General features: G+C 47.3%; 1 protein-coding gene across 1 annotated transcript; it reads left to right on the forward strand.

Moving 5' to 3' along the window:
- Positions 1-333: 333 nt before the first annotated feature.
- On the forward strand, positions 334-50060 carry SMOX (spermine oxidase). Its single transcript, XM_048304145.1, has 7 exons — positions 334-469; positions 26045-26279; positions 30132-30358; positions 38248-38421; positions 41259-41958; positions 48153-48313; positions 49579-50060. The coding sequence occupies exons 2-7, from the start codon at positions 26072-26074 to the stop codon at positions 49714-49716; spliced, it is 1608 nt and encodes a 535-aa protein (XP_048160102.1). The 5' UTR covers positions 334-469; positions 26045-26071; the 3' UTR covers positions 49717-50060.
- The last annotated feature ends 16108 nt before the right edge of the window (positions 50061-66168 follow it).

Below are 66168 nucleotides of genomic sequence, written 5' to 3' on the forward strand. Positions count from 1 at the left end.
ATTAAGTTATTTTCCACGCTGGGTCTGCTCTGTGGTTTGGTGAACGCCCCGGAGCAAGGCTATCAAAGCAGCCTTGAACTACAGCGGCAACCGCAAAAGGTGAAAAAGACCTGTCCCGCTTAGGAAGGAAATGAGGTTTAATGCGCTTCTTTCACCGAACAGGTGAAACACAGCCACAGAGTTTCACGTTCAAGTCGCACAAGATCACGAGCGGGGCGGAGGAAACGCCGAAGGAGGCGGAGGCGGAGAAGGGGAAAGAGGAGGAGGCGGAGGCGGGGGATGCTCGAGGCGGAGCCGGGGCGGGCCGCAGGGGAGGCGGCTGGAAAACAGGCCGGCGCTGGTTCTCGGCCCGCAGTGCCCGCAGCCGCCGCTCAGCCGCGCCGGGAGCCGCTCAGCCGCGGGAGGCAGCGAGGCGAGAGCCGGGCGGGCGCCCCGACCCCGACAGTCCCCTCCGGCACCGCACAGAGAGGTACGCGGCGGGCGGCGGCCCCGGTCCCCTCGCAGGGTCCCCTCGCAGGGTCCCCTCGGCCCCCTCAGCCGGCACCTGCGGCGGGAGGGCCGGTGCCGCCTCGGCGGGGCTGCCCGGCTCGGTCCCCGCACGCAGCGCCCGAGGGGCCCGGGCAGCGGCGGGGAGAGGGCGGGGGGCTTTGTCTGAGGGTACAGAGCCGGGACCCGTCCCACACACCCACCTCACTGAGCCGCTCTAGGGGCCGTTCCCAGTGCCCCGTCCCACACACCTGCCCGAGGGGCCGTTCCCAGTGCTCCATCGCACACACCCACCTCCCCGAACCATTCCGGGGTCCTTCCCTGTGCCCCGTCCCATACACCTGCCCGAGGGGCCGTTCCCTGTGCCCCATCCCAAACACCACCCTGAGGGTTCAGCCCGGTGCCCCATCCCACACACGATCCCGGAGGAACCAGCCCTGTGCCCCATCCCACACACACCACCCTGAGGGGCCGTGCCCCGTCCCACAATCCCACCTCTCCAAACCACCCCCTGTGCCCCATCGCACACACCCCAAACCACCCCAGGAATTTGCTGACCCTCATTCCTCGGTCCCTTGACACCCCAACCCAGGTGCAGAGCAGGTGTCATCCCTACCGCTGTTTTTGGGGACGGTGGGAGAAAGGATTGCTCTCTCGGCTAAGGGCAGGACACTCATGGTTGTGCTGGGATTTTGGGGTGGCTGGGGTGTTTTTTTTCCCCTCCGTTGATGTCAGTGTATCTCCCGCATGTGACACGGGTCCGCGCGTGCCTCCGCATTCCCCGCCTCGGCGTTCCCGGTGATGACACGACGAGGAGAGGTTAAGTGGGGAAGTCACCGTGGTGGGGATGTGAATGACGAGCGGTGAAGACTCACTCGCAGCTTGTTTGTGTATCTGGTGTTTTCTTGTTTATACAAAGCTGTTAAAATACCGGGGGCTTGGTTCACACACCGCTCTGGTGTTTTCAGTCAAATCCATTGACTCCTTTGGAATTGCTCCGTCTTTGAGATCGGTGTGATAGATGAGGGATTAGTGCTGGATGCCGGGTAGTGAAATGCATAAAGCCAATTGTCAGTTAGCAAACCTGACCTCACAACAAAGCTTTTATTTACATCCTCAGCCCCAGACACAGAGGTGCTCTGCTGCATCCTTGCTCTGCTCATCCCAAAAAATGCTTTCTGTGGATTATAGACACGTTGTCTCAAACCTAGTGCTAGGACCAGCTGTAATTGCCTGATATAGTAGATGTAAACACGAGCTTTACATAAAAGTGAAACCATATGTATCGGCTAACACACATCCACTCTGTGATCCTACACAAACAAAGTCGAGCCCAGAGCCCTGTCCTTAGCTCACCCTGTTGATCCACTTTTCCCGTAGTCTGTACGACGCAGTCCTGTTCCCAGAGTTACCAGACAGGTTTAGTGGAGAACAAGAAATCAGCCCAGGAGCATTTCTGTGTATTGTGCAAGAATGCTGTTACGTTCTCAGTCCTTTACAGATGTTGTTTTATTGACTTAGTGATAACACTTTGCTCTCCTAGGTCCTTTTCCCTTTCCAGATTGTTAGGCCAGCACTTACTAATCTTTTATGGCACTGCTGTGGAACAGATGTACCGTGTTTTTTAGGGAATAGCAAACTCTGTGGTTTCAGCTGGCTTTGCCTCTTAAAATAAAGCAGCACTGCCTTTCCCTCGTGCCACTGTTGTGGAGTGGGTAGCTGGACTAGGAAGCCTATTTGGATGACTACTGAGCTGGCAAAAATCCAACAGGCTTGGGTCTGACTCAGTGCCTGGATCCAAATAATTGTGTGGCTGGTCAAATGTTTACCTGGACATCTTTGAGTTTGGAGCAGCATCCAGCTGGTATTTTGGCTAAGCTGTGTGTGGAAAGGGGTGTAGAGGTCTGAGACTTTGAAGTCCTGAAAATGCTGGCTGCTGTTGGGGGCTGCAGTCCTTTCTTTATCCCCTTCCATCCTTTGGCTCGTGGAACAGTGGCTCTGGAGCTGTTCCACTTTGTGCCATGCTTCCCTGGAATGCTGGAGTGTGTGGCTGGAACACCACAAACACACTGCATGTGGCCTGGGATCCTGTGTCCTCGGCCCTGCTGCAAGCACTTGTGGTTGTCTCTCTGGTTTGAGCTGGAGGGGCTTGCTCCTGTTGTATCTCCCCCACCAGAAAGTGCCTGAGTGCTGTCATGAGTTAGCTGTGGCGTCTCTGAAACCCAGTGTTTTCCTGGGATGGAGGAATCTCAGTTGACTTGGTGGCACTGGAGGGGTTGAGGTAGAGTTTGGAGAGCTCTGTCAGATTGTTAACATTCCTTACAAACAGGAGACTTGGTGGTTTCTGGGCTCCCTACAGCATCTAAGAGGTGTGATGGTGCTTTTACTGACCTCCACCTTAGCCAAGTAATGTAATTTGGGTTTTTCTCATTCTTCCATCCTCAAAAGTTATCAGACCCCTGCCCATCTCTGCCTCAGAAGCCTGGGGGAGTATTCCTGCATCCTGCTGCCAGCTTCAGGAGTGTATCTGCTTGTCTCTCAACCCCCCTTCCATCATTTCATGTTTTCTGTTCCCATCATCTCACTGAAAAGTAATCCCTTCTAATCAAATCTGAGGTTCTCCAACCAAATTCCTGCTGGCCCAGGTGAGTATCTAAGGAAAACTGTGATGCTGACTTCTGAAGTATGTGGATTTACTTTGTATGATTGGGTTATACAAAAAAGAGATATTATTTTCTCTGTTCTTTTTACAAATATTAAAACGCAGCCTGCTGTGTTTCACAAATCTCACCACTGTCTCCTTCTCTCAGTAATTGTAATTAACAGACCAGAAAATGGAAAAATGTAGAAATACCCTTTCCCACAGGCCACAAACATTAGTCCTCTCCAGAAGTTAATGAAGTCGTCTATGGAAATTAAATAACTTTTTTTTTTTGGTTCTGTTGGTGAGCTAAAACATTGTGTCAGAGTGGTAAATAATAAATAAAAGAGCTGTAACGATTGCCTCTTGGAGTTGATGTGGGTGAAGAATGGATTTGAACTCTTCTTTCTCTGGAGAGCCTAAACCTCTGGCTTTAAGATGTGGCTTAGGGATCTGTCCTGCTCTGCTTGCGTGCAAAAACTAATCCAAGCACAGAATAATGTGGGTAACCCACCATGGGAATGGAAGCATAACCACAAAAAACCTCCAAATGCAACAAATTAATCAAATTACTGAATCCTAAGACACAAATAGTTTAACAAATGACACCTCAAAACCACCTTTATAGCATTTCCAGACTGTGTTATCATCTTTGTCATCTTCCTGTTGAGGGACCATGAAAATTTTCAGCCACCTTGATTTTGTGTCCCATTTTCATTGGCTCTGTTGATGTGTTGGCTTTGCCGTGTCTGAGCATTCGTGCTCGGTGTTGAGGGCACGTGGGTGTGTGCACAGTAATAAATCTTGAATTTACAGGAGTCACCGTGGAAATTGGTTGCAATTTTTTTTTCCCCCCCTTTTTAAAAATCTAATATTCCAGTGGTTTCTTTTTGTTTTAAGAAAATATTCCAGAAATACCATGAGTGGGAATATGAACCACTTGGAAAATAAATCTTCGTGGCGACTCCAGTTACCACCGTGGGTGTGGTGGCACCTGAGGAGCACAGTGCTGTGCTGCAGGTGTTTCACGTGGTGTGTGGCTCTGCTCTGGAGAGTGGCTTTGGTGGAACCTTAGTCTGAGGTGCTGTTCTTGTGTTTGCACAAGAGCCAGTGCCCTTGAGGGACCCTGGGATAGAGTTGGGCTGCAGGCTGGAGGAACACTGCAGCTGAGAGAGCTGGGGGTGTCCTCCTGGAGAAGAGAAAGCTCTGGGAATGCCTTTCACCACCTTCCAGCGCCTAAGGGGGCTCCAACAGAGCTGGAGAGGATTTTGGATAAGAGCCTGGAGTGACAGGACAAGGGGGAATGGCTTCCCACTGCCAGAGGGGACTTTCAGATAAGATACTAGAAAGAAGCTCTTTACTCAGAGGGTGATGTGGGCCTGGCACAGAAGCTGTGGCTGCCTCATCCCTGGAAGTGTCCAAGGCGAGGTTGGACAGGGCTTGGAGCAACCTGGGATAATAGAAGGTGGCCCTGCCTATGGCAGGTGAGTGGAACAAGATGATAAGCTTTCTGTCCCTTCCAACCCAAACCAGTCTGTGATTCAGCCAGCAGCCCTGAGCTGTGGATAACACAGCACACGGGGTTTTTATAACAATGTGTTTGCTGTCTGAGACCGACAGCAGCATGACAGGGACGTTTGCTTTGGAAGCTGTGCTCTATATTCCGGTGACCTTTTCCTCTGGAAATCTTTAAATGCAGTAAATATGGTGGTGTTTGGTGAATTTTAATCATGCCCTTGTTTTTAAGTGCAACTTGAAGTTTTTGTTTTGTGACATCTTGGGGCCAGGGCCGTGAGGTTGCAAGGATGGGATGGAAGGGAGGTTGTAAGGTTGCAGCAGGGAGTGGTTTGGCTCTGGGAAAGGCCTGGGTTGCTCTGAAGGTGATGAGCTCATCAGCAGGAACATAATGCAAGTGGGGTCAAAAAGCCCCTCCCTGCTTTTTCTGCTGGAGTTTGATCCTTGAGCTATTCCCGGGTAGTTCTCTGCTACCAGGCCCTGCTTTAAGTCTCAGTTAAACAAGGCACTTATTGTTGGTGCTCTCTGATTCCAAACGATGGTGGCTGGCAGCTTGCTGGGTCTGAGGGAAACAGATTTTGCAGCCCCAGAGTAGTGATTTACACAGGGTTGTTGTTGAATATTCCCTCTTTGGGGCAGTTTTCCACATCATGCTCTGAGACCACTTTCCTCTCACTTCCTGGAGTAGAAGGATGGAGGAGGGAGCACTGGGGGCTGCAGAACAGATCAGTGCCAGAAATGGAGGGGGCTGTGAGTGAGGAGATCTCAGCTGTGGCGGGCCCAAAGAGCTGAAGTGACGTAAACCCAGACAATTTCAGCTTGTGGGGGATTTTTCATTTGGTAACTTTCATTTCTTTTATCCAATAGGTCTTTTAAGGGCTGCAAGGCCTTTATAATGGCTTGAAAAGTTCATTTAATTCTACTTTTTGTTGTGTGTGTGTGTACTTACTGAGTTCAAAGGCAGGAACTACCTTTCAAGAAATAAGAAAATATTTGTTTTCCTGGCTGATGAAGTAGAAAATGAAATGGATGTAGATAACTTTTGAAGAATGGATACTTAGTTATTAATTTCTTCACCATTCATTATTCTGCATAATGCCAGATTTTCCTTAAGTGTGTCCTCTGAATTGAGCTGAGTGGTATGGAACAGTGTAGGTTACTGGCATGCTTGGAATGACTGAGATACTGGACAGGATGTGGTGATGTTTGCACACTTTGAGAAGGAGGGAAAATAAAAGCATGTTGGTTTTGGATCATTTGTGTTGTGAAGTACCTACTCAAGCTCCCTTGTACCTGATGAAGGCAGAAGATGCCTTGTGCTAAGCAAAGCAAGTGGTCCTGGCCTATCCCTAGACTGGGAATTGAATAGGAAAGGAGGAGTTTCTTTTCCTTTATAAGAGTTGGTTCAGTTAAATTAATTTTTCAGGGCAGGTGGGGAATGGATTTTCTCCCAAAGAGGTTGCACAGGTGCAACATTCAAGTGTGCTCATCTGATTTTCTGTTGGACAGGCTTTTAGTCTGAAACTGAATTAAAAATTCTCCTGTCCCATGGGATGCATGTTCCAGGATATAAATGTAACCTCCTGCTTTGATCTCTAGTCTTCTCCTAACAGGATTTTCTTTTTCGGAATCAGTCACCGTTGTGATCCCAGAGGACTCTGCCAGGAAGATGTGCCTGGTAATCCTTTAGTTGAACTCCTGAAGCTCACAGACCCTTTGGGAAAGCCTGGCAAGCTGGCATGAGGGTTGTTTTGCAAGAGCCTGGCTTCAGGAATGGAACTGCCCTGAGATGTTTTCTCTGAGCTGTCCTGTCTCCGACTGCTTGTTTCCTCTCTTGCATAACTTTTCCAGCACAGGCTGATGGGTGACTTACACAGATTTAAGATGCTTCTTCGAGGAAAAGGGGTCATCCTATTCTTGTGCGTGTTATGTTGTGACTGTGGGTGCGTCATCTTGGTCAGGGAGCTCACACACCTGGCAGAAGAGTATTATTTTTATGGGGTTATTTTTCAGCTGGATCCAATCCCTGGCCTGTCCCCTGACTGCTGCTGTCAGCACTACACAGACAGCCAGGGCTGCCCTTTAAGGAGAGTGCAGTCTGGGACCTAAGTTTTCTGGGATTGCATAACAGTGCCCTCAGATGTGCCAGGGTGTACTGACAAACACACACACGTGTGTGGGTAAGCTGGAATGTGCTCACAAACACACGTATGAGTGTTTCTCCCTGGGACCACTTCTGCTGTCATCTTCCTCCCTTGTTTTTCCACAGATGGACATGACAGAGCTTGGAGGTTGACTGGGTTTTCAAGAATGAGCCAAGAGTGTGGGGGGGCACATGAGGAAGCAAAGATTCTTAAAATCCCTTGTGATAGGTCAAGCTTTAACCCTGAGATAAAGGTTGGTACTTCGGAGTACTCTGCTGCTCGGATGCTCTGATCCCATGGGACGCTTTGTGCCATTCATTAATGCTTGCAGGAGCATAAAGTCCTTGCAGCAGACTAAATTAAATGTCCTTTTCTAGTCGTGGGGAGCTCACACCATTGCTCCAGTGTCACGATGGCATCTGGTGTCTCTGTTTGGGCTTTGAGAGAACTTGACAAAGGGCTGAGTGTGACCGCAGCCTTTGGAGTGAAGCACCGGGTCATTACCCTTTTTGTCCCCTGCTTCCTTTGGGGTGGGATCCAGGGCTGTGTGGTGGGCAGGGATCCAGTCCTGAAGATCTTACACATGGAAATATTCCAGGGAGGAACAGAAGAAATGCTTGAAGAGAAAAAAGAGAGAACTGCTTTGACTGCAGAGTGAGATGGGAAGGAGGCAAATGGGAGGGAGGGTGGGGATGGGCTCCTGTTAATAACTATCTCCAGGCTGTGGGATGTGAGAGGGGCTCTGTTGTTGGGAAGGCTGTGCTGGGGAGCTCCTGCTCCCGGGCCTGTTTTGAGTCCAGCAGTTTGTGTTCTCCCTGTAATGCTCCTCCAGGAATGGAGGGAGAAGGTACCATGTGGGAACAGGCAGCTGCTGCACATGGGACCTTACAGTGTTTCAAAGTATGATGGAAATGTTAGGGAGGCTTGCGTGCTCTGGGGCTGCTGCTGACGTGTTCTGTTGTCATATTTCTGTTACGAGCAAAAAGCAGCAGGGCCAGAAGGGACTTTAAGTTGTCTAATCTGACCTCCTGCCCCAAGGCTGGGTCAGATCTATCTAAACTTTCCCAGCAGATGTTTGTCCAACACAGTTGTTAAGAGCCTCCAGTGATGGACTTTCCTCATCCTCCCTGGGTGATCCTTGAAAGTCCTTCATTGTTCTTGCCAATACCAAGATTTTCCTAGTTTCTGACTTTGATTTCTTGTGCTGCAGTTGAGAATTGCTGCCCTCTTGCCCTTTTGTTACTGTACAGAGTGAGCTGTTCAGTCCTCTGGAGCTGCCTTTGGGAATTTCTGGGCTGTGTCTTCCTTGAGCTGCAGGGCCCAAAATTTGCCTGGAGTGCTCTGTCTGATACCTGCCTATACTGAGCCAGCAAACGCCAATTTGTGATTGTCATGTAGACTTCTGGGGTGTGATGGGTGCATTTTAGTTTTGGACAGAGCACCAATAATGTGTTTTGTCATGGAAGGTTTTGTTATGGCTTTGTCTCTCTACCCACTATAAAAACAAAGCATGTGCTCTTCTTGCTCAAGTGCTGTATTTTCCACAGGGATGTATTCTGGATCTCTGACTGTTCCAGAATAATTCCTCCCTGCTGTAAGGTGAAGTAAGTCCTTGCCAGCTGCCCTGACCGAGGCTTTCCCCATGATTAGCTCGATTACAGCTCAGCCATTGTGCTTTCCTGCTCTGACCTGCCGGCTGTAGCTCAGGAGTGACCTTCCTTTCTCCCTCCCTGCTGTGATTACACCCTGTGCATCTGGTTTTGTACCTCCTGTCCCTTTGTTCCCCTGAAGGATTCAGTTATTAATGCATTTCTAAAGTTGGTAAAAAGTGGATGTGAAGATTATTCTGAGAGGTAGCACTCAAATACAAAACATGACAGAAAACAGATCAGCACTAGAAGCATTATTTGCTAAGGTAAACTCCTTCACTTTATTTTTTAGGGAAAAAAAAACCCCTTGCCTGTGTGTATTGTGCAAGCATTTTCTCTGGATCTATTAACACCTGTTATACCTTCCTGTGAGAGAGAGTAGGAAGTGTGTGTGAAAGGTTTGTCTGTACACAGAGAGCCTTTGTCCTGAGACAACTGAAGAAGCTCTCACCAAAATGAAGGCTGGCCTGGACAGGTCTGAAACATCTTTTGGCACTGATTCGTGTTTATTGCTGTGGGAAGAGCAGGTAGGGAGGAGCAGTCTGTTTTTTGTTGTTTGAGCCATCAGTAGGTATCTTTGAATTCCTCAGTTTTCTTGCAGAGCTTTGGTGTGATAACTTGTGTAACGTGAGTCCCCAGTTTCTCTTGTTCTCTTTCCAATTGCAGTGAAAGCTCTGGTGTTTCATTCCTCACTTTTTTTCTCTGTCAATTGCAGGTACGGGGATCTTTAGTCATGTGGAAGGTATTTTATTGACAGCTTTAGAGTCTGAAGTACTTGTTAGCATGGAACAGGTGTAGAGTGATGTAGGCTCTTGGGCAAAATCACTTTCCTAGTGTTCCTTGATAAAGATTTCTTAGAACTGAAGAGTAAGTGGAGTGGCACAGGAGATTTGAAGCTCTCTTATCTGACCTCCTGCTCCAGACAGAGCCAGGATCAAAGGTAGGTTTCTTGTGAACTTTTTTGGACATTTTTTAGTCAAGAGTGGCAGGTTGATGCTGTGCTTAGTGCTCTTGTGGTGAGGAATATTTTCCTTCTGTCTGATGAGTGTTTCCCTCGCTGTCAGTCGTTCCCATTGTTTCCTGTCCTTTTGTTTCTGCCATCCAGTCTGGCTCCATCTGCTCAGTAAACCCCAGTTAAGTAGCTGAAGAGAGTAACTGAATCCCCCACTAACCACCATTTCTTCTCCAAGTTCAACAACCCCCATTCCCTCATTTCCTTCTCCCATCAGGTGTTCCAGTCTGTTGGCTGCTGCCTTTCCAGCTCAGTGCTCCAAGCAAATTTGAACCACAGAGTCATGGAATCACAGAATGGTTTGGGTTGGAAGGGACCATAAAGACCATCTCATCCCACCCCTTGCCATGGGCAGGGACACCTTCCACTATCCCAGGTTGCTCCAAGCCCCATCCAGCCTGGCCTTGGACACTTCCAGGGAGCCAGGGGCAGCCACAGCCTCTCTGGGCACCCTGTGCCAGGGCCTCCCCACCCTCACAGGGAAGCATTTCTTCCCAATATCCAATCTAACTCAGCCCTCTGGCAGTTTAAAGGTGTGTGTTTCACCCATCCAATTGGTATCTCCCCATTTTTCTGTGTTGGTAAGTCCATGACTCCTGTTCTTTCCACCCACATTGATGGCCATTATCTTGTTTTCAAACAGAGATTAAAGTGAGAGGGTTAAAGTGAGAGGAGCCAAACTCTGAATTTTCCTGCTGGATTTGGAAGGAGAGGTCTCCCCTCAGGCTGTGTCCTGCTTGCTTGCGTGGACTAGTCTGTTCTTAGGAACATTTCTGGTTTAAATGGATCCAGCTTAATCTCACACCTGGTGATTTTTATTTTTGTTGTTCTCCACAAGGTTCTCTCGGGTCTGCTGTTCCAAAAAGCATGGCAGTGAGCAGCTCAGGGCAGGACTTTGCAAGGCATAGCTGAGTGCTTTCCATGGCTCATCCCTTGGGCTTTGCCTTCATGCACCTGTTGGACATTGTTGAACCTCACCATTTTACCTCAAGCCTCGAAGAGTCTTTTCTGGAGTGTTGCTGAATAGGGAATTGTTCCCTGTTTCTGTATTTGTACCTTTGGCTTCTCTTCCTTAATTATTTCCTGTTGTTGATGTTGGACTAGTGCATGAAGATAATTTAGAAATTGAAATCTGTGCACTGTGGTGCTTGCAAATCCTCCCAGCTGAATCATCTGTTGGGTTTATGGCCATACATTCCAGTCTGTCATCCAGACTGGTAATGAAAATATGGCACAGCTCTTATGCCTGGCTGGACCCGCTTTCCAGTGCCCTTCCCAATTAGATAAGAAACCCTTGATAATTACGCTCAGAGAAGGATGTTGTCATGCAGCCATTTTATGGTGATTACATCTAATTCATGTTTCCTTAGGTGGATCTTATGGGAATATCATGTGGAACAGCATCAGATCTTATACAGATTGCATTTTTGAATCTCCTTATCAATCCTGTACATTTTTTCCTGGTGATGCACAGATCCTTTATTGTTCCAAAGATTTCTGGTGCCAGAAGGGACCTTAAAGGTGATGAGACCTGCCCCTGTCCACACTGAAAGTTCAACTGAGCAAGTCACACCAGACTGATCAGGAGTTTTGTAATGGGACAGTTGTGACATGACAGCTCCAGGAGATCAAGAGGAAACAAACGTGATGTGTTTATGGATCCCAAACGAAATTAAACAATTACCTGAATCCAGTCTTCGGAGCAGCCTTTGAACGAATCCCAGCCCTTCTTCTGCACGGGCTGGGAACACAAAGAACGTGTCTAATCTGTACTGATATCAGGCAGCAGTTATCAGTGCCTACGTGCTGTTACTCAGATCTCGTTAGCTGCCTAATTGGATAACAGGCAGGACACTTCACAACTGCATAAGTGTATTAAGCTTAATCTGCTCTGGAGCAGGGAGGGGAAGATGTGCTCGGTGACAAACGGGCACAAGAAGATGCACAGTGGGGCAGGGGTGTCACTATGGGGCTGTGTCCCCGTCACTTCAGTCCCAGTAACTGAGGCAGAGGCTCTGTGTGTCTGCAGCATTTACATCAGTACCAGAGTCCCAGAGCAAAGAGTTACAGCACTTTCAGACTTCACCCATGTTGGCCAGGCAACTTCACCTTCCAAAGCACACTTCTTCTAGTAGTTAAATCTCTTTCGAGTTTCTTTTTAATAAAACGTGGTGCAACTTAATCCCTGTTTTTAAATCCAACATGATAGGACAGAGAGAAGCATCCTGTGTGTTTGTGTGACACCTGGACTTTGCAGCATGTTCCTGGTCCTAAAGCTTGTTTCCAGTACATGCAGATGCACGGTGGACAGGATCAGAAAGCTTCCACAGTTCTGTACATGGAGAGGAGAAGCTATTTGATTATTAAATGCTCTTCCCTTTCTTCCCTGAGAAGATGCAGTTACTGCAGTTACCCAGTTTTAAACTTTAGGAGTGGGTTGCCTCTTTCCAAAGGTGCAATGAAACTTAAGTCAGATTCTTGTAGAAGATGTGGATATGAGCACATTGCATGAGTTGTCACCACCTGTTCTATTCTCAGGAGAAGTTATCTGCAAGGGACATTCCTGGGTGCAAAAGATGCATCTGCCAAGGGGATCTTTCAAGGTAATGGAGAGTGACTATGTGAACTGTGTCCTCTCCATGTATTTACTGGATTCCCTTGGGACTGAGGGAGGCTTTTTACAGAAACCTCAAGTTGAGCCCAACTTTTGGCCCTGTATCTTGTGTGAGGTGCCTCCAGCTTTTTATTTATTTCTTACTTAATCTCATATGAATCTTCACCTTGTGCTGTCCAGCATCTGCCTGTAGCTGGCGGGAAAGACAGGAGCCAACCTCTTAATCTGTAAGCGTCTTAGGCAAATGTAAACTCCATGAAGTGTGTTTATCACTGAGCAGCTCATTCCCAGCTCTGCAAAGCACCTCATGGTTTGTTTGTGTGGGATGTACAGAGGATTCTCTGCTGCTTTGTCCTGACATCTGTGTTTGTGACCAGCAAGGGTTAAGAGCGAGGCACTTGTCTGGATGAGGAAACTATTCCACTGTACTGTGAATTTAAAGCATGCTGACTTTCCCGTGGAAAATGTTATTTAAAAACAGAACCCCTAATTCACTTTCATTTTGGGTGAAGGGAAGGCGTTGTGGGGTGTTTGGTTCATTTTGGTGTAGACGAACCCCCAAATGGATGAACTAAAGAATAGTGATTGAATGCAGAAGAATTTTTAGAGTTAAGCCGCACCTGATCTAGTACCTAGACTAAAAGCATGTTTAGCAGGGGAAAGTAGCATTTTTTCCAAAGGGCAGCTCACATCTCAGCAACCACATTCCTGGGACAGGCTCTGGAGAGAGTCTGTGTCCTTGTTTTCCTTACATAGTCCCTCTGAGGCACTGATGGGGGGTAGCTGCAGGTAACTCTTCCTTTCTGTTGCTCGTGCCTGGGTCATGCTGCAGTTGGAGGCATCCATAAGAAATGAAGGAGAGTGGACTGCTACAGATGGTCTCCCCAAAGTGTTGGATGTGTTGATAGCATGTTTTCTGTAGCAATAGACACCAACACTGCCTTTATCTCCCATCAAAATCTGCTGGATATTGATGTGGACTCACTCAATCATCAGATTCAAGTCAAGCTTGACTTCAACCTGTACTTATTAAAGGGTGAAGAATGCTCTGTCATATGCAGTTGATAAGGGAATTTAGAAATAAAAGTGCATATTAAACTGTCAGTAGCATTTTTCCCCCTCTTCATCTGGAAAAAAATAATGGCATGAGTTGTTTTCTTCCGCCTGCATGGGCAATATTTAGACATGCCCAGCAGTCGCAGGATTGTTTCTCAAACCCAAGATAACCAAGATAGGGTGGTCCTGTCTGGCTTCTGCCTGCTGCAGATCAAACCCACACCCAGACAGGCAGGAATCAAAAGGAGAACACCTCCTTGGTTGGTCTCTAGTGTGTTCTTTCTGGAAAGTTTTAAAAATGTGTTTTTTTCAGGAAAATGAGGAGGTGAGATTTGTGACGCTGCGGAGTATGGATGAGCTGTCGTTGTAGAGGGAGCCACCGTAGGATTGTGTCGCTCTAGGTCTTCATTAGGGTCTTTAAGCACTACTTTAAATTTCCTGAGCTTAAGTCTTAGAAGATCTGATGTCTGGAGTCAAGGCCTGGCCTGTGACAGGCAGTCCTTTGGAAAGCTGTGCAAAGATCCTCGTGTCTCTTCAAAGCAGTGCCCTGTATTTCAGAAAGGGACATTGTGAGCGAGGAGAACAAGTTTCAGATCACATGTTCCCCAGCAAATACTGTCCTTTCGATAGGAAGACTTGTTGGAGAATGTTAATTGAGTCCCTTTTTAAATGAAGGAGGCTTTGCTTCCTTCCCAAGTTTTCAAAACAAATTTTCCAAATACAGTGCCTATGTTTCATTCAAGTGTAAATCCTTTCTCTTTAACCTGGAAGTTATCCCAGAAAAAAAGCCTATCCATTCACTGCAGGACAGACCTTTGTGGTTGTAGGGGAGAAAAAAAGAAGTGGATCAAATTGTCCAAACAGGAAGGGAATTAAGAAAAGCCTTTGCTCAGTGAGCAGAGCTCTCATTTCAGTATAAATGGAGTCCTACAAATTCCACTTTACATCTCCATTGCTTTTGAAGCATCACACAATGATTGAGGTGTCTGCTAAATTTAGAAATGACAATTTTTTTCCTGCCAACATGCCAGCCTAGCTGGAGGGATTTCACCATGTAGTTATGGGATGGAGGCAAGCGGTGATTTGAAATTTACTGGCTTGTTATCTCATCTGACTTGCACATAGCTCGGTCCTGGTGAGGATTTAGTACATTACACTGATTCCTTTTCATTCGAGGGCATTAATGGAAATGCTTTTCTGGCACAGCCAGGTGCTTGTGCTGTTTTACATTCGGTGAAGCTGAGATACTGAAAGGATCAAGTGTGGTGTGCTGAATAAAATGAGTTCCCACCTAAACACGTTGAAATTGTGCTTTATTTTGAGCAAGTTATGGGTAGGACTGTCATTCTTTTACCCCAGTCACATGGGAAGGCTGTGGAAGAAGAGATAAATCACAAGTGTCCCAGTTCACAGTTTCTACTGTTTACCACATGACAAATCTTGCTGCTCTGTGAAAAATCTCTTAGATCTAAAATACGTCTTTTTTTTCTTTCCTCAGCCTATGGTATTTAATTCTTCTCTTTCTGAGCAACATTTTATCTCAATTCTGTGAAGCTGTTTGAGGCACACTTTCATGAAGAGGATCAATACTAAAGTAAACTTCCCTTTGTTTTGGTAAAATGTCTTGACTGTCGCAGAGAAGAAATGCTTTGAGTTCAGGCGTGTCGGGAGAAATGAAAGGCACCTTGCAGCAGTGGTAATCCATCACTGGAGTGCATCCCATGGCACTTCAGGCTGCACTTTGCCTGCAAGGCACTTAGGGACCTCAAAGCACAAGAAGTTGTCTGGAGGAGGTTTTCTGTTGGAATCTTCAGGCAAAATTTTGTCCTCGGGCTTTGAAGTTTGCAACAAGATGGGAACAAAGGCGAAGGTGTCACTGTTGTGTTTTCATCTCTTTCCTCACCCACCCTTCTGTTTCTTGTCTTTGAATTCATTTGACCTTTAAAGGTCCTTGCAGCCCAAACTATTCTGTGATTCTGTGATTCATGAGCTGTTTCTGCTCTCTGCTCCGTTTCGCACTCAGGAGGAAAATCACTCAGTGGGGGGAGTTGTTCCTGTTGCTTTACAGCAGGGATGTGGTCCTGTATAAGAGATTTTCCATAGCAGTACTGATTTCCTTTGGATATCTCCGGGTGACCTGAATGCAGACAGTGTGTAGTGAGGAGAACGTCCTTGCTTTTGTACTGATATATTTCTTAATGTCGTGCACAAACCCATGGGGAAAATTCCCATCTTCGTCAAGGGAAGCTTTTGGTGGGACCAGACAGCCAGTCTGCCAGCCATAACCCAGCCTTCAGAATCTAAGGACCTGCTTCCCAACCTGAATTCCCCTGCCCTGGGCTCTGTGCTGCTCCAGGGGCGTGTTTGTGCAGTCAGCAGGATGGAGAAGGCTGTGTGAATTGCAGCATGCAGAGGCCAGCCCTGGGTACGTGTCTGCTGCCTCAAAGCTGGAACATGTGGTTTGTTTAATGCTCCAGCAAAGCACAAGCCCAGGGAAAGTCTCTTTGATACAGCTGCACCTGGAGAGACATATTTTTCCTGGAGTCACGTCTAGTCTGTTCCAGGCTGAAGTCAATCCAGTTACTGTGGGAGTGAATCCATGTGGTGTTTGGCTTTTCTAAATCTGGTTCTCTTCCCATAGTGTTGCTGTTGGATTTAATGATTTTTCCCTGTGGCTTGAATGGTAAAGATGTGGTAACTGCTTGGGTATGGCTTAAAATCAAAGATTCAGTGTGGGTGTTGCTTTCAAAAAGAGAAGAAATAATGCTATTTCGAGAGCTGTGCTGCTATTTCAGGGCCGTTTGGTAGGTCTGGGTTCTGAGAAGCGGTGAGAAAAAATAATTGCTTTTGGGCTATCGTGTCTCATATGGTATGTACTGAAATGATCCTCATGTACACACTGAGCTGGAACCAGTACTGAGCCTCTCTGCATGGGGATTTGTTCCCTGTCTCACCCTCCTGGTACAGAGGATGGGAGGAGAAGAAAAGATTCCAGTTGAAACTTTGCTCCCAAGCTTGCTGCAATGAATTTAAAACCCCAAACCACAGCAAATTCCCAAGTGTAATATGGACACCAGTGTTTATTTGACTGAGACATGATTGTGTTCTGAGTTGTGCAAACACAGGCATATTTCCTATTTAATTAAGGCTCATTTTATGAATTAAGATTCCCAAACAATTGGAGAGAGAAGGAGGGTGGAAGAGATAAGATCTCCAGGTTGTGCAGACGGGGTAGGGTACAGCTCTTTTTGGCAGCTGGAATATGACTTCTGCAACAACTTGTTTGTAGCATTGTTCTATCAATTATGCCAGTGTTTTAGCTCATAACCTTTTTTTTTTTTTCTGTAGTTTACTGTCTGTCTTTCCTTCCTTTTACAGTCCTGAAATACCAAGCTTTGCTTCTGCCAGGAGTGTAGGAGTGGCGGATACCTCTCAATGCGCACTGTGATTGAGGAGCTGGAAATAGGGGTCAGCAGAGCTGGAAATGGGGAAAAATTCCCACCATGGGTCCACCAGAGCCTGGCAAGCTTGCAAAGACACAGGAAAAGGAGCCCAGTTTGGGACTGGTTGTTGCTTGTCCTGGATAGTTCAACAGCTCTGAGTTGTTCCTGTGCTGTCAACCCTTTGTCCTGTCAGGGGCTGACTGAGCCAAACTGCATCTTGATGCACTAGTTTAGGTTCTGGCCAGCTGTTGATAGATAGATCCCTCGTGGTCAGTAGGATTTGGAAACCAAAGGCACTAGAATTTTTGGCTAGATCATGATTTCTCTCACCAGGGTTAAGATGGGAATATCCTGTTCACTGTGGCAGGTTGAATACAACTGGTGTCCCCATTCTCTCCAGCTTCTCCTGACACAGCAGGAGAGTGTTCTGGCAGTGAAAGCTGTCTCTGTGATGGGTAGATATTGTGGGATGCCTTCTGGGTAGGTGGGACCTTCTACCTATCTGCAACCTTCCAAAAGAAGCGGATGCTGATGTGCCAGCTACAGCATGTGCTTGTCCTGTATGCAGGGGATTTGCAGAGCAGTGGATTTACTGGATTTGTTCCTCTGTTGCCCAAGGAAAGTACCAAAGCTGTGCTTTTTGTCACTGCTGTGGAACTCCTTTTAGCTGTGTAATACTGTGGCCTCTGGCACATGAACCACATGTTACAGCTCTGATCTTGCTGGATGGGGGGACAAGAGAAGCTCCGTAGCCCAGGCTACATTCTCAGCCCATTTCTCTGGGGATCACTTGGGGATGATGACTGTCTCCAGTGGGAGTTCGTGATGGTGGAGAGAATCCTCTAGTCCTTTATTTTATCCCCACACTGTAAATCAAGATGCTGCTCCACTCTGCGAGGTGTGTTCCTGGTAGCAGCTCCCATCCCAGCCCCTCGGAGCTAGCAGAGCCTGCCACGTTCTCACGGTACCCTTCAGCCAGAGGAACATAATTATTTTCTTTTCTTTTCCCTCAGCTGAGGAGGATTTGAAAAACACATAATGGTGCATTTTATCAGCGAGTTTTAAATGGTGTGATTCATCCCCTGTGTTCTTGGCGTGACGTTCCTTGGTTTATTTTTTTGGATATCTGTACAGTTCTGTCAGTGCCAAGCACTGTATGGAAATGCCCCGTGGCAGACAACCTGCTCTGCCCATATGTTCCCTTTAAAAAAAAAAAACCCAGCTTATAATAGGAAGTCTTTATACTGCATGCCAAGACGCTTGGGGCTTGTTAAATATATTCTACTTGTCAACAACTACCCAATTTAAAAAGTAGCCTTGGTGTGAATCAGCTTTGAACAAGTTCATTTGACTCAAGGGATATTTGCAGGCATTAAAACAAGTTGGATCACAGTGGTAAAAAATGTGCAGTGGTTTCCTGATCAAAAGCACCATCCAGTGACCCTTTTTTTTTTTTGTTCTGTTTTGTTTTCATCTCCTTCAGCCCTCCAAAAATGCAGAGATTCTCCCAGTTGGTGATTTTGGAGGGTGGAGGAGATTTATTGGGGTGAGTGTTTCTGAGGACCACTCAGTGTGTTGCTGGAAAATCAAGTGGCAAAGGAGGTGCCTGGTGCCTCCAAAGTAGCTGGAAATCTTATCCTGGAACTTGTTCCACCATCTTTGCTGATTCAGATTGTAATTATAAAATGTCAAATGTCGTGGTTAAGGGTCTTTTCCAACCTAAGTGGTTCTCTGAGTACTGTGGTTTATTCTGTGTCTCCCCCCTGCCTTTTTCCTGGGTGATGGTGTTGTGGAAAGAGGCAAAGGGGATGGCTGTCTTGGATCATACTTGAAAAAAAATACTGTTTCTCAGAACAATTTTTTTTGTTGTTGTTGAAGAACTCAAATATTTCTGCTTCTTTTTCTATGGCCAGCAGTGTAGGACCACAGAGGGGTGATGTGGTGAGAGCCTGTGTTCTGCATAACACAGATGGCCTCAGCTTTAATACCCACCAGCTTTGGGCTTCTTCTCTTTCCTAACTTTTGGAGTAGTTTACAGAGTTCATTATTTGTTTCATCTGTACTGAAGAAGCACAGCTTCTTCCCAGCTTGGGAGGAGGAGACAATTTAGTATGGCCCCTTCTCTGTCTCTCCTGAGATGAGGGGAGGGGATATTCCTGGAAGTGAGGGAGTAAATTAAATTAAGGCTTGGTAAGATCAGCTTCTCAGAGTAGAGGAGACCTGAGTTTGGACAGGCAAAGGTTAGTGCTGTGTTTCCCTGTCTCTTTTGGGATGTGTCCAGAGGAAGAAGAGCACAGAGCCAGCCTGAAAGTCCCTTTTGCCTTCAAAAAAACCGATGCTGAGGAGGTTTTGGGAGTGAGGCTGCAGGTTTGGTGTGGGAAAAGGGAAGCGTTTTGGCACGCTGCTGTCCAGGAGCACACGTGGTGTGTCATTAATGCCTTTCCTTCCTTGATCTCTGATCCAGCCTGCACTCCCTGTGTGTCAGTCACTGGGGTGGGTCAGTAATTTGTAAATGGAGCTGGAAGATGCTGATGTAAGATCAGCATTTTCAGTGCCTCGAGCCACACTTGATGGCTTGGGTTTTTACAGGGATAAATTGTAGTGGATGGTAGCATTTCTCTTCAGTTCAAACTCGTTTTTCTCTCACAGCCACCCCTATAAATTCCAGCAGCTCTCTGAAAATCAAACTACTTCAGTTCATGTTCTGCCTGTGGAAATACAAGGCAGGACATGAGTTGCTTGTTGGCACAGGAGTGCTGGCTTGTTTTTGTGAGTCTGGGCTCCTTGTACCACCACGGTGAGAAAAATGAGCGTGGTCATCTCTCCATCACCAGGGCTGGTGGGAAGAGCTGAGGCACGCAGGATAAATGGTGCGGGATGCAGTAGAGAGGGTGCTGCAGTGATGATGGAGGTGTTCCACTCAAAACCTGCTTGAGACTGGGCAGGATTGCTCACTCAGGCTCACCTGTCCCCCTGCAGCACCTGCAAGGCTCCTCACTCTGGTCAGGCAGGAAGCGGTGATGGGGGGATGAAGTCTCACTGGTAGGAAAAGCAGAGATTTTACATCTGTCTCCTTTGTTTCAAGTATTGGAAAACATTGTTCAAGGAGACCATGCTGGTGATGGTCCTACTTGGAGTAGAGCCTTTCTGACCCACACTTCAGTTGCTGTGAGCTGTCAGAACAGGTCTCCTCTGCCCATGCCTGGCAGCTGCCTGCAAAAGAGGGGAGCAGAACTGGGCTGGGGCCGAGTGTCTTGTTCCAACTGCTGCATCCACTTGGCAAACCTGTTCAGACTAAAATCCTGGCATGGATAAAGCCTGAGCACGAGGCTGACAAGGAAGTGCCACTCTGCAGGTGGTTTCAGCCCAGCAGCTGGAGGTGAGCTGCCAGCGTGTGCAGGTGTAACACGAGCTAACCTTGATCCCAGTGGTGCTGTACTGTCGGTGACACAGGTTTATGAGCTTGGGAGGGGCTCTGGCATGCACAGAGAAGGCTGTGGACCATCACCCTGCTCCTGCAGCTCAGCAGGTAGCTGAGTAAACGAGGTGTGTCTGCTTCCAGTGCAATAAAGCTCCCGTGGAGCCGCAGACGCAGCTGGCCCAGATTGGTGTTTGCACAACGCCTGTACAAAGGCAGTTTGGAGCAGCAGGCTGGTGTCACCCCTGCGTCTGACTGACGTGGAGGACTTGGGATCAATTAATAACACTCCTGCCTTCTCTTGAGAGGGTGTAAATAGTGATTTGGAAAAGGGTTGGGAATTTGGCGTGCAGCCTGCTGGGTTAAAAAGGAGGGAGAAGGGAAAAAGAGACACATCTTCCAGTTTGACATGTTTGCAGCATGGAGAGCTTGGAAAGAGCATCTTGGAATAACAGGCACTGAGGATTAATGTGCTTGTGTCTGAGAAGACTGATGAAAGGGGGAAGGAGGGAGAAGTTGCAAAATGCTTGTTTGTTGTGCCAGGAGCTGTGGAGAACCACAGCTCCCAGCGTTGGGAGGCACTGACAGGCAATGCTGGAGCCAGCCCAGAAATCCCTTCCACTTCAGTTCTGTATCTGCTCAGAGGTACGATCTGTCCTGACCTGTGCTCAGGGAACAGCCTGAGTCTGAAACCTGGAAAGGTGTTAAAGGAGATAAAATTGCTCCAACCAGAATAATCCTTCCAAGCACTTCTCCCTCAGCTTAGGGAAAAAGGTACATTAGAGATGATGATTGAAAATTTTGTTATTGCAGTTACTTAGGTGAGGGTTACTCACTACAGTGATGCACTTGCTCAGTACAAGTAGTGCTGGGCTGTGTAATGAGTTAATGGCCTAAGAACTGAAGTGTCTTTACATCTGCTGAATAAGTCACCTTTCTGCTTCTGTTGTGGAGCTTTTGCATTTGGGCTCAGCTACCAGTGCTTTCAGATAAGCACTTTTCCTTGTGCAGCTGATGAAATAATGGAGGTTATTACATCTATTGAAAAAGGCTCTTCAAACTCTGGATCAAAAGGTTTGCTGGTATTATTAATAATATATATTTTTTTTTTTTTACTGTTTTCATCATGGTAGATTCCTGAGGTGCAAAGGCCACAAAATTTTGTTTTGCAATTCAAACCTGGCCATCTCCATTGAATGGGCAGGATAGTTCCCAGCACCACAGCCCGGTCTTGTGGTGGGACTGGAGTGCAAATGTTTATTACAGATTGGATCCTGAGTTGAAAGCTTCAACCAATCCTCTCTGTCTTTAGAGAAAAGTATTTCAACAGCTGATTAGTGTCATTGTTAAAATTAGATATTTTATTTTTGTCGTGATTTTTTTTTCTAGCTTCTGCTCTTGGTTTCTCAGTCTCACTTTGTCTCTGCTTAGACTGAATTAATTTGGTGTCAAATTTTCTGTGTAAACACTTCCAGGCTGTGATGACAAACCTGCATTATAAACACATGGCGTGTGCAGTGCCCCTTCATGTGTTGATAGTATTTTGAATAGCTGCACTTAAAATAATGAGAAAATAGTAGTGTTTATTTCTCGTGCTTCCATTTAGTCTTTCAGCTGACTCTTGTTGCTTTTATCTGAGCTCCTTTCAAACACGTGCAATATCGTTGCTTAGGTTTCTGATTAGGGATGATGCTTAATTCTCATCAAATAAAAACCTACAGGGAATAAAGCGATTCTTGTAAATTTTTCTGCTGGTCTTTGCGGTCAGCAGGGAATTTGTTTGTGTTGATGATGCATTTCTCACCCTCCAGACTGGCTCTTACACTTGTTAATGTGAAGGCTGTCGATTCAACACAATTTAAGAGCACTCAGAAAGGTCAGATGACTGTTTTAAACTGTCCGTAATCTCCCTTTCAGCTTGGCCATCCTGAGACAGGAATGGCAGAGGTCAGCAGGATGGCTTGCTCCTCCTCTCCATCCCCTGAAAGGCTGTGGGCAGCAGATGCAAGCTGAACACCCAAAGTAATGACAGGGCTGAGATGGGGTCCCACCGGGGTGACCGTGAATTTGGTCTGTGGAATGCCAGCAGTCCCAGCTCATGAGTAAATGACAAGCTACTGTGTGATACAGAGTCTGAAGGAAGGTCACGTTTTAAAGATTAACCAATCCTGGTGGAAAACCCCAAACAACCCCCCAAATCCCAACCAACCCTCAGCCAAGCCTTCAAGCGCACAAGCCTTGTTTTCAGAGCATCGCCTTGCCCAAGTCTTTGTGTCACCAGGGCTGCAACAATACTACCACAGGAGTAGTTGGGTGACCTAAGAATAGCAGATTTCCTTGAGAAATGCTTTTGTTTATTTTCGTTTTCTATTTTTAAGTAGTTGGAGCCTTAGTGACCTTTTTCTGAAGGGTCCTAGAAGAATTTCCTGGTCAGAGAGTATTGTTGTAATAAGGAGGGCAGTTGTGAACTGCCTTAATTCTCTGGCTTCTTCCTTGTGACCTGCAAGGTTTTACTGGCAAAATAAGGGGGAAAAAAAAAGCATGAAGTTGTCACCCCACTGAACTTTTCATAGCTGTGATCAGTGGAGATGAAGGGATGGGGAGCTCAGGGGATTGGAGGGTACAAATGGCAGGAATGGAAACCCGTGATTCTGGGTTGGTAGAATGATGCCCATCTTAGAAGATACATATTTGCAAAGATTTGTCTGCTGGAAAACAGCAGTTATGCCCAGGATTTTTTTTTTTTCTTTTGGGAGGGGTTGGTTTTAGGGATTTTTTTAAAGGGGTTTTTTTTTTTTATTTGAATGAAGGAAGTGAACAGGAGTGAGAGGGGATGAATGGAGGGTAATTTCTCCTAAGGAGTCAGGGGAAGAATGGTGATAGAGACTGAGAAAAGGGGGCAGGTCTGGAAGTAGAAGTGATTAAAATACCCTGAGTGAGACACTTACATGCACAAGAGCTAAGAGGATCAAAGCTGTATATTTTAGACAAAAGGAAGATGTTTATTTGGATATTTTCTTGTTGTGGGTAACCAGTGCCTGTTGGCTCTCTCACAGGGACACTGTAAGCAAGACAAAGCAGGGGAATTTTACTTTGTGAAGCTGTGATTTTGTGCTACCCTTGCTCTTAGATGGACACAAAGTAAAAATACAGTCTGAGAGAGGTTGACAGCGCAACAGCCAACACACTTCTCACCCTGTGATAAAAAGAGAAAAGAAAAAACAAAATAAAAAAGAAACAACCCTTTTTGGCAATCAAGAAGATGTAAAAAGCCAAACTATCTTTGTGTCAGAGGACCTGGTAATATCCATTGGCTCAAGCCCTGACTGGTGGCTTGGCAAGTGCTGAAGGGAGAGCACTGCACGCAGTAGGCTGTGTTTTATGTCCTTGTCTCAGTCATGAGCCTACCAGAGGGAATAATTGATATGAAATAAAGTGTATTGGGGGCTTCCTGTATTTATATCACCAGTTTATTCCACAGCGGAATGTGGATCCTGGTTGGAAAGCTCAAGCTTTTGCTAAATTTTAATTGCCTTTCCCTGCAGGAAACAACAGGTTGTTGGCTAATTAAGGGTAGTTTCCAAATCAGGGTTCTGTACACACAAAATACCCTGTTATTTTCTCATCTGTCTAGACAGGTCACCTAATCCAGTATTAAAATGCTGAAACAGGAGGGAAAACATTTTCCTGGAGCTTTCATGTGAAGAATTCACAGGAGCTCGCCAAAGCCAGGATTAGGAAAGCTGTGTTTAAAGAACTGTGCTAAACCCCTTCAATTTCTACTGGATATAGATGGCAGAAAAGATGTTCCTTTACTGTGGCAATGAAAACACATGAATCAAAGTGTTACCTGGAGAAGGGGAGAGGGTTGTAGAGTGTCTGTGGGAAGGAGTTCTCCCCATCTGTTCTGCCCTAGTGAGACCCCACCTGCAGTGCTGGGACCCCCAACAGCAGAAGGACGTGGAGCTGCTGGAACCAGTCCAGAGGAGGCCACGGAACTGCTCCAAGCGCTGGAGCCCCTCTGCTCTGGAGCCAGGCTGGGAGAGCTGGGGGTGTTCACCTGGAGAAGGGAAGGCTCCGGGGAGACCTCAGAGCCCCTTGCAGGGCCTAAAGGGGACTTACAAAAAGAGGGAGAGCGATTTTTACACAGGCAGACAGTGATAGGAGAAGGAGGGAATGGTTTTAAACTAAAGAGAGCTTTAGTTTGGACATTAGGATGAAAATCTTACCTGTGAGGGTGGGGAGGCCCTGGCACAGGGTGCCCAGAGAAGCTGTGGCTGCCCGTGGATTCCTGCAAGTGTCCAAGGCCAGGTTGAATGGGGCTTGGAGTAACCTGGGATAGTGGAAGGTGTCCCTGCCCGTGGCAGGGGGTGGGAATGGGATGAGCTTGAAGGTCGCATCCATCAGGATTCTGTGATCTGTTGGGCTGCGGCCGTTGGGAGCTGCTGCAGCGGCAGTTGGAGCTGAGGCGAGGCCGGTTGGGACAAGCTGCAGTGGCAGAATCAGAGTTGGCACACACTGTGCAAATCCCTCTTGCAGGTGAGTCCACAGAAGGGTGGATTGAGCTGAAGCTGTTTCAGCTGAAACTAAACATTTTCAAAATAGTTGTCAGAGCTCCAGTGGGACCACCTCTTCATACCACTGCCTAAATCACTGCAGTCTGATGTCAGCTCCCTTACAGAGAGTGGATATTGCTTGGTCAACATACATAAATTCTATAAAATCCTGGAGAAAAAGGGACTCTCCAAGTGAAACTGCTGTTTGCGTTGTGTTTCATTAGTTCCTGTGATCATATACTACGGTAGGCCAGCAGTGTTTTAAGACCCTTCTGGTGATGGAAGAGAGGAGTAGGAATCTTTGTCAGTGGCCAAATGTTGGGAGAATTGAGGAAGAACTCAGAATGGATATCCAGCAGCTTGGCAACAGGTAGAGGCAGCACACTAGCTCCTTGGATATCTCTGTGTTTGGGGAGGGAGGAGGGGGAGGCTAGGAATTGTGTGCATGCTTTATCCAAATCACTGGGCACCAGCTGATTCCAGGGCTGATAAATCCTGGGCTGAGTGTTTTTCCTTTGGAAATTGGGACTGATGTTAGCTGAGGTCTGGAGGGGTAAGAATCTCTGTACCCTGTTCTTTGTGCTCTTGAGGGCAGGTGTGAACCACCCAGAACCAGGGAGGTACACGCTGGCTTTTGTGAATAATTACATCCTGCAGTGGTCATCCCTGATCAGGGTTTAACCTTAACCATGGGCTCAGGCTACTGAGTCCCACCTACTAAAATGATGTGATGAGACCTAAGAACTAAGGGTAGACAGCAGTAAAAAGGTGGCTTCTAGGAGTTTGCAAAGGAAAACAGGGTCCTGCTTGGAGGAGCAGCTGCATATGTTGGGTAGGTGGAGATTTGGGCAGATTTGGACTAGTCAGGATTTGTGGGTTTGAACCTCTCCATCTAAGCCTGGGGCTGACCCAGATGTGGCAGGACAGTGTTGGCTCCAGGGGCTGCATTTTGTGAAATTTTGGACTGGCCCTTGTTGACTTTCATCACTTGAAACATTTTGCTGCCTGTCCCATTTCTGTAATGGCCGGTTTGAGATCTGATCTCTGTGCTTTGGGCTAAATCCTCTTTACCTCGTCCCCTACTTAGAGGATCTGAAATTTAGGCTTTGTGGTTGCCACAGTGGCAAAGTGGAGTTTCATTGCTGGGTTGTGGAGCTTGTCAGCACTGGGGATGTGCTTCTCTTTCTTTTAAAAGTCTTCACCACAAAATTACCACTTTTGGAGGTTATATAAAAAGATGGGAGTTTGAAAGTCCTTTGGCTTGTTTGGAAATAGTCTACATGGCATGAAAGGGTGGAGATTTCTGGAGTTCTTGGTGCTCCAGGCTAAAAAGTTGTTTTGCATCCCAGCTTGACCTCAGTTATCCTTTCTTTGCATCCCATGTTGAAGGCTGGGTCTAATTCACCAAGTTTTTCTTTTCCGCTGGACTTCTTCATTTTCCATCCTTTTAACTGCAGAGGATAAGCCGGACCTGAGCTCCCTGAACAAACCTGTCTGCTTCCTCCCACAGGTTCCTTAGAAAGAGAGCTTGGACGGCATGCAAAGTTGTGAAATATCTGCAGACAGCACGGATGATCCTCTTAGTAGTGGCCTACGGAGAAAGCGACAGCCTCGAATAGTCGTGATCGGTGCTGGGCTCGCGGGCCTGTCGGCAGCCAAGGCGCTCCTGGAAAGCGGATTCACGGATGTAACTGTCCTCGAGGCGACCGACCGCATCGGGGGCCGCGTGCAGAGCGTCCAACTCGGTGAGAGCGGCGCCTGCAGAGGGGTGGTGCTGGGCTTTGTGTGGCCGTGAGGCCAAATTAGCCTCAGAAATGGGGATATGTGCACGTGCAAAGTTGTTTGAGGTGTGGCAGTGTCAGGAGTATAAATATAGAAATCCTTAGGCTCCTTTTGGGGTGGGGGGGGGGTGTTTCTGTGCTGTCTCGTGCCTCAGTTCCGACCCAAGGCGGCTCCAAACCTGTGCTGCCACAAAATAAAAGATTTGGGTGATTGTTTTTGCTCGCACAGGAAGGGCTGTGTGCAACAGGTCTGTGATTGAGTAACTGTACACAGTCAGTTTCCACCTGGGTTTTCCAGCTTGACTCTTTCCCAGGAGCAGCCAGTAAATCTCCAGGCTGTTGAAGGACTGTTTCTCAGGTCTTAGAGCCCTTGGAAAGGGGAAACCCCGAGCTGTTCTGCTTCACAAACAGCCCCATTCATTTCCCTAGAACTAATTTACTGTGTAGGGCGCTCCCACTGGGAATCAGGCTTCTGGGAAAACCTCTTCAATGTATCCCTTCATCCTGATTTGCAGCTTTCCTACCTCTGCAGCTTCCTTTCTCTGGGTGTAATAAAGGTGCAGATTCTGGATATTTGAATCCCAGTCAATTTTAAAATCTCTACATGCAAAACTCCTGGAACAAACATCGCCCTTCACAGCACAGGAGTCAAGCTTTCCCTGGTATCCAGAAGGACGTTGCCTGTCTCTTCTCTGCAGGGGCATAAAGCTCTCTGCTTTTCCTGAATTGCTTTCCTGATTTCAATTAACTGATTGTGTTTCTGATCCCACTCTGGATGTTACCTTTGGCCTCTTGCTGCCCTGCTTTCTTTCTATTTCTTAGGTGCTTACATCACTTACTGTGTTCTACTCGATGAACTCAGCACAGTAAATAAACAGCAGCCTCCTGTGAACTTGCAGAAGGGAAACCAATGGAAAGGCAGTCGGAAAACTCCAGTCTCCAGGGGTTTGAGTTGGGCACTTTACATTCTGCTGGACTTGGCATAGAGGTTAGGATGGGAAGTGTGTCCTTTACTCACAATCCGCTGTATTAAAAAATATCCTGGATCGTGCCTGTGAGAGGAGGGAAGTGTGAAAGAGCTGAAATCTTCAGGGAGCAACAGATCATTCTGCCAGTGCACCTGTGAAATAGTTTTGGTGTTTTACTGTTGAGACTGATTTCTCTTATCTTTGCTCACCTTCACACATCTTTGCCTTTGCTGGGGTTCCACCTCGTGCTCATTAACACCTCTTAATTAACAGGAGAGGAGAGCAGGTGTTTCAGTCTGGAGGAGGTCTCTGAGTTTGTAGATTTTGTAACTGTTATTTGCAGAGCAGAGGCTGGCATCTAGAGTTTTAAGTATTTTAATAATTTTTTAAAACTACAAACTGCCTTTTCTTACCTTCTGCAAGCTCTCAAGGTTGCCCTGTGTGGGTGTGGGCTGCAGTTCTCTCCCAAGGTGGGTCTGTGTTCTGGCTCTGGCCTCTCCCCTGTCTGCACACTTGACTAAAGGTCTGATTGAGATCTTCAGCAGTTACTAATTAGGAGGAAATTCTTCCCTGTGAGGATGGTGAGGCCCTGGCACAGGTTGCCCAGAGAAGCTGTGGCTGCCCCTGGATCCCTGGAAGTGTCCAAGGCCAGGTTGGATGGGGCTTGGAGCACACTGGGCTAGTGGGAGGTGTCCCTGCCCATAGCAGGGAGTGGGAATGAGATGGTCTTTAAGGTTGCTTCCAACCCCCAAACCATTCTGTGTTCTGGTGGCACCTGCTCAGGATTATATCTGAATCCTTCCCCCTCACTGAGCCGCTCTGTCTTGTAGGGGACAGCATTTTCCCTCAAGTGCACAGACTGTTGCTTCTCAGCCCAGGGGAGTAATTTGGGTATTCAGAGGTTTGGTTCTAGCACAGGTGAGGCAGAGGGTTTGTGTGTTTGTACACTGTGTGTTTCCTGCACATGACATTTGTATCCACATTTGTATCCACTGCAGCTATTTCAGAATAGGGATACCCAAGAAACGGCCAAGAAGGACTGCAAAAGGAAATGTGAAAGTTGCCATCCCTATCCAGGAGACTTGATACACAATCTGTGTGTTTCTCTGTTTTTTTTAAATTGCATTGGATGATTGATTCCAAGTAGATTAATATTGAACTGAAAATCCTTTAAGGCCCTGAAAGTAAATTGGCTGTCTCTGTTTAAAAGGATTGTATTTAATTTTACAATTTAAAATAATTAATCATTTAACTTACACCTGGTAAGAACTGGCTTATCTGCTTGGTAGTGGTGATAGTGAGCATGAGCATTACGGGCAAGAATTAGTTTTTAATTTGTTGGTATTTGATTATGTTCCACACAGCTAAACAGGAAGACAGGAGAACTTGGAACACATCATCACCGTTACCAGCGCTAAGGCAGCAGCAGGACCTGCTGGCAAATTGTTTTCTTTCAAAGAGCAGGTGTCTCCAGCAGGATTGTTTTGCAGCAGAGAGCAAGCTCGTGACCTAGAGCAGGAGGCAGCATTCCTGCTGCTGCTTGGTGTGGGCTGAGTTGCAGGAGGATTGCATTAACCAGGGGACTGCCACTGCAATATTGATGAGCTCTCCAGGTTTGGCTGCCAGCATTCGGTCATTTCCACCTGGCTGGGTGCCCTGGGGGTGTGTTGGAGTCTGTGGCACCTGAAGTATTCCCATTTGTGTGTTGGTGCTGCTCTCTGAAGCAGGTGCTGTGGTGTAGAAACCTTGTGCTGGATTGCAGGTCTTGAAGGGCAGTCAGCATGGTTCTTACTGACAAAGGGGCTGCTTGGAAAATGAGATTCGTGGAGCTTCCCTCAGAGGCAGGGGCTCAGCCGGGGAACAGCATTCCTTGGAGCTTTCACCCTTTAAACCTGACTGCAGCACGGCTCAGTGCTGCAGTGCCTCTCTGTCTGAGCATACATTTACATGTTAAACAGTAAATGATAGCTGGGAACTGCACTGTCCTTTCTTCATCAGGCAGGATCCTGTTAACTATCCCGCTTAATCAGGCATTCCCACACCGCTGCGGGGATGCTAGGAGATGCCCAGTTCTGTCAGACTTTAAACCAGCTTGGGACTTCTGAGAATCTGTCAAAATGTGGGGGGAAGACACGACCCAAGCTTATTTTTAGCACCTTCTTTCTGCTGCTGAGCATCTCTCTGTGCTCTCAGCCCAGTCTGGCAGTGCTGGATTTGGGGGGAACAAAGCCCTGGTGCGAATCCCAATAGTTTTAAGGGATGGGGAGAGCGGGGCTAACCAGACTCTTTGTGTTTTTCAAGCAGAGAGTACAGGTGATGAAAACAAAATGCTTTTGATGTTTAGCCTGACAGTGCGTCTTTTAAAAGAACCTGATATATAAATCTCCAAAGGCATAAATAATATACAACTTCTTTACTCATCTGGGGAATGGAAGTGCATGTTTTATTGCAGTTACTCTGAGGTGTATTTGTAAATAACAACCATTTTTAGTCACAGGACCAGGTTCAGTATTCAGGCCAATGTTGCTATCCAAATTTCTTACATCTCCCTGCTGGCAACAACCCTGGTAAGACCTGGGAACTGAGAAGGGCTGAATTTCTCCTTAAGTATCAGAGGTGTGTCACTGTGATGGATCTTTATTGCAACATCCCATCCTAACCTGTATTCCAAAGGACCAGTCTGAAGAATGCTGGCATTGTGTCTAACAGAGAAAACTCCCTTAAGGGATGTTCAAACGTGTTGTCCTTGGGCAATTCTGCTTTTGCACATTTTATTCAGGGTTGAGCGTGAGAAGCTGTCAGGAGAACAGGCTTCCATAACCAGTTTGCTTGGCTTCCTCTCCTGCAGGGCATGCCACTTTTGAACTGGGAGCTACGTGGATTCATGGTTCACATGGAAACCCAGTCTATCATCTAGCAGAAGACAATGGTTTGCTTGAGGAGACCACTGACAGCGAGAGGAGCGTTGGGCGCATCAGCCTTTACTCCAAGAATGGGGTGGCTTATCACCTCACCAACAACGGGCAGAGGATCCCGAAAGATGTGGTTGAAGAATTCAGTGATTTATACAACGAGGTTGGTGTCCAGCTGCTTTGTCAAGTGGTAGATTTGCCTGGAACACTGAGACCCCTTGGCAGTTAGAACGTTCCAGGATAAAGGTTGAAAAACAGTGATGTCTTTAATTTCTTTGCAAAAGAAAAATCAACGCTAAGTTTTCTGTCATCTGCTTCACTGCCCCCCATTTGCCCCTGATGTGGGATTAACTCTCTGTGGTGAGGAAGAACAATCTTCCCATGTTTGTAATCCATTTAATCACTTCCAGCAACTATTTCTGGGGAGATCCAGTAATTTGCTGGAGAAAGTTGCTACTTAATTAAAAGAGTAGTGGAGGGATCAAATTGCTAAACAAAGTACAAGGCAAAATCTTAGCAACAACCAGCTAAATGTTGTACCCCTGTGACTTTTTATTGGTTATAAATACCATGGAGTGTTCCAAAGTCAGTGCAGTGTTGTAGGAATTGTAAGTTTTCTTGCATCAGAAGGAAAGGAACATCTTTTCTGGGAGGTTCAGACCAGCACAAACTTCAGTTAAGGTTATTTTAACTCTTTTGCTTGCCAAAGTTAATTATAATTATTCCCCACATTTTTTTAATATTGCTTATGAAGTACATTTAGAAGGGTCAGTGCAGACTGTGTGGCCCTCCAGGTAATGTGATCTCTCACTGGGTTGTATAAAATGGAACAAAACATGAGTACTTTCATCAGGCTGTAGCCATGCCTAAAACCTTCAGATTTTCATCTAACAGCGAACTTCAGTATTTGGCTCTTGGCTGAACACTCATTAGATTCAGGTTACTCTTGCATATTTTGTTTAAAAATATGTCTGGGATCATTAGAAAAGTCACTGTAGCCTGTAAAGAATTACCAAAAATTGCGTGGGGAGCAGTAAAGGGGAATTTTTTTCATTTGAAAAGATTTTTGGCACTGTCCTGTGTCTCGGAACTGGAGTCAGTGATGGGATGGCACAAAATCATTTCAGTTTTAGAGAGGAGTAGTAGGAATTTCAAAGAAACCTCATTGTGGGAAGGATTTAGCAACCTGTGGACAATGTCTTGGACAAATGCATGTGGATATAATTCATCTGAACGATTTTTCATACTGCTGGATTAAAAAAGAATGAGAATTTTTTCAGGCAGAGAAAAAGACAGGTGAGATGTGTGTGGAGGAAGATTAACAGCAACTGGGGCTAGAAAGAGTAAATGAAAATACTGCAGTGAGCAGCATTATTTATGTAAATGGAACGCTGCCAAACTGCGTGCAGGGCTCGGTGATCATCCTGTCTGGAAGATGATAGGAAAATCTCCAGCGAAGGGAGGGCAGACTCCAAAATGAGAAGGGAATACAAAGATGAGAGCCACTTAGCTTTGAGATAAACCCCGTAAGATAAAGGCCATAACAAGGTACCAGTGTTTTAGAAATGATTAATTTGGTAAATCTACCCTTTCTAAAGGGGAGAGAAAGGGGCAGCCAGTGACACGAGAGAACAGCACATTAAAAGTTAATCTTCTTTACACAACACCTAATTAGCTTATCATTACCACAGGATATCTTTATCGCTAGGAGACAGAAAAGGCTTTCACATTTATGGCCTGTAAAAATGTCTGCAGCCACTCGTGGCGATAAAAAAATATGTAAGGGACAGCTGGAGCCAAGCAGGGGTCATCAGCCAGCCCCTTAATTGCTCCTGCTGGGAGGGGCTTTCTCTGCCTTCCTCCTGAGCCTGATGGAATTTCTTGCAGGAGCAGCTCATGGTTTCCTTGAGCTGCTTGTCCCAGCCCTTTTGGGGTGCCAGGCTGGAGGATCTATACTGATTTAAGACATTTGGCTGTGGTTTATTCCCTGCTCTGCATAGGAGAAGTGGGAATTTAGGCGAGCTATGTGATCTCATGAAAGTACCCAGTTAAAGTGAGTGTAGGAAATACAAGTGCCCTGGAGGGGCGTGTGCAGCAGGCGTGTGGCTCTGGAGACAAGTTCCTCTGCATAAAGTGCAGGGATGTTTCTGATTTGTGTTTTGTCGTGTCCCCCAGTTCCCCAGAATTACTGTGAGACTGGTGAGGCCCTGGCACAGACTGCTCAGAGAAGCTGTGGCTGTCCCATCCCTGGAAGTGTCCAAGGCCAGGTTGGATGTGGCTCGGAGCAATTTGGTCTAATGGAAGGTGTCCCTGCCCATGGCAGGGGGTTGGAACAATACTGTCCTTAATGTCCCTTCCAACCCAAACCATTCTGTGACTCCCTGGGGGTTTTTTAGCATGTTCATCTTTTTTTTTTTTCCCCCCCCAAAGTTGTGTTGCTTTAACTGGTGGTGAAATGAATACTGGGGAGGAACAGCAGGAATTTTCAGTTCTGAATCTCTGGTTTTTTTTGGAGACAAGTTTTTTGAGTGGTTTTGTTGAAGCATCTTGAGGTTGTCCAGGATACAAAGCCACCTTACTGATCGTTAAATCCTGAGGTAAGGGTCCTCCCTTTTCTCATGGGAGCTCCCAGACCCTCCTCAGGTTATTATTGGGAATCCCACATCATGTCATCTCATCCCTTTAGAGGAGGCTGAGATGGCAAAGGCTGTGTCCCACCCTGTCCTGAGTTGAAAAGAAAGAACCCCCCACAAAACAGCCAGCAACCCCATGATGGATGCAAAGCGTAATCAGGGATGTAGGACTGGCATGAACAGTGGAAAATGTATTCCTGAATGAGCAGGAAATTTGTCACCATTCCAAAGGCCTGCCCTCCGTGCACAGCCGGCTCGCTCCCCACGCACTCACACCCTGCCTGCCTTTCCCTGCAGCTGCTGCTGGGCTCCAGCCTGTGCCTTCAGCTCTGCTTCTCCATCTGGGTCTCTCTAGCCCTGGTTATCTTGTCATCTGGACACCAGATTCTAGGGAATTCAAAATGTGGGGGGTGTCCCTTGAGTGTTTCACTAGGGCATGTGGAGTCTCTGAAACTGGATTGTAGGAGGGTGAGGTCTTTCTATGCTGAGTTTTCCTGGAGTGAAAGGCAAAGCAGCCCTGTACCTCCAGAGCTTTGCCTCACTAATTCATCTGGAAAGTCCTTAGGCTTTTTTCCAGGCACTTGTCCAATCTTTTCTGGCTGGCTTCTTCTACCTCAGTACAAGTTTTGCTGCTTTTTTGTTTGCAGTAGCCTGAATTTTTAATAGCTGTAGGGATGTCTCACAGAAGCCTTTATTTGGTTATGAGGAAGCCGAGCAGTCAGACTGCTTGAAGACTGCTCAGCTCTTCATTTCTCCAGCAGAAAGTTCCTTAGGAGAGGCTGTTGCCCTGCACTGAGGTCTGTCAGGATCTGTCATGAGCTTGTGACTGAGGTGACCTGAATTCTCCTTGTGGAAGCAGAGCAGTGCCTTCAAGGAAGGTCTTCAGTTCTGCAGAGCATCCACCTGGATTCCCAGCCATGCATTGCCAAGGGAAGCACCATGAGACAGGGCAGGACTTTTAGGGTTGTCCTTCTGAGACCGTGCGCTCTGTGGGGTTGGCACTGCTCAGGGTCATTGTCACTCCATTTGTTCAGTCTCGAAGGAAAAGAGGCACTGCTGGGAGGTTCCCCATGGTGTGATGCCCACCTCATGTGTTTGTAATCTTCCTGCCTTCCTGTCCGTTCCTTCTAGGATAACTGAGGGAATCCTGGGGCTGGGAGAGGATTTTGGTCTCTTTCTGCTTATACCACATGTGCATGATCCTCAGGAAAGTGACGAGAGTGGGACCTCTGAGGGAAATGTCTGCAGCTTCAGGGTCTGTGTGTGCATAGAACTCCTCAGAAAATGTGAACAGGGACAATTTATCTCAGACTTGTTCCTCTGTCCCTGCTAAGTCCTCATCTCCCTTCCCAAAGAGGTATTTAAAGCCACCTCCCAGGTATTAGTGAAGGGTGGGAGGGAGGTGGTGAGCTGGACATGTTAAATGCAGCTGAAAAAATCATACAGTCCATCACCAGCCTGATTTAGGAAAAGTGCCTGTTTTTACTTCAGCTTTTCAGCAAGGATGTGGTCCCTAAAGATCTGCTTCCCAGGGACCCTCCCTTTAACAATCAGCTAATTAACGGCCTTGTTATCTCTCAGCTTTCTCCTGTGTGCTGTGAGTTTCTGGGGGAGGGATGCAGCCAAAGAATGACAACGTTTTCCATCCTTCTCGCCCCCACCCCCCGTGCTGGGCTTCCTGCCATCCCCAATTAAGCTCCAGTGCCTTGCCTTGCAGTTATCATGGAAAGCAGGACCAAAGGGCCACCGAGAGTCACCGTTCCCTCCCTGCCTCTATTGCCCTGACAGATGTCTGGCCTGGGAACAGCGCAGCCCTATCTCCACCAGGGCTTTTTACTGGACAGGGATTAAGTCACAGCAGTTTTTAAGCCAAGTGAGAAAAAGACAATGCTGGGCATCGTCACCGGCGCTGACAGGAAGGAGTGTGGATGGGGATGTGCTTTCCTGACCTCCTTCAGTGTGGAGAAACTTCTTTATTTAGCTGTGTTCTTCCTAAGAAACTGCCTTTTCCTGTGGTGGAGGAGCACGTAGGTAGTAAATAAACACATGGAGGAGGAAGCCTGTAGGTAACAGAGGGGACATCCCTGCTGGAATCCACATTCCCTGCACAAACCCTCGTTGTGGGATGCCCCAAAGCTGGTCAGAAAGAAGACAGAAGATGGAAGCTGAAGTGAAGCTGGTTTAGGACTATAGACATTGAATTAACTTGTTTTAATTTCTTACCTTCAACCCTTTCTGTCTTTCAGACCCAGGGATTTGGGGTTGTTCAACATGGAGAAGAGAAGGCTCCAGGGAGACCTTCCAGCACCTTTCAGTGCCTAAAGGGGCTCCAAGAGAGCTGGAGAGGGACTTGGGACGAGGGCCTGGAGTGACACTGACAGTGTCAGTGCCCACTGTCAGAGGGCAGGGTTAGATGGGATATTGGTAAGAAATTCTTCCCTGTGAGGGTGGTGAGGCCCTGGCACAGGTTGTCCAGAGAAGCTGTGGCTGCCCCTGGATCCCTGGAAGTGTCCAAGGCCAGGTTGGATGGGGCTTGGAGCAACCTGGGATAGTGGAAGGTGTCCCTGCCTGTGGCAGGGGGGTGGGACTGGATGGTCCCACTTTCAGGTCCCTTGCAACTCAAACCATTCTATGATTCTGTGAATTCCCTGCAGGATTGTGTGTAAACCTTCAGAATGAGGGGAGGAAATCTGCTTAGAATGAATGGTTACTTGAGATGTTTTCTGTCTTCCGTTTTTTTAAGACAGGCTTCCAGGGTCACTTGTTCTGTCCCAACCCAGGGGAGCTTTAGAGTGAGAAATGCTAAGGTCATCCTGCTGGGATGTGAGTTTGTCACTGGTAGGAGCTGGGAGTTGATGCAGTCTGTCCTTTCGTTTTCCTCTCTGCTTGTATCAGGTGTGTGATAATAGAAAAGCAAAGGTTTTCTGGACTGTCTGTGGTGTAGCTCTGCTTGCTGCCGGACATGGAGCTCTGGGTTTGGATACAGGGAGATTTTGTAGGGTTAACTAGAAAATCAGCAGAACCTTTCAGGTCATTCTTGATGCTGCCTTTCCCCAGGATCTTTGAGGGAAAGCTCATTTCCACTCTCTCAGGAATGCTGCTGCCATCACATCATGCTGAAATGATTGAAGGAGCATGGGTTTTCAAATCCTGCAAGTACCTGTTCCCAGTGACCTCAGTGGTGGTCCCATAGGAATGACAGTGCTTTCCCCACCTGGGCAAGGAAAGCCTGGATAATTCCAACTTCAGACAGCACAATTCTACTCCTGCTTCATTGGAAATCTATCTTAAATTATGTCTCCTAGTGAACCTTTTCCATAGTTTCTTATACAGGATGTGTTTGCTGCACGTGTTCAATAAAAAGTACATTTTGGGCATCTTTTTCATTCTTTAAGTCTGACAATATATCTCTCAATGTAGGAGCTGCTGTTGTTTTTCCTTTTGCTTCTTGCCTGCAACAGCTTCGCCTTCTGTTCTTCCTCAGATGGTTCAGCACCCCCAAGAATCATAGAATATACTGAGTTGGAAGTGACTTAGGAGGATCAAGTTCAGCTCCTGGGCCTGCCCAGGAAAACCCCTAGAATCACACCCTGTGTCTGAGAGTGTTGTCCAAATGCTTCTTGAACTTGAAAAGCAAGGAGATAACAGGAAAACCAATAAATCCTGATGTGATTAAGCTTACCTGCTGTCTGATCAATGGGATGGCACTTCCAGGAAAGACTTTCCTTGATGGTTACAGCGCAGAGAACTTGTGCCTTCCTGCTCTTCTCCCTGTGGGGCAGTGAAGAACATAATGGTTAACAAAAACATAGCCAGGCTCACTTCTCCTGTGGGCCAAGTGGTAGCTGGGTTTTAGCAGGGCTTTGCTTGTCCTGTGAGTGTGTTATCTGCTTACAGAGCTCAATCAGCTTATGAAAGCCGAGCTGGTTGTGCTGACGCAAGGTCTGTGCAGCCCGGACCTGCTGCAAGTGCTTGGGGCCTCAGAAATCCACAGACCTGAGAACCAGGGGATGCTGGAACTGCTGAAGTTTCCTTTGCTGGAAGCCTTTGTTTCATACAAGGTGTTGGGCTCCACCTTTCTTGTGTGGGAATCTCCTTGGACTGGCTGTGTCCCGGGCAGTGTCTGCAATTCTCTTCTGTCTTCAGCAGTCCCACTCATTTTCCTTGTGTTTGTTTCTTCTTGGTTTTTATACTTTATTTCACCCTTTTTTTTTCATTCTTTCACCTATTTTCTTCAGTTTCTTCCTCATCCCATACTTGTCAACTCACCTTCCTCCATTTGCTCACAGACCTCCTCTCTCTCACTCCTACCACTGCCATGTGTTTTTCCTCCTCTCTTTCCTCTTCTTTCCTCTATTTTGCCTCCTCAAATTCACTTTATTCCTAAAACCCAAGACAAAATCAAGCTCTTGGGGAAAATCGGAGTGAGAAGAACCTAAACCATAGTGGATTAGCTCTATCAGCAGGGAATGGGAAGTTCCAGGAGCCTTTGAAGGCAAGGCTGCCACAGTTTTACCAGCTTCGTACCAGATATTTACTGTAGACTTCAACTTCTCGATACGTCCAAATCATCTGTCTCCAAAAAACGATCATAAGTTGTAATCAAACCATATTTGGCAGGAAAAACTCCCCAATCAGGGATATCCTCTCCGCTTGTGAGAATATCGTGCACCTTGTGGCGTGATGTGAATGAGAAGGGGACACATTCTGTGGACAAACAAGTCATTAATGGGATGTGCTGCATTTCTGAGAGGCATCTTTTGAAAGCTTTCCTGTGTTAAAAGATTCCTTCTGAGTATTCTTCCAGAGAAAGGAAGAGCCATGATGCAATTGCAGGCTCTTCTGGCAATATTGTAGATGGAAATACAAGTTACTGCAGGCAGCCACAAGCAGAGGGCTGAGGTGGATGGTGTTTCCTCACTTTTAAGTAACTTGCATGCGAAAAACTGGGGTTAAAAAATACCAGGAATATCTTGCTCAAAAGAAGAATGATTTGTTACAAGGGGTTTTTCTTCTAGCTCCTGGTGGGGAGCTCTAGAGATGTCAATGTTTTCACGTGGATCTATACCAGTCCTGTGCTCAACGAGTAAAATGTGTGTGTGTACAGAATTCCCTTGCTGTTTGTTGCTTCCTATTTTCATAGGACAACAGAAAAACAACTGTGAAACTGAATTCCCCCACTCTGGTGGATTCCTTCTAAATAATGGAGAGAGTAGAAGGGCTGGTTTCAGGTTAGAGCAACCTGGGATTTCACCTGGGACACGGAGGTGGGAGAAGAGCTGGTGCTTTTTATCAGATGTGAGGAAGGACGTGGGTTCTGCTGGGAGGAGGAGATGATCTGAATGTGCTGGGTTAGGAGGCGTGAAGGAGCATCCTGCTGGGAATCCCGTGGCCCATCCTTGTGTCCTGTCTCTGGCAGGTCTATAACCTGACTCAGGAGTTCTTCCAACGAGGTAAACCAGTCAATGCTGAGAGCCAGAACAGTGTGGGCGTCTTCACACGGGACGTCGTGCGCAAACGCGTCAAGGCCGACCCGGATGACACGGAGGCCGTCAAGAGGCTGAAACTGGCCATGATCCAGCAGTACCTGAAGGTATGTGTGCACATCTTTGGGGCGGTTTATTTTTGTTTAAACTAGGAGCAAACAAATCCTGAACCTCAGGCACCTGGCTGAGCCCTGCCCTGCCCTGGAAATTGTTTTCTGTGCTCTCTTGTAGTTTGTGTTTATATCGACGACTTTCCCTCCTGAGGCAGATCCAAAGACAATGGGCTGCAAAGAGTAATTCCTTTACTTTTTTTTTTTTCTTACCTTAAAATCCCAGTTTTCTTAATAGAAGAGGCTTTCCTAGGCCTTATTAAATTTTCTGGTGTGATTTAGTGTTTTTTTACCTGAAGCTACTCTACTGTCAGGTTCTTCTAGTAGTGTCTTATCTTGTGACTTACACCTGCACCCCCTGATCCTGCCTGAGTGATTTTTACCTCTCAGAGACCAGAAGAAATGTAACTTATGATTCTAGTAATTTGCTGAAGAAATCCCCAGAAAGCATTTTGAAGGTAAAGCAATAAAACCCAAGATAGATCGTATAAAACCATCTTTCCACACGGCTTCAATAGTTCTTTTTATCTCCTTGGTGCCTTGGCTAAATGAGTTCTCTGTGGGATGAGGACTTAATGCTGCATCAAGCACTCGACGAGCAAAGTGTATCAGCCATTTCTATTTCAGTTAGAATGACTTAAAAGCTTCTGAAATGAGGCAGGGGAGGCAAGCAGCACTTTGTCATGTGTTCCCTGTTTTCAGGTGGAAAGCTAAACCAAAGAGGAATAAAGAGTCTCACAGGAGATTTGAGATAAAGTTGAGGTTTGAACCCTGGTGTCCTGAGCCTGATACCTCGGCATCCTCACCCAAAACCTTGTATCACAGAGTGTCTCTACAGCTGCCATGTAAAGCCCAGTTATTTATTGTGTTACGCACGTAACAGCACCCATGCAGACAGGGTTAAGTCATTGGATACAGCTCTGGGTTTCCTGGTGGTTTCTCCTGTGGTTGCTCCAGGCTGCCACAGTCAGAGCTGTTTCTGCAAGTCCTGCAAATCCCTTCTCATGCAAATACCTGAGAACAACAAAGCTTCTCATACTTAAGACTATCAGATGACAGAGTGGGGATTAACCTGTCTTGGGTTAGAGTTTTGGTAGTTGCTTGTTTCTCCCCCTGGCTTTTTCCTTCATGGTTGAAAGAATCAAACAGCCACCAGTGTTTAACGTCATAATGAGGAGTGTCCTGTTGGAGGATCCAGGCAGGATGAGGATCCTGCTGCGTGCCCCGGGGTGCAGGGTTTGTGTTGTGTGACCCTGGGGGAGCACTGTGAAGTGCTTGGATGGGATGAACCACAGCACAGTCCAAGGATGGGTCTTCACTCATTCTCCACTGGCGTCATCAAGCAGTGACCAGGACAGGGAAGGCACCTGTTTGTCCCTGCAGTCACAGGAGCAGCCTGGGAACTGCTGGTACAACCCTGACTTGTTTGCTTTATCCCAGCAGAGATTCCTGCCCTGCACCAGAGTGCTCCACAGGGAGAGGATCTAGGCTTGTCAGGCTTCCAAACACAGTCATTAAAGTGTGGAAAGGCCTGGAAAATAGGTCAAAGGGTGAGGTAAGGAATTGTAATATTCCTTAAAATGCGTAGAGAATTACAGTATGCGAGTGAAGATTTTAAGATCACTGTGTCCCGTGCATCAGGATTATCATTAGAAGCTTATCACAAGACAGGCCAAACATCCTGCCTTTGTTCCAGGGATTGTTAGGAGCTACGGCTATGCCTAATGCTCCTACAAACATTAACCAACAGGTTAATGGATCTAAAGCTTTGGTAATCACATCAAACACACGTGGCTCACATCTTGGCATTTCCCTTTCCCCGTCTCTTTCAGTTCCTCCTGGGCCGGGTCCTCTCACCTCTGGCAGATTGTTAGCTGGCTGATTGCTGACTGTTTGACAGCATGCTGAAAGCTGCAGACAGCAGAAATAGCTGCCAAAAGTTTTTTGTGGCTCCTAGTGACAACATTTATTAGCATTGGAATGAGCATCTGATTAACGCAGCTCCAGGTCCTGCTGTAGGAGCACCAGGGAGCAGGTCCCTGGCCACTGAGGGGGTTTTAAAGGATAGAAAACAGAACTGTAACCCAGAATTGTGCAGAAGCAAAGGCATAATCCTGCAGGGAATTCATAGAATCACAGAATGGTTCGGGTTGGAAGGGACCTTAAAAGAACATCCAGTTCCATCCCCTGCCATGGGCAGGGACACCTTCCACTAGACCAGGTTGTTCCAAGTCCTGTCCAGCCTTGAAGACACTTCCAGGGGTGGGGCAGCCACAGCTTCTCTGGGCAACCTGTGCCAGGGCCTCACCGCCTTCACAGAAAAGAATTCCTTCCTCATATTTAATTTAATTCAACCCTCAGTTTAAAGCCATAATTCTTTCTCCTGTCACTCCAGGCCCTTGTCCAAAGTCCCTCTCTTGTTGCTGCCTGTATTTCCACACTCTCTAGCTCTTCTGTAGCACCTTTAGGTACTGAATGGTGTCAGGAGGTCTTCCCAGAGCCTTCTCTTCTCCAGACTGAACAGTCCCAGCTCTCAGCTTGTCTCCAGAGCAGAGGGGCTCCAGCCCTCTGGTCTCTGAACTCCGAATGGTGCAGCTGTTGCTGAGGAAACCCAAACTCATTACCAAGACAAAATGGTTTCTATTGCTGCAAGAAAGGCTAGGGATTGTTTTTTGTCAGATCCTAGGGCCAAGTACTTCTTTACTAGCAAAACTAACCTGGTTTCTGAGTGGGATTCAGCACTCTCCTGCAGCTCCTCTGTGCCCTTGCAGAGCTATGCTGTGACTAAAGCAGTTGCTCTGTGGCAATGTTGCTTTTGTGTTGCTTTTCCTTAGGTAGAGAGTTGTGAGAGCAGCTCCCACAGCATGGATGAAGTCTCGCTGAGTGAATTTGGGGAATGGACCGAAATCCCCGGGGCTCATCACGTCATTCCTTGTGGTTTCATTAAAATCGTGGAGATTCTGGCCCGCTCCATTCCCAAGTCTGTCATTCAGCTCCGCAAGCCGGTCAAGTGCATCCACTGGAACCAGTCGGTCAGCAAGGAGATTGAGAGGGTGGCTGACCACAACAGTGACCTCCCCGAGGAGAACAAGGGCTCCAATGTCTTCGTAGAGTGCGAGGACTGTGAGTTCATCCCAGCTGACCACGTCATTGTGACTGTGTCCCTGGGAGTCTTGAAGAAGCGCCACGAGAGCCTGTTCCATCCCCGCCTGCCTGAGGAGAAGGTGATGGCCATTGAGAAATTAGGAATCAATACCACTGACAAGATCTTCCTGGAGTTCGAAGAGCCTTTCTGGAGCTCTGAATGCAACAGCATCCAGTTTGTCTGGGAAGATGAGGCAGAGAGCGAGAGCTTGACTTACCCTGAGGAGCTGTGGTACAAGAAGATCTGCAGCTTTGATGTGCTGTACCCACCTGAGAGGTACGGCCACGTCCTCAGTGGCTGGATCTGTGGAGAAGAGGCTTTGATTATGGAGAAGTGTGATGATGAAACTGTGGCAGAAACCTGCACCGAAATGCTACGTAAATTTACAGGTCAGCTGTGCTCTGGTGGGAGAGGGAGCGTGGGGCTGGGGGTTGAATAACCACGAGGAAGGAAATGCTTTAAAGTCATTTTTAGTCCTTTGGCATTTTGTGTCCCTTTGAATGTGCGTGTGCTTCCAGCGTAGCTCCTGCTTGGGTGTGCCTGAGAGCTATTTATACAGAGGGGCTGATAAACCAGCTCAGGAAGTGGTGGGCAGAAGTGCTGGAGGATTCCACATCCTATGCTTTATTGAATCACAAATAACTCTTCAGCAGCTGAAGCTGTCGGGCTCTGAGGGCTGATCTCAGCTCTGGAAAGCAGCACGGCCCTTTCAGAAGTTGAACCTGTTCAGATCAGGTGAGATGTGTTTGAATCACACCCCTGACTTCCATTCAATATCAGCTCTATGGAAATCTCAATGGCCTAAATTTCAAAAAATCCATTGATCTTAAGAGTTCCCATTTTCTGGGTGCAGCACTGAAACCTTACTGGACTTCATATTCTCTGATTACACATCACTTTAAAGGCAGCAGGAATGAGGCAAATCTTAGATGTATTACACCAAGAAAATCCAAATGAAATCACTTAATAATACTTGAGTGCTGGGCTTTAGTTTGTCCACAGTCACTTCTCTAGAGGTCACACCTTCCCAAGAAAAGTGATTTTTGTATCTGCAGAGGTCTGTGATATCGTCTGATGGGAGACACTGTGCAAATGCAGGTGTAAGGTAATAACACTGAAAGAAATAGTGGTGGACTTTTTAGCAGTTTTGAAAAAAGGTTTTGAATTTACACAGGATTATGAGCAGTTGTAAGAGCAGCATCCTCCAAGATTGGATGTGGTTTATGCATTCTAGAGACGACTTCTGTGATTAAATGATTTATATCTTCCTGCTAGCTCGTGTTAGCCCAGTCTCAACACTCACTGGGTTTTCAGCCTTGCCTCTTGTCCATGGACCTCCAGCTAACTGGGGAAATTTGCCTTCACAAGTGCAGCTTTCTCCTGTCCTTACTGACCATTGGCTATCAACAATGTGGAGATCCAGAGAACCACAGAATCACAGAATGTCCTGAGATGGAAGGGACCCATCAGGATCATCATGTCCAGCTCCTGGCCCTGCACAGGACACCCCAACAATCCCTTTGTGCCTCTCAGAGCATTGTCCAAACACTTACTGATCTCAGACAGGCTTGGTGCTGTGCCCATTCCTTGGGGAGCCTGTTCCAGCGCCTCTGGGAGAAGAACCTTTTCCTGAAAGGGCCCTGGAATCTGAGAACTTCCTGCATAACTGCTACAGCCAAAGGAGGTTTTAGGTTTTACCACTCTCTCCAGGAACTGTAGGGTGGAGACTCTGGATTCAAAAGCTCTGATTCAGTGCCCAAACATGCATCCTTATTTCCGCTGTGCCTCCTGAGCTGTTGCGTTCAGGGGTGTTGGGTGTCCCGTGTCACATCAGTCTCTGTGTGCCATCTTTTGCCTGACCTCAGCAGGGAGCTGCTGCTCTCCACAGGCATAACAGGAGGCTCTTCTCTCTAACACCAAGTTGTTCCAGTGCTGACATCTCCCAGACAACCTCGTTCGTTGCAGCTTTTCATGCTTAAGACCTCTTTTTAAAAAAAAAACAAAACCAAAACAAAACACTTCCATTCATCAGCAGGAATTTGGCTCTTTGGGTCTGTTGTAGTTTGGCACATTGGAATTTGCTCTCCCTCTTCTTTCTTGGGCTTCTTCACAGTTACTGTTTGCGTGTGTTGGATGTTCCTCTCCTCCTCCCAGCATGGAAATGTGTTGGCTCTGGGCCGTGGGTCTGTGCTGCAGTTGCTGTTCCAGCTGATGCTGCACCTGGTCGCTGTCCATCAGGCTCTTCCACAGAGCTAATCCCAGGTTATCTCTCCCTGAAGAATTCCAGACTGGATTTACCAGGGCCTTGCCCTGCAATGAGCATTTTGTGTATCAGCTGAGAAGTGGCCTCACAGCTGCTCAAAAGCGTGAAAGGAAAACCTGTTCTTGGAGCACCCGTTACCCAACATGACCTGTTCCACTTTCTGCCCCTAAAAATCTCGTCTGTAGAAGACGTTTTCACAGATCTTGCAGGATTCCCTGGCTAAGGGAGCTGGGTTTATATCCTGTTACTGTTGCTCCCGTTTTCCCTAGAGGTTCCCAGAAGGAGCAACACCTCAGGGCTGACCTGGGCCAGGTGCCAGGCTGGCTGAAATAACAGAAGTGTGCTCAGCTCTCCATGCACCTCCTGTCTTCTCTGCTGATCTGTTCCAGGGGGAGTGTGAGAGGGGATTAGAGCAGCTGCCCATGATACACCTACAGCCGCTTCTGAGCACGGCCGCACTCCTCTGGTCCAATTAGCACCACCCAACCCAGCTTTTAAAGCCTTTCCCACCACTCAAGCTCACACAAGTCAACCACCCAAGTTAGAAGACTAGTCCTGCCAGGATCCTGACCTCTGTGGAAAGCCTGGATCTTCCATAAGGCAGCTCAGATCTTCCACACCTCACTTGGTGCTCTGTGACATCTTCTGAAGCAGCTTTTCTCTACTGAGATTAGAGGGCGCCTTATAGTCAGTAATGAAACAGATACTTGGGGCCTTCTAATGTTCACTCTGCCTTTTATGGCTTTCATGTTCTGGGTATGAAATGCCCCATGCTCTTATTCTTCTGAGAAAGAATTCATGCATTACCAGGTGGGTTCCCATCTTTCACTGTGTTTTCCCAGTCTGTTGCTCGTGGTGGCCTTTCCTTTGGCTTCAGAGTGTGCTATACCAGTTTTAAGTTAAACCCATTCTTTTAGACTCACACTGAGAATCTGTCTGAGAACTGACCTTGAATTTCCCTCGCAGGTCGGTGTTGGGGATTATCTAGCTTTGCTGTGTAAAGCTCTGAGGATTGTTCTAACCTAAGAGCCATCAGCAATTACTGCTTTTCACAACTGGATGGTGAAAAGCAGTGTCCTCCAAATCTGATTAAATTGACTACCTCAGAGCAATTAGGAGCCTTGCTCTGCCTTCTTTGTTGGATAAGCTCCCAGAGTTAGAAGCCAGAGGCTCCCAGCTGAAGGGATCACTGGAGCCTGCCAGGCTGCAGCTGGAGATGCCCTGAGTGGTCCTCTCTGACCTCCAGGTATTTCTCTGCAGGGGAACAGATCTGTTTTAGGTTCTGCGTCACATCTCCCAGCCCCATATGGGTGTCTGGGTACCCACTCTGGTGGTTGTAGTCACTAGTGTGGGGGCAGTGCCACAGATGTCCCTTGATGGAATCTTAGATCCCTGCTCTCAGGTAGGCAAATAAATTTGGGTGCTTTAATTTAGATGGGTGAGTTGATTTTATGATAATTTCATCAGCCCCATAACCAATAAGCCTCTGTAGCCACACCTCCCAGGAGCTGAATAAAAACGGGATTGTGTGAGGCACAGGGAGTTGTCTTCCATAGCTTCACAAGTGGAAATCTGTGGCATGAAGATAAATGCCCTCCTGTTTTAGTGAAGGCCAAGATCCTTTTTTTAGTCATTTAATCTCTCTTTGGATGTTGGAAACCGAGAAGTTTCCACATCTGTGTTGTTACTTTTGTCTGTAGACAAAGGCATGTTTACTCTGTTTAAGAGCAGATTGAGAAAGTCTAGTCAAAGTCCATGTTCCTTGAAGGACTGTGGCTCTCAGTCTTTGTAGTTTCTGTCTTCAAGAAGCAGCTCAGAATCAGAGCTTGTGCTACATGCTCCTGTCTGGTCTTCAACCAAAATCCCCCTCCAGGTCTCCTGATTCTCCTCTTAGGAACAGCTGCTTGCATTAAAAGGTGCAGATATGCAGAATGCAGGGGCACAATTGCTGCACAGTGGACACTTGGGTCTTGCTAATGTGGCTGATGTGCTGCAGACCCTGAAAGGAGCTCGTGGGAATGGATGTGGATATGGAGACATGCACCAGCTGCAGAAGAGGCACCACCAGGCTGCTGCAGAGACTCCTTTTTTTAAAAAACCCCTCGTGGGCTGTTTTTGTGTGGTACAGTGGGATGTGTGGCTGCCTTGGCCCTGCTTGGGGAGTGTTGTCTGACAGCTTCCACCTTGTGTTCTTCTGGGCTTTCCCACAGCCCTCAAAAATAAAACACAGTAACTTATTTCTTTGACACATCTGAGAGCTCCCTGTTCTCAGACTCCCTTGGGCTTTCCACTTCCAGCATTCCTGCTTTGAAGAGCCTTGCAGGAACATATTTTAGAGGCCTTTGTTATGCAAAGCTCTTACTCCTGAAACAACATTGCTTTATAGGATGTGTTTTGTTTGTGGGATATATTTATTTGCTAGTCTGTGCCATATTTTGATCTGGGGCCTGGTTATAAAGTGGTCACAGTGTACTCTGGGCGGGCCATCCAGGAGCCTCTGCTCTGTTCCAGCCCTGTATTCCCTAGCTCTGGCTGACAGGATACTCACGAAGCAGAAGCTAAACCAGGACCTGCTCTTGATTTTAAGGGATTGATGGCACAGTACAGCTAAGTAATAGTTTATGAGAACTAAATAATGCAGTGCCTAAGCCATGCTTACATTTGGGTGTCTCCCTCTGTAAGCTGGGATGAAGAAAGGGGGGGAATTTGGGTTGTCTCATAGCAGGCTGAACATCTTGAGTTGTCACAGAGTCAGGGTCTGAAGCAGGCACAGTTGTATCTCAAAACTCCTACTTCTTGCCTGTCAGTGTCTTGGGATCACAGAATCATTTAGGTTCAAAAAGCCCTTTAAGATCATCAGTCCCAACCACTTCCCCAGCACTGCCAAGGCCACCACTGACCCAAGTCCCCAAGTGCCACATCCACACAGCTTTTAAATCCCTCCAGGGATGGGGACTCCCAACACTGCCCTGGGCAGCTGTGCCAGGGCTGGACAGCCCTTTCCATGAAGAACCATAGAATGGTTTGGGTTGGAAGGGACCTTCAAGATCATCGAGTTCCAGTCCCCTTGCTGTGGAAGATTTAGGCTCAACCCAGGAAGACTTAGACTCAACCCAAGTAGCTGAACCTTGCCTGGATATGTGATGTTGCCTCAAGGGTGGGTCTGGGCTCCTGCAGAGGGAATTTCTCTTCACTGGAATTCTCCATGTCCTTCCTCCTGCTCCTTTCCTGCCATGGCAGATATGATCACAGGACTCTTAACAAGAGCAGTGACACTGAGATGGGTCCAAAACCAGCCTAGCAGGAGGATCTCCGAAGTGTGACTCTGCCTGTTTGTACCTGGGGCTCTTGTGCCACCAGCTGGTGGGCTGCAGTCCTGGATGCTGTTCTCCTGGGCTCTTTGGGATGGGGACAGTGGCTGATGATGACCCTGTCATGGGTGCATTCTTCGCCTCTAAGTCCTACATCCTCTTAGAAATGGAAATTCTACAGTGATCTAGAAATCCTGCTTGTAGCCTCAAAAGCCTTCTTTCCATGCCTTGCGCATTAAATAAATAGGGTCTCCTGGATTTTAGCTTGATTTGGGGGGCAACTGGATGGGCAGCTGTTGGAACAAGTTAATACAGGTTTTGAGAACTTTCTCACAGGTTTTTCAATGCCCCCACATAACAAAGATTTGCCTCCTAACATAATTCCTTTCCTCTTTGGAGGCACATCTCTCTTGCAAGGCTACCTAAACATCCAGTTTAGACCGGGCACTCAATTTAATACCTAAATTTTGGTGAGATCAGTCATATGCTTGATTACCACCAGGCTCCCCGCTGCAAATGAGCCCAGAAGATGTTTTTTATTTTCAACCAGACTGTGTCCAGGGTCCCCTGAAGCTCCCCAGTTTTTCAGGAACGTGAACATTTTAATGATCCTTTCCAAAATGAATCACAGAATCATTTAAGTAGGAAAAGGCCTCCAAGATCATGGAGTCCAGCCTCTGACCCAATCCCCACCTTGTCAAGCCGACCAGGGCACTGAGTGCCTGGTCCAGTCATGGCTTGGGCACCTCCAGGAATGGGGACTCCCAACACGTTCCTGGAAAACGGAAGAGCTGAGATGAAAAGAGAGGCAATTTCTGTTATATAAATAGTTAGAACTCAAAAATGGAAGAGAGATCTGGTTTGGGGGCTCTTCACTGCAGCCTGAGGGCTCTGCTAGGATAGATGTTGAATAAATCAGATGGAATCCCTGTCACCCACACCTTGCTCAGTCAGTGCCCTCTTCCCTCTTGGACACAGTCTGACTTTTTGTCTTCTGCTTTCCACCCAGGGAATCCAAACATTCCGAAACCTCGCCGGATCCTGCGGTCCTCCTGGGGCAGCAATCCCTACTTCCGTGGATCCTACTCCTACACCCAAGTTGGGTCCAGTGGGGCCGATGTAGAGAAACTCGCGAAACCACTGCCTTATGCCGAGAGCTCCAAAACTCCTGTGAGTATGGCCCACATGAGGTCTGTGGCAGTAAAACTGATGTGATACTGGGCAGCAGGCTTTTGGGGAGGGAGGCTGAAAGAGAAAATCCGTGCTTTGGCCTCCAGTAGTGTGTTTTCCCATTTTTTTTTGGACAAATGATGCTTCTCTGGACAAATGATGTGTGTAGGTTTTTACCCCTTTAAATGGAATGCCAGCATCTCAGGATTCCTGCATCTCTCCCTGAATTTATCAAGAGCTGCACATGCATGTGACTTCTGGAATTGTGATGTCTGCATTTAATGACCATCAGCCTTATTGTCCAGTTCAGAATTCCTCAGGAAAAGCATGTGTTAATCTGTTTTAAAGATCATTATTATTATTATGACCCTGCTAATGTCTAGGTCTGAATGTGTCAGAGGTGCATGCTAGGAAATCTTTCTGTGCTGGCAGTACAGGCTGAGGGAGGCCCACTCTTTGTCAGGGGATGATGAATTTTCTCTCCAGACACTGCCTTTGCTTTTTGAGTTTAGCAGGGAGAGCTGGAGCACACATGGAGATGGTTACACAGCCGAACTCACCCCATCACTCAGGGTTATGTGTCCAAATCCAAAGGCTGATGAAAATGCAGCCTCCAAGCAGCTGCCCAGTCCATTTCCTCCACCAGAGCCTGGCCCCAGCAGAAATAATTTTATTCAGTGCAGAAATCTACTTAAGAAAATCCAACAGGAGCTTTAGGAACCTTTCTGTGTAGTCCCCAGGTAAATCCTCCCAGAAATTCCTGCCTCAAATCTGAGTTGCATTTCTAGCAAGCACCTCGCTACTGGTATAAGAGATACAACTCTGTGTCTCACCCTCTGGGTTTTGAGACATGACTCTTATCCTTCTGAAGTTGCTGTCCAGAAAAAAAATTCCCTTAATGCCTAAAAGGCTGAAGTGTAATTTAGGGGAGCAGAGGGAGGAGATGGTACGGATCAGGTGCTCTGTGCCTCGTGCAGGGTTGTTCAAGGTTTTTGGAAATAGTTATCTTGTGGTGCACCTTGTGGGGGTTTTGAGAACAGGTGGATGCCCCATCCCTGGAAGTGTTCCAGGCCAGGTTGGACGGGGCTTGGAGCAACCTGGTCTAGTGGAAGGTGTCCCTGTCCATGGAACTGGATGATCTTTCCGGTCCCTTCCAACCCAAACCATCCTGTGTGGGAGGGCGCAGAAAGTTTGTCTCCTTTCAGCCTCCCACCTGCTTCCCAGTAAGTTCTGCTGATCTGTGCCCCTTCTGCTGTGCCCTGCAGCCCATGCAGGTGATGTTTTCGGGGGAGGCCACTCACAGGAAGTATTACTCCACGACCCACGGTGCTGTGCTCTCTGGGCAGAGGGAGGCTGCTCGGCTCATCGAGATGTACCAGGACCTGCTGCAGTGCCCGACCTGAGGGAGCCCTGCCTGACCACCACCACCTCCTAAATCCTCCTGCAGGTGTGTGGAGGGGTTCTGTTTTATTTCAGTTCACTGTAGAACAGCCTTTTATCTTTTCTATTAAAAAAAAAAAAATAAAAAGCTCTAACTGTTAAAAATGTTAATCATCAATAGCTTCATTTCCATGTGCTGTATTGTTAACAGGGAAGGGTGCTCCTTTGGTCTGGTAAACTGTTTCTCTGTCATTTCAATTCTAATTTCACTTTTGGTGCCTATCATGTTTGTTTCTGGTTTCATTTTTTTCTTTCTTTCTGTATTGTAAGTGCCTTCTATACTAAAATAAATGTTGTAATAAAAAGACTGGGTGCTGTGGTACTTCCTGGACGCTTCACTTGGTAACTTCAAACTCTTTTATGCAACATTACAAAAATAGGGTTTTTTTCTCTTCCTACAAAATGTGGAGTAGGAGGAAAACACGTTGAAATAAGTTAGAAACACATTACACAAATGGTGTTTATATGGAGAATTTCCTCTGCCTTTGTGGTACAATCCTGAACAAAAAGGTCTGGTTAGGGCAGAGCTGACAGCACTGTGGTCAGTGTGGTCACGGCCCCAGGGCTGACAGAGCTCATGGAGTGTTTGGACATCGCTCTCAGGCACAGGGTGGGATTCTTGGGATGTCCCATGCAGGACCAGGGGTGGGATTTGATGATCTTGTGGGTCCCTCCCAACTCAGGATATTCTTTTGTTGCCTTATGCTTTAATTGTGTGTTCTCCGGTGTAACAGGAGCACTCGCCCCCATCTAGGCAGCCCCTGGACTGTGCAGATGTGTATCAGTAAATCCAGATGTTAGTGACTCCCAAGGTTTTGTCTGGATCATGTGGAAACTGCCATCTGGAACGAGAAAAAACCTTTCTTTACTTCCTCAGAGAGATAAATCATGTTCTTCTTTAATGTCAAGTGAACACAATGCAGCCATCAGCATAGTTAAAAAATGTCTAAACAGTTTCCAAAAATAAAAGTTTTCAGGGTGAAGGCGATGGGTGTTCAGCCACTGCCTTCTCTCCTTGCATTCCATCTCTCCATCTGGCTGGCTGCTGGCCAGGGCTTCGTGTGAGGAGTGAGGGATGTCTTTGGCATCTGCTGCCCCATGTGAAGCCTCCCTTCCCTCTTTGTGTGTGTGGGGTGGGAGTCGTGTTGATAAATGAGTTACAGAGGGGAGGAAAAGGGACAGGGAGAGGGAAGAATCCCCCTCCAGAGGGTGAGTCAGTGCGTCCCAAGTTAAATGTCTGCAGAGGAGGCGCACCAACTTTGTCTGGTTCTCTCCGAGCTCAGCTGAGCTGTGCTGATTCCCTGCTGTAGTGTGGAGGTGGATGCCTTCCTGGCTGCTGGAGAGCTGGAAAGGATGGTGATGTGTTGAATTTATTGCTGTTTTTCTCCCATTTTATCCTTTTCCTTGCTGTTATAGAGTTGAGAGAGAGCTGGGCTGCAGGAGGAGAGTGCAGGACACTTGATTAAAGAGAGAGAAAAACTTTGTCCAGCTTCAGTCACTCAGAGCTGAACCTCAAGGAGCCAGAGCTGATTTCCCAGCAGCCAGATCTGTTGCAAAGTGGAATCTGAGGAGAAAACCAAATCCTTCGGGCATGTGAGGCTATGACAGGAAAAAACAAGGAATTACTTTTTCAGGAAAGAAATTTAGGAAGAATTTCTGGCTGAAGGGGTGGTTAGACACTGGAAGGGGCTGCCCAGGTAGGTGGTGGTGTCCCCATGCCTGGAAGTGGCCAAGGAATGAATGGATGTGGCACTCAGTGCCCTGTCTGTGTGACAAGGTCGGGATCACTCAAAGGCTGGACTTGATGACCTTGGGTGTCTTTTCCAGCCTGAATGATTCTGTGACTCCTGTGGCTTCTTTATCATGGAACATCCAAGGAAAGCTGCTGTGCTGGTGGTCAGGGTTTCAGAGCTCCTTCTTCTGCTCTGTGCAGACAGAATGATGATGGTGTCTGGCTTTGCTGAGCAGCGATCTGTGGTCAGGCCAATCCCCCTCACTCCTCTGCTGCCATCACTCACCAGCAATCCAGCCTTTAAAATGTGTTCCAGAGACACTAAATTTAGCAGCTGTTTACTAAGAGGTATTTAAAATTAGCAGCAAAGGCCACCCTGAGCATGTGACAAAGAGAAGTGGTGTCACCACGGCGCTCTGTGACCCCCATCCTGCTCCCCCGTCTCCAAGACCTGTGGCATCTTCATTCCAGCCGTGCCCACCAAGAGCTCAGTGATGAAGGTTGGTAGAAAGCAGATGGGGGTGTTGGGAAGGTAAGAGGCATCTAATTACTCACAATTATTAGTGATTGCTCTTCCTGGCTGGCTGTGTGGGGAGCACAGCAGGTGGAAATAGCAGGGTGCTGGCAGAGATGGGTCCCCGAAGCCCCCTGGGTGGTGGTGCCATGGGGGAATGAGCATATCTGTCCCTGGCTGCCCCTTTCCTGGGAGATCCAGGAAAAATCATTCACAAAATTTTATTAGGAAAAATTTCCTCATGGGAAGGGCTGTCCAGCCTGGCACAGCTGCCCAGGGCAGTGGTGGTGTCCCTGGATGGATTTAAAAGCCGTGTGCATGTGGCACTTGGGGACATGGGTCAGTGGTGGCCTTGGCAGTGCTGGGGAACAGTTGGACTCAGTGATCTCAGAATTTCCCAACCTGAACAATTCTGTGGTTCTGTTCCTTGGACTCCGTAGCAAGAAATGCTTTTAAAAAGAGGTTTTTCTAAAAAAGCTGACGTGGGTGCTCAGAGCTCCTCTTCCAACAGGAGAGCTGTGGAATTACGGGGCAGGTCCTGGCTTACCCCTCCTTACCCCTCCTTACCCAAATTTGTGGTGAGCACAGAACCCCGTGAGTGTCACCGTGTGGCCAATCCCAGAATTACGGAATTAAGGTTAGAAAAGAGCGCTAAACTCATCCAGTCCAACCAGTTAATCCTGGTTGGTGGCACTAAGTGGCCTGTGGTTGTCCATGCACAGAGGGGACCATCCAGACTGCACCACCACATTTAAGGTCTCCAGCAGGATTTCCTAGCCCAGGGCTTTGGATGCTGGCAGTGTTTAGCCCTTTCGCCCTGACAAGAGCAGCCCAGGATCAATACTGGGCTCTAAACTGCGAGTGGGCACCAGCCAGGCTGTTCCAGGGGATGCTGGTTGTAAAATAGTGTAAAGGATGGAGCTTAGTGCCCAGGGAATTCCCCTGGTGCTGATTTATGTGCAAACACAGACCCAGAGCAGAAAAGGAGACTGGGACCCACTGGGAGATTCTCAGACAACCTCAGTGAAACAGAAGTGCTGGCAATGAATGGGTGCTGAAATTGCAAGTGGTTAAGGTGATGAAAAATGTGGGTTCTGGCTCTGCACTTGGCGGGGTTGGATATTTTCTCCTCCTGGAGCCATCCCTGGGGTGGGAACACTGACTTCTCTCTGGCACGGGGTCTGGAGCACCTTCTGCAAGCTGAGCACACCCCGGGAAAGGTGATTTTGTGCTGCCATCTCGTGGCACTAAAATATTCTCCAGAAATAGTAATAATCGGACACTTTTAAGAAATACTGTAAACTCACCCACGGGTGTGTGAAGGAAGAGCAGTGGGAGCCCAGAGGGGTGAGCACAGACAAGGCCGTTTATCGGTGGGTTCTGTTTCCATTCCTGGGGTGCCTGAGGTATCCCTGGAGGGCTGGCAGGGGCTGTGGGAGGTGGATGGAAGAAGGTGGATGATCTCCCAGCTATCAGAGCCCACATGTGGGAGGTTTTGGCCACCCTGCAGGCTCCCTGGGACACCCAGTGCCTTGGTGGAATGTGGCTGGCTCAGGAGCCTCCCATCCCCCAGGGAATTCGGGTGTCCCTTTGGAGAAATAACTGATTAATCAGGTCCTGTGTGAGGATCCAGCCGTGATGTGGCAGATGTATGGAGGATTTCCGTGAGTTTCAGGGATGTAGAATCGTGGAATGTTTCGGGTTGGAAGGGACCTGAAGGCTCATTTTGTTCCACTCCCTGCCCTGGGCAGGGACACCTTCCACTGGACAAACCACAAGGGGTGAGAAACTGGTGTGGAACTTCTCCAAATGAAGGACTGATCCCAGCTACACCAACCTGATCCAATGCAAAAACCCCTCCAAAATCCTCTTGTGAAGCACAGGGAGGATTTCCGACCCCAGTTATCCTGGTGGGTTCACAGCGGGTGGTTTGCTGTGGGTGCCTGTAAGATGAGTGACACGAGTGGGAGAACAGAAAAAAAAAAAGGGGGGAATTATGCTTGGAGAAGGAGGAACAGCATCTCTTTTCTCATGGGCAGTGTGGCCCTGGCCAGGGTGGCTGCCTGAGGGCCATTTGTCAGGCATTTGGGAACTGAGCACTGCCAAGTGGAAAGGCAACAGCACAGGCAGGGATTCAGGGGCTGGAAAGGTTGATTTGTAAGGAGAGAGATTTAAAAAAAAAAGTAATAAAATAGTGGAGCTAAATATGTCATGTTTGGCTGGGCAGGGGGTGAGGGCTGAGCTGGTGGATGCCAGGAACTGGGAGGGGATTCGGGATGCTCAGGGGAGGATTTTTGGCTGTCGTGGGTGACGTGGATGGGTGCAGATGATGGCTTAGCCAGGAGAGAGGGCACTCACCCATCCTGAGATGGGAACATGGATATGCAGCGGGGCTGTGCTCCGAGTCACCAGCTGAGGGCTGTAAATCTCCAGGAAACTCGGGCACAGGGACAGCAAAGCAAACCCTTCCTTCCCTGCCCTGCCTCGCTTCATTTACAACAGAGCTGCAAACCCTGAATGTCCCTTCTTTCCTGGCCTGGGGCTGTTCAGACCATCTTGGTAACATCTGGATGTGCTTGTGCTCATAAATACAGGCAGCAATCTTGGCTTGTTCCCAGTCACACTCCTGTTCTGGGTGAATGGTTTGAATTTTTGTGATGACAACCATTGTGCTCCTGTGTGGTAGGAAGAAAAGAGTCCTGCAAAAGCCAGGAATCATGGACTGCCCTGAGCTGGAGGGGACCCACAAGGATCATCCAGTCCAACTCATGGCCCTGCACAGACACCCCAACAACCCCACTCTGTCCCTGAGAGCGTTGTCCAAATGCTCCTGGAGCTCTGGCAGCCTCAGGGCTGTGCCCATTCCCTGGGGAGCCTGGGCAGTGCCCAGCACCCTCTGGGGGAAGAACTTTTCCCTGATCTCCGACCTAAACCTCCCCTGACCCAGCTCCAGCCATGCCCTGGGTCCTGTCACTGTCCCAGAGAGCAGAGCTGCCCCTGCACTGTCCCTCAGGAGGAGCTGCAGACCCCAATGAGTCTCCCCTCAGTGTCCTCCAGACTCCCAGTCCAGTCCTACCCTGCCACCCTCTCTCCTCTGGACCATTGCTGCCTCTTCCTTGCTAACCTGAGCGTATCTGAACCTCCCTCACATGACGGGATGTGTGCTGGCTGTGTCCATCACCTTGTGCTTCCTTGCTGGGTGTGGTGTTTCCAGACACCCCAGTGCTCACGGGGAGGACAGTGGTTGGCCTTTCCAGCTGTCACTGAGCATGGCACAGGGGGTATTTTGGCCTCTCTGCAGAGCTGGGACTGCACTGGGTGTTGGTGCAATTTGCAGTCAGAAAAATGTGCCTGAGCAAGGACCTTGTTTTGGGGTGTCCTCCTCCTTCATCATCAGTTTGCCCCCCTCTGTAGGGTGAGCAGGAGAATCCATCTCACCTTGGAATCTCTGCTCCTGCACGGATTTCTGCTCTCAGTGTAATTCCTGCTGAGGGAGCACAGTCTGGGCAGGGTCCTTGGCCTGGCAGTGGATTTGTTGATGTGCCCCTGAGATGGTCCATGGACCCTTGGATCTCTCTGCCAGCAGAGTCAGAGCCTGAACTGACCATTTTAGGGTAAGGATAGACCCAGACCCCTGTTTTGAGGATGTCTGAGGTGACCACCCCATTTCCCACCTGTTGGTCCCTGTGCTGGTGGCACCCATCCTGCTCCTCCACCACATTCCATCTCAGCCACACCCTGACACCTTCCTTCTCTGCCCAGGCTTAAGGACAACCTGAGAGGTTTGATCCTTTAATTTCTGCTGCCCTTTCCATTAAAACGCCGATTTAATTCCCACCTAGTTCTGACAGGATGGCTGGGAAAGGCAGGAAGAGTCTCCACGACTCTTCCATGATGCTGAGCCCAAGGAAACCCTTCTGCCACCACTTTTAAACAACAAAAAAACTTTCCCATTCCTGAAGAATAGGAACATCAAGCTGCTTCCTGACACAATTGTCTCTAATGGGGCCAGGCTTTCAGCACAATCAGGGCAGAGCAATGGCAACTTTTTCCCCTAAAACCTTTTCAGGTGAGGATTAATTTTACACCAACCTTCTCTGCTGCCTGGATCCTGTCTGGAGACGATGTAGTCGGTGTTGTGTGCGTGACATAGCAAGGGATGGCTCTTCTGGTCAAACCCACTTCTGTCCTGCACCTCCTTGGACCACGTTTCTAGGTGGAAAAACCCTTTTTGGAATACTTCAGCAAACCCCACTTCACATAAAGAAGCACTAAGGCTTTTTTTGTCACTATCACAGTCACCTCCCAGAGAACCTGTCCTCTCACGTAACCTGCACACAGGGCAGGGAGAGACTAGACAGTGACAGGTCAGAGGTGGGTGGAAAAGGGTGGATTTTATCTGGATTTGCTCTCTGTTGTCACTGCAGCTGAGTCATGGTTTTTATTTGCTGGAACTGAAAATCCTTGGAAAAAAATAGTGTATATATATAAACACATATGTATAAATACACTCCTAACGTGTGTATATAAATACACTCATATTCTTTACATATTTTTATATATAAACATTTAAGTCTATTTTGATCTAAAATATAGACACATTATAAGGATTATATGTAGAATTTGATGTAAAATTTCTGTATAATAAAATTTTAATACAAAATTATTATATATACACACACACACACACACACACATATATGTATGTATATATATATATATATATATATATATAATATATACATATCACTCCCAGAGCTCTCTTAAGCCACCCATGCAATGGACTTCACAAAGTGCCCACATGACCTTGAATTCCCAGGCAAGTTCTGAAGTCACTCTCCAGCAGGATCCCTTCCCACAGCCCTGCACTCTCCACCCTCCTCCCTGTTCCCTCAGCCTGTGCAGTGTCATGTCCTTGCTATGCAGTAGCGTCACTGCAGCCACGCCTGTTGCTCCAGGACAAATATTTCCACTGGGAAATGCAGGAGTGGGAGAGAAGGAGCTTTGCTGAGGAGACTCAGCACTGCTCACCCCTGCTCTGGGGACAGCTGGGACATTCTACATGTTCTTCTCGACTAAAGCGACCCACCTGAACTCATCCTGGGCTGGGAAAGGTCCCTTTTCCTGGAGGATTTGGGTGGTGATGGATGTGCCAATCCGCTGACCAGTCCTCCCAGGGAACACAGGCAGAAGTAAGGTGGGTAAGGAGAAAGAGAGAGCAAATGACAAGGTAATTTAGAGGGAAAGGATGGGGCTCTGAAGATAATGCCAGGCACATGAGTTCCCGGATGGAAATACCACCAGGAAGGAATGCAGTCTTTCACTGGGCAGATGTTCTTGCACCACATTTCAGTGAGAAATTTTCACAGAATCACAGCATGGTTTGGCTTGGAAGGGACCTTAAAGCCCATCCAGTCCCCATCCTGCTATGGGCAGGGACACCTTCCACTAACCCAGATTGCTCCAAGCCCCGTCCAACCGGGCCTTGGACACTTCCAGGGATCCAAGGGCAGCCACAGCTTCTCTGGGCAACCTGTGCCAGGGCCTCAGCACTCTCACAGCCAAGAATTCCTTCCCAACATCCCACCTAACCCTGCCCTCTGGCAGTGTGAAGTCATTCTCCCTTGTCCTGTCACTACATCCCTTGTCCCAAGTTCCTCTCCAGCTCTCCTTCAGGCACTGGAAGGGGCTCTGAATTCTCCTTGAAGCCTTCACTTCTCCAGGATGAAAAGCCCCACCTCTTTCCTGGGGGTCCGGATTGTCTGGGCAGATTTTAAGCTGTTTTGGCAGGACTTGATTGGCTTACTGAGGAGAGGAATCAAGGACTGGGATATGAGGAATGTTGCATTTATATTCAAAAAGCCTTAAGATGAGATTGGGAGAATTACAGGTCATCCTTCCTTAAACATGTTCTGGGGAAATTAGTTTGAAATGGTATTTAAAACCAGGATAATGAAGTTGCAGGGTGATATCTCACAACAGGAGAGCACGGGCCCAACAGACCATAGGAGAGAGGTCTCACGGAGGGATTATGACTCAGTGACTGTATCAGGAAAAGGGTGGATGAGGGAGATTTGGAGGACATGGTGCATTTAGACATCCACGAGGTCTTTAACAAGGTCTAAAGAGCCTCTCAGGGGAGAAAAGAGGCCACAGTGGGAAAGTATTGTGGTGGCTCTACGGCTGTTCCGGGCAAAAGCAAATGGAGAATTAAATGGTCAGTTGTGGCAGAAGCCCCCAGCTCAGGGATCAGTCTTAGGGGTGCTGCTCTGCTGGTTAATGGGCTGTTCATGGCTGGGAAATGGAGGCCAATGAGCCTCCTGATGACCTAGAGCTAATTTAGGTAGAAAAGCAAGGAGGAACCTGAGAGGAACCTAAGCAAGCCCGGGGAATCAGCATCACCACAGCAGAAGAAATGAAGGACTGATAAAATGCAAACTAACATGGAGGAGAAACCAAGCAAATCCTGAGCTGGCCAGAGTTCTCATCTAACCCGTGTCTGGGGGAGAGTGACACCTCTGCATCAGGACACATCGTTCAGTACAAGCCTCTTTTCACGCTGTAATTGCAGTCATGAAAGCAAACAAAACAGAGCAGTTTATAAATACCGAGTGCTGACTAACACTGATGGCACCTTCACAGAAAAATCAATGTGGTGTCCTCAAAAAAGGAGCATCAGGGTCACTCAGCTTTTGGCATCTGGGATCCAGGGCCTTGAGACAACTGAGCCAAAAACTGAAGAGACCAAAATACACTTGCACTGTTTGCAACATGAGCAAGGGGTTATTTTGCAAAAGCACATGGAATAATTCAGGCTGATTGATGCCCTGGGATGGAGCAGATCACAGGAGTGCTGGGACTTCTTGTCCTGCAGATTCGAAAGGAAAACAATGTGTGGGATTAGGTTACCTGGCCAGTTCTCCTTCCAGAGGAGGCCAGCAAGCACAGCAGAGAGTTTGCTTTGTCTTCCTGCAATACTACCAAGGGAGAAGCATTTAGCTTGGAAAAGACCTCTAAGATCATCAAGTCCAACCACCAACCCAGCATTTCCAAGGCCACCACTAACCCACAGAATTCTGTAGCCATGGGATGTTTTGGGTTGGAAGAGACCTTAAAGCTCATCTCATTCCCACCTGTGCCATGGGCAGGGACACCTTCCACTGTCCCAGGCTGCTCCAAGCCCTGTCCAACCTGGCCTTGGACACTTCCAGGGATCCAGGGGCAGCCACAGCTTCTCTGGGCACCCTGTGCCAGGGCCTCCCCACCCTCACAGGGAAGGATTTCCTTCTAATATCTAATTTAAATCTTTCCTCTTTTAGTTTAAAGCCATCCCCCTTGCCCTATCACTATCTTCCTGTTTAAAAATTCCCTTTTTTTTTTTTTTTAATAAGCTCCCTTTCACTACTTTCAGTAATACAGCACCTCCTGGGCCATGGGATGACAGATTCTGCTCCTACTGTCTAAAAGAGTGATTTTTCTTCTTTTTAATTTCACATTCCTTCCTGCCAGTGGCTGTCAGCTCAAAATGCCAGGGGGACATGGGTGGTGGCAGCCCCACTAGAGCCCCGTGCCCACCTGGTAGAAGCTTGTTTGCTTTTGAGAGCCTCAAAAAGTGCTCTCAAACTGCTCTGACCAACCACAAGTTTTAGATGCTTGATCATAGCACTGGTCCATTTCCAGACAGTCAAAGCCCCTGGTAGCACCAGCCATATGAAAAATTTGGCAGCTTCTCTGCATAGTTTGAATCATTCATGGAAGGGCAAAGATACTCTTTGCTGGATTTTTTTTTTTTTCTTTCTCCTGACATAGGCACTTTCTGGTGAATCTGCTCTCAATTTTGTCCCTTCACATGTGATTATTCAGCTTTCTTCACTGATGACTTTGGGCAAGGAGCTGGACTCGATGATCCTTCTGGATGCCTTCCAAATGGAGATATTCTGTGATTCTATGTGGATGCAATCAAAATGTTGAAATCCCTCTCATGTACCTGGCAGGGAACCTGACCCACTGGGGTGTCTCTGATTTAATCTGGTGGGATTTTGTGATGTCCACGTCTCATTAGCTCTCCAGCAGGTCCTTCAGTGCCATGAAACACGAGATATCTTCCCAATCCCTGGCTCTGCTGTATCCTCTGGCCTCATTCAACCTCAATGCCAGGGCAAGAGCAGAGGTGCTCGTGGATTTCTTGATGCAAAGAAACCATAAATCATGCAAAGTTTAACGATTTCCAGGTCATTAGTGTGGCAGGGGAGGAGGGATGGTGGCCTGGAGTGGATCTTGCTATGGTGGAGCTGAGAGCTAAATTGGATACTGGGAAGGGGTTTGGGAGTGGGAGATTTTCCCAATCCCTGCATGAATGGAGAGTATTCTGAGCACCACCAAGGATTTGAAAGGAGGCAGAGGAAGAAGGAAAGGTGCTGATGTGGTTCACAACATTCCTGATTAGAGAGAGATCTGAGCCAGCCACAACTGAGAGACACAAAACATCGGGAGAGATCAGGATCAGTGGGCTCTGATATGGGAATGCTCAGAGCCAGCCCTCCCAGAGATCAGAACAACTGTCAGATTTGTACTTATTTCCTTTGGAGCTGATTTTTCTGCAGCTGAGTGCTGCATTTTGGGCCTCTATTGGACTTCAGCTCTCTTAGATCAGACCAACAGCCTTCCAGTAACTGGAACCATTTTCTTCTTAGCTCAGAGTCATTAAGGAGGAGGACAAAGTGCAGGAGAAGGACACGAAAAATGAAGCTGTGCACCTCAGCAGTGAGAGGCAATCAGTGCCACATCACCAACCACAGGTGACCAGGGTGAGGGAGGTGTGGTCCCTATGTGAGCCAACCTCTGCCTTTACACACCTGAGCAGGTATTGCTGCTTGCTTTGCATGAAAACCACGCTTGCCAAAGAGAAAAGGTGGGAGAGTTTACAGAAAACAAAAAAGGAGAGAAAAATAAGTTTTCTTTCTGAGTAACTGTGTATGTACATAGAGAGGATGGAAGTGCCTTTATCATAAACATCAATTACAATAAATGAGACCATTTTTTGGATCCACTGGGGAGGTGACGAGGACATATTAACATAAAAGTGACTCAGCCTCCGTGTCTGGATGCTTCTGAGTGCACCACATTTATTTTCCACTTTCAGTGGTAAATTTCACTTCCAGTCATCAGCATTTTTTTCCTAGCTAATGATATTTACACACTTTTTTTTGTTTTGTTTTTTTGGAGAGAGTGAGAAAAATCCAGCCGAGGGTGGCGTTTTTGGTTAACTTTCTCCATTTCCTGGGTAAATGCTGTTTGTGCCCTCAGATGGCTCCCAGACCCTGCTGAGGCTGGAACGTGAGCTTGATGTCACCCATGTGGGGTGTCCTGGAGAGGGGGGGTCACAACCAGCTCCTGCTTGCCCCACGGACTCCTCTCCTCGCTCCTGGCACCCACCTTGGTGAGACTCAAACATAAATACTGGGATATCAGGGTGGGAGGGTCTTTCTCATGGAAACACATCACTTGACCTTGGTGCCCTTTCAGTTTCTGACCTTTCTGATGGTGGGAGAGATGTAACAAAGAGCTCTGACCAGCCAGAACAAATTTGGGTGATGAAAACTTAGGTCATCCCTGATTTATGAACACTGCCGGGGTTCAGGGTGTGCCAACCTCCAGAGAACATCTGAAATGAAACAACAGGGACTGTGTTCTCCCCTTGATTATAAACAAATCAAAACCAGCAGGGAAGAAGAGCAGTTTTACTTCTTTTTTTATTATCTTTTTAATATCCTGGATGGCAGCCAATGTTTCTTAATGAAGTGTCTTCAAAACTGTGCCCAGCCAACTCTGGCTGTTTGAGGAGAGTATGAACAGCTGCTCTGAGGCCTGATAAGAGCTGCTGCTTCCGATGCTCTTCAGAGCCTCTAATCTGGTTGCTTCTCCTCAGGAGAAAATGTAAAGCTCTGCTCTCTGCACGTCATGGAATAAGGGACGGCATTTCTCACCGTAGCCTCAGAGGAGTTTCACCCAAGACAAATGGTACCCTACAAAAAACCCCATTTCTAAAGCTGGAAGCCGTACACAGATGGGATCTGTTTTCCAAAGGATCATAGGGCTGAGGAATTAATGAGGTTGGAGATCCCTAATTCAGTCCTTTGCTCAGCACTGGGCCAATATCAAGTTGCCCAGGGTCTTGTTCTGCGTCGTTTCAGGCATCTCTAAGGTGGAGCTGCACAGCCCTTCTGGATCCCTGAATCCAGCTGCACTGGACTCAGAGGAAATATTTTTTGCTTGTTTCTAGTGGGAATTTCCCCTGTTGGGTGTTGAGCCCATCACCTCTGAGGGGAGCCTGGCCCTGGCTTCTCTGCGCCTCCACCGGAGCAGTGCAGCCAGATATCCACCTAAAACCTTCTTTTCTCTGGAGTGGAGCTCCCTCAGCATCTCCTTGAGTGCAGCCCCCAAACTCCTGACCACTGCTGTGGCCTCTGGGCTCCATTCTCCGGGTCCCTTTGCATGGCAGCCTGGCCTTCCAGCAAACTGGCATCCTTATCCCAGGGAAATCTCCCAGAGATCTGCTGATGCATCAGGATGGATGCCCAGATGTCTCCTCTGGACAGGGAAGCATAATACTCGTTTAACTTTTCATTGATTAATTATTTATGGCCTATGCAAATGCTAAGGTCCTTTTTCTTTCTCTTTACTTTTTTGTCCCCTTTTCTTTTCAACTTGTGCTGATATTCTGGCTGCTCTGTTTGATCTGAGACTCTCAAAGCAAGAGGTTCACCCAGCTCCTCTTTCAACCTGCCTCAGAGTGAGCTGCAGGGCTGGGAGCCTTTTCCTCCTTTTGTTCTGCACTGGGCTGAGAGATTCCAATTTCATTTGAAGATATTTCAAAATCCTTTCTCACTTCTTTTGGTACCTTATCCCTCCATTAGATATTACCTCGTGAAGAAACCTAGGGTTTGGAATATTTTTAAATTCTGTTAGATATTTCTAACATAATGCAATTATGGATTTTGGTCCTTTTCCTATTTACTTAAATTATTAAAAGGAATAAACTAATTCTGAGTTGTGTCTGTTCACTGCCCATGACTTCTTTTATTTTTTCCTGTGTTGCTAGCAGTATTTTCAGGAATACATTGACACAAACACCATTTTCTTGTTTAAAATAAATAAATAAACAAACCCTTTTACTTTGCACTTGCCTGTCACATTGGATTTTGCTATTAAACTGCCCATTGCCCCCACGGAGAAAAGTATTGGATGTAGAGAAGTTGGCATGTGAGATATAATGTACATGGTATGCATATGCTGATGGCCTTTGAAATTCCTCTCCTGTGATATTATCCATTCCTCTTCCACTTTTATTTCCCATTTAGTCAATTATTGACTTCTTTTATTAAAGTTCATTTGTGTTTAGTCTTGTTTCTACATTCAGCAGTTTATCCTGAAAAAGTTCCTGTCCCTCCAAGCTGTCATAGGATAAGGTAAAGGTGTTCTGGTTTGATTACAGGTGGAATAAACAGAGAAGAAGCAAAAAAAAATACGATTAAACAGTAATTTCTGACACTGGACAATAATTTCTAGGTCCCACAATAGTCACTGTATTCAAAAAAACCTGTGAAAAAGTGTGAATAGGTTGGTGACAGTTTGGTGACAATCCTTCATTATTCAGAGCAGGCAAAGGTAAATGCTAACTGTGAATGTTTGTGTAAGAGACGTCTCAGTACCAGATCAGCAGGTGGTGAATTTATTGCTGAGGTGGTTGTGCACTCAGGAGAAGGCAGCAGCAGCCAGGGAAGGGCTGCAGAACCCTTGTGAAGGGCTGGGATGGGAACCTCAACTCTGTGGTCAGAAAGGCTGAAAAATGGTAGGAATTGCTAGGAAAGGAATTGAGAACAAAGAAAAATGTCATTATTCCATTTGCATGATGGTGTTGTAAAGGTAAAAACATCCCTGGAGGACCTGCTGCTGAAATAATCTGGTTATCTTTGGCCACATGTTCCTAAAAAAGGATGGACTAGATCTAGAAAAGGTCGAGGGAAGGAGGGAATTGAGAGGTCTTGAAAAACTTCCTGTTCAGGTAGGCTAGGATACACATCCCTGGAAGTGTTCCAGGCCAGGCTGGATGGGGCTTGGAGCAAGCTGGACTAGTGGAAGGTGTCCCTGCCCATGGCAGGGAGTGGATGATTTTTAGGGTCCCTCCCAACACAAACAATTCGGGGTTTCTGGGACAGGATTCCTTCATCAGAAAAGAGATGGGGAGGCTGGACATGATGGTTTGTAATTTGTAAATTAATTACACACATCCATGGACAGCGGATGGGAAGCAGTTATTGCCACAGGATAGCTTGGATCCTGAAAGTAGATGTGGGATGAAAAAGGAATTAGAAATATCCAGTGATTTGAGGCCCATTGGTGACCCATTTTTTGCATGCCCTGAGTGTCAAAATCCAATTCCTTGGTTTCAAGTGAGGGTGGAGTGAGAGAGAGACCTCTCAGGCTGTCAGTCAGGTTCTTCTCTCTGCTAATAAATCCTTCCAAAATAAATACCTGAATGAAAAGGGTGAAAAAAATAACTTGTCTGGCCAATATCGAGCAGCAAAAATAGCTGAGGGGGCCCTCAGAAAAAAATGCAAAGAGAATGGGTGCTAAAAATAAAGTAAAAATTAAATAAATTGCTGGAAAAGAGAGGAGAGGAGAGGCGAGGCGAGGAGAGGAGAGGAGAGGACCTTTTTTTTTCTTACCTTTCTTTTCAGGTTCCTTTGGGTCAGTGGCAGATGCCTCAGCACAGCATTTTCTCCTTTGCAAAACAGGTGCAATCTCTGGCCTCTACTTTAAGCTCAGCAGGACTTGCCAAGTCAGGCAGAAAAACGTTTACTTTTAAGAGCAGACAGCATATTTTGGTAATTGAGCCTGACCTCCTCTATAAGCAGGGCAGGAGAGAAAATTTTTACATCAAACCCGTTACTTTTCCCTCAGGCGGGCCGCGAATTGCAAAGTAATTCTCTCTTTTCTCCCAAGTTTTGCATTTCAGCCCCTCCCCTCACATTTTTGAGAAAATTTGCTCTGTTTGTTAATTACTCCCTGTGCTCATTTTGCTTTTAATTTCCATGACCTCATCTCCCTGCCAGTGGATTTTCTCATCCTTTGCCTGCTGATTTACAGAGTCCTTCTTCCCAGACCCCAGGAGGATGGGATCAGCTGGAGCCTGTAAGACTCTCAGGAGTAGCACTGTGCCAGAGCAAAGACAATCATTTAGAGGCTGATAGGAGAAAGTGGAGACTGGAAATGAAAGCTAAATCACGTCTCCTGGTAAATTAATCAGCAGGAGTGTGTTTATTCCTTTTCACAGGCAGTTTGTTGGCACAATTACTCATCTTTGCTCAGTTTGAAAAGCTGGAGGTGGGATAAATACCTGTTGTGCAAGCAGAAATAGATGGCCAAGTCACAAAAATTGTAAAAAAACCAGTTTCTAATTCCTTGGGAGTATGTCCAACCTGGCCCTGGACACTTCCAGGGATCCAGGGGCAGTCACAGCTGCTCTGGGCACCTTGTGCTAGGGCCTCCCCACCCTCACAGGGACGAATTTCTTCCTAATATTCAATCTAAACCTGCCCTCCTTCAGCTTAAGGCCATTCCCCCTTATCCTACCACTATCTCCTCATTAAAAAGTTTCTCTCCCTCTTTTTAACAAGCTCCCTAAAAAAGAGGTGAGAGCAAATACATGGGACAGTACAGAATACGGAACTGCACAGCTGACAGGAACCCCAGAAGCCTCAAACTGCAGCAGGATCCATCCTATCTGAAATGCCACCCAAGATAAACATTTGCCAGGACTCCAGTGATGGAGAATCCACATCCTCTCTGGGCAACTGATTTCAGTAATGGAATATTAGAAAGCTCATGGTCGGTTTCTGCATCACTTCTGTGGTGATTGAGCAGCTGCACTGAACATACTGAATTTTGGGTCGTCTGAGGAGGACATGGGACACGGTCTGGGGCTGAAGTAGGCACAAAGAAGAGTGTTAGAAGGATAAATTCTAAATGTATTTGTGTGTGTTTCTGTGAAGATCAGTGCAGATGTATCTATTAATACATACATATGTATTATGTACCTACAGAAAATACAGGTACCTGTATAAAAACCCATTTATACACTGTCAGCCCCCCTCCCCTGTCCCCTAA

The sequence above is a fragment of the Corvus hawaiiensis genome, chromosome 5, assembly GCF_020740725.1.
Source record: "Corvus hawaiiensis isolate bCorHaw1 chromosome 5, bCorHaw1.pri.cur, whole genome shotgun sequence".
Lineage (NCBI taxonomy): Eukaryota > Metazoa > Chordata > Aves > Passeriformes > Corvidae > Corvus > Corvus hawaiiensis.

Bases quoted from the DNA above. Each gene is read 5' to 3' on its own strand.
- SMOX (XM_048304145.1), top strand. From the start codon at position 26,072: ATGCAAAGTTGTGAAATATCTGCAGACAGCACGGATGATCCTCTTAGT. The intron at 30,359-38,247 runs GTTGGTGTCCAG...TGTCTCTGGCAG, and splicing joins TCAGTGATTTATACAACGAG to GTCTATAACCTGACTCAGGA. The intron at 41,959-48,152 runs GTCAGCTGTGCT...CTTTCCACCCAG, and splicing joins AATGCTACGTAAATTTACAG to GGAATCCAAACATTCCGAAA.